The sequence below is a fragment of the Chenopodium quinoa genome, unplaced genomic scaffold (assembly GCF_001683475.1).
Source record: "Chenopodium quinoa cultivar QQ74 unplaced genomic scaffold, ASM168347v1, whole genome shotgun sequence".
NCBI classification, from domain to species: Eukaryota; Viridiplantae; Streptophyta; class Magnoliopsida; order Caryophyllales; family Amaranthaceae; genus Chenopodium; species Chenopodium quinoa.
The window spans coordinates 1,633,210-1,705,298 of record NW_018745240.1 but is presented as its reverse complement, the minus strand read 5'-3'; the positions used below and the strand labels follow the sequence as shown (position 1 = coordinate 1,705,298).

The window sequence follows — 72,089 nt, the reverse complement described above, 5'->3', positions numbered from 1 at the left end:
TCGTAGTGACCCGACACTACGCGGAAGGAAACCTACTAAGACCCGCCCCTTAATTAAAGCAATTAACAAGCATAATAAACTTAATCAAACAAGATTAAGAACAAGAATTATACCTTTGACGCGTGCTTCGCTCCCAAAGAGCTCTTACTTCAAAATCCCGAAAAGACGAGATCTCCGACGGATCGTACCCTCGACCCGACCCGAGCGTCCCAAGTCTTGAAGGTTAGTCAAGACCCAGACAAAATAACTATGAGTTTTACGAATCAAAGGTTTACTCTTTCTTAGAGTTGCCTTTTTAATTCGATTCAAGGTTGTTCATTTCCCAATACCCAAGCTTGGTATTTATAGGGAAATGAACCCTTGAACTTCATTCCCCAACCAATGTGGGAGAATGAATAACTTGCTAATTAATTTATTTCTAAAATAGATTAATAAATAAATCCAATCACAATGCAACAAGTGTCAAGGGGAGAGAGAGAGTTAGGTGAGGACCATGAACCTTGGGGGGGACCATTGCCTTCCTCCCCAAGGCATGCTCAAAGCCCATTGGTCCCCACTCCCTCAAACCGCCACTCACAAAGGGGTGTTGGGCTGCTGGCAGCTAGCATGCCAGCTAGCAGTGCCAGCTAGCCCAGCCAGCCAGCTCTAGCCCAGCCTCGCATCCCAGCTAGGAAGTGCTGGTTGATGCTTGGCGCTGGTGCGTGTCAGTGCTAGGCGCTGGTGCTGCCCCTGGCATCCCATGCACCACACGCATCCATGCTTCACCCTTCGCACATGCTCGCACACCCAGCATGTGTGCTGCTAGCGAGCCACGGATGCTGACCCCCTTTGCCTCGCACACCACGCACACACCTTTGCAGCATCTCTCGCACTAGCCACGCACCATGCACACTAGTCATGCACAGCGTGCATTGGCCTCGCACCACACGCACGCCCACGCATCACACAGCAGCCTTGGTGCGTGGTGATGCTGGGCTGCTGTGCGTGGCCTAGCACTATGCTGGCGCCCAGGCTCTCGCATATGCATGGTGCGATGCTTGGTGCTGCCATGCGAAGCCTAGCACACAAGCCAGCACACATGATGCGCCAATGCTAGGCAGGCACCCATGCTAGCACTTGGTGCAAGCGATGGTGCTGCCATGTCAGGCATGCACGCACGCAGCACCTAGTGCTTGCGATGGTGCGCATGGTTCCTGCGATGGTGCTGCCATGCCAGGCACGCACGCACGCAACACCTAGTGCTTGCGATGGTGCGCATGGTGCCTGCGATGGTGCTGCCATGCCAGGCACGCACGCACGCAGCACCTAGTGCCTGCGATGGTGCGCCTGGTGCCTGCGTTGGGGTGCTAGGTGCGCCTAGGCTACAATAGTGCCTAGCACACCATGGTGCGCCTAGCACACACATGGTGCGCCTAGGCTTGCAATGAGCTAGCCTAGTCTAGCTACGGCTACGCTCATACTTGTTGTTTGTTATTTTGCGACGCTCGGTCTCGACGCCCTAGGCTCGATTTCTGACGTCTGTATTCGTAAAACTCTGCTGACTCATTAAATCCTTTCGGATTAATTCGTCGTCTCAGATCGGTGATTCGATTGGGTTCAACCCGAAGGGTTCAGTTAAGATTAAGCTGTAATATCAATTGTACCTCAATATTACTGATCGGAAGCGGCCTCCACCTAGGCATTCCGATCACTTAACCTTAATGAAGAATTAGCTCTGTAACAATTCTGAACCCTCTATCGAAAGAATACACTTGTTGGAAGGACACCATTCCTTTCAACTCGGTCGGTCAAGGGTTACTTGGTCAAAGGATACTCGATCGGTCAGAGATTAATTGGTCAGGGATTACTTGGTCAGGGGTTACTTGTTCGATTAGGGGTTACTCGTGTGTTAGCTGGGCAAACGGTGTGGCCAACCATACACAAAAGTTGCTGAATTTAAAATACTATCTTGTTTCATATTATTTGGAATTTTTGCCAAAAATGAATGTTACACATTATTTATAAATTGCAACAAATATTTTCTTTCCTTTTTATATATCATTTATTTTGTCTCTCCTCCATCACATGCATCCATAATTATCTCTTCAATTTACACTCACAAACAAATTTATCTAGGATGGCGTGAAAGCTAGCAGAAATGGTCCGAAAATCTCTCATCTCCTTTTTGCAGATGATAGTCTCCTCTTTGCTAGAGCCAATCGACAGGAATGCTCAAACATTGTTGATATTCTCAACCAGTATGAAGCAGCATCCGGGCAAAAAATTAATTACGAGAAGTCGGAAGTGTCATTTAGCAGAGGGGTGAGACACGAGCAAAAATCTGAGATTTTGGGGATTTTAAACATGAAGCAGGTTGATAGTCATGATAAATACCTAGGTATTCCGAATATTTTGGGGAAATAAAAAAAAGGGCGTTTTTGAAGCCGTTCTTGACAGGGTGTGGAAAAAATTGCAGAGTTGGAAGGAAAAACTACTATCTCAAGCCGGAAAAGAAATCGTCTTAAAGTCCGTACCTATATTATGGGAGTTTACAAATTCCCCTTGGAGGTGGTGAGAAAAATTCACTCCGCGATGGCAAATTTCTGGTGGGGACAAAGTGAGGGGCGAAAACGTACACATTGGAAAAGTTGGGACTCAATGTGTACCCTCAAATGTCTGGGCGGCATGGGATTTCAAGATCTAGAAGTCTTCAACGAGGCCCTTCTTGGTAGACAAGCGTGGAGGCTAACAACATGCACAAACTCTCTCCTTAATCCAGTGATGAAGGCGAAGTACTATAGAAATTCGGACTTCCTTGGAGCTTACCTCGGCTATGGGGGTAGTTTTTCTTGGAGAAGTATATGGGGTTCGAAAGCTTTAGTTAAAGAGGGAGTGTTGTGGAGAGTAGGAAATGGGAGGAATATCAACATTTGGACTGACCCTTGGATATGTGATGACGAGGGCAGGTTTGCTACAAGTGTCCCCTCACTGGAGATCACCAAGGTCAATGAGCTCATAATCCCGGAAGACATGTCGTGGGATCACGAACTGATTCAAACCCATTTCAATGATAGAGACACCAGAGGCATTCTCGCAATTCCTTTGAGTTCAAGAGCACCACCTAACGAGCCAACGTGGGCATTTGCAAAGAACGATATGTACAATGTAAAATCTGCCTATATGCTAGGAAAAGGTTGTAATTTGGATGATTTTCATCAAGCGTGGGTATAAATATGGAAGGTCTATGTAATACCAAAGGCTCAAAATTTTTTATGGAGATTATGCACCAACACAATTCCTGTTCGTGGTCGCTTGAAACACCGTCATATGGCAGAGGATGATAAATGCCCATGGTGCGAGTACGAAGTTGAATCTTGGCAACATGCCTTCTTCAAGTGTGGAAGAATAAAGGGTCTCTGGGAAAAATTGGGCTGCGCTGAAATGACGAAAGAGGTGGACACCCTAGAGGTACGTGAGCTCATTAAAAGCTGGAAGAGTGTAGAGAAGATGTCAAGCACCGAGGTATCTATTTGATGTGGGCATTTGGCAAGACAGAAACACCAAGGTTTTTCAGGGAAAGGACCCGCCAGTTGACATGCTAGTAGCTCGAGTAATAAGGTGGGCAGAGGAAAGTGTTGAGATATAGAAAGCCGCAAGCAGAGCTGTCAAAATCAATACCTGTCCAAGCCCCGACAGTTGGAACCCCCCCCCCCCACCCAGCAGGGATCATCAAAATCAATTCTGATGCATCCATATCGAATGATGGTTGGGTAGGACTTGGTGTTGTTGGAAGGGACAGTGCAGGGTCAGTTTTGTTTGCAGCTACAAAGAGAATTAAAGCTTGGTGGGTGGTAGAAATTGCTGAAGCAAAAGCCATGGTATGGGCCCTAAGCTTAGGTGCTCGTTTCGGGTACAATAAGGCTATCATCGAGACAGATTGCCAAACTATTGTTTCAAGGCTTTCAACAGAGGCCTGCTACAGCACTGATCTAGACTTGATACTGGGCGATGCCATGGCCTTATGTTCCTCCTATGACAGCCTCCGTTGGAGTCATGTAAAGCGAGATGGAAACTCCGTAGCACACAACCTTGCGAAGCTTATCCCCCCTAATTCTGAGCAAATATGGGAAAATTATGTCCCTCCAAATATAGCCCCTTATGTACTCATGGACTATTTGGTGAATTAATAAAATTGTTTGCTCCCCGTCAAAAAAAAAAAAAAAAAAAAAACAAATTTATCTAGGAGTTCGTATAGTCCCCAAAGTTACAAATAATATAAAATTTTATTATTTGATATAAATAGATGTTAGGATGAATCTAACAATACCCTCATGGCTATATATTTTTCTTACCATAAAAATAAAAATAAATAAATATATAATAAAATAAATAAAAAATAAAAAATAAAAAAAAGAAGAGAGATTTACATAATTTATGTACCAAAGTAAAAAACATGTCAACTTTAAAAAGGAAGAATTATAACTGTAAGTTAGAGGTGATCGTTTGCGGCCTTAGACGGAAAACGGGCCAGGCCAATACTTCATTTTTTGTCCAACGGGCTTAATGTAGCTTACCCGAGCCCTTTTATGCGGGCTTGATAAGTTGTCCAAGCCCGCTCTATTAAACAAGCTGGGCTTATTCGCGGGCTAACGGGCCTAAAATTTTTATTTCATATATTTTTAACACTAATTAATCTTTTTATTATTTACTTATGTTAATATTATTTTGATTAAGTGATCTTAAAAATTTCTTGATCACTTGTGATACTAAAAAAAATTTGAAACTTGTGACATATGTTAGTGAAAAATACGAAAGAATGAACTTATTTAATAAGTCTTTATAATAATGATAAAATATGAAATTGAAATAAATAGTTGTAGCTAATAAAAGCTTGGAGTCCAATATAGGCTCTTTGTATTTAATTTCCAAAACATACAATATAATTAACTAACTAAAAAATCATTAAATATTTAATTTTTGAAATAAATGGGCCGGACGGGCTAGCCCACGGTACATATTGTCTTGTCCATGTCCGCCCATTTATATTAACAGGCCGGGTCTAGCCCGCAAAAATATTCAATTTTTTCAAAATGGTTGTCCAAACCCGCTTATTTTGCGGGCCGAGTTGGGCGAGCTTAGCGGGTTTGCCCCGTCCTTGAACAACTTTACACTGTAAGTATAATTAATAACTCACTCAAGCCAACCATGTTAATAAGACAAAAGCTCATGAGTTGAACCAAGATATTGTGTCCGCTAATCCGCTATTATAAACCTTTACTCTTACGGAATATTATTCTTCTCTTTGTCGTTTGACAAACCAGTAAACTTCCACAAAAAACCAGGACTCCATTGAGTGTTAACTTGGTAATCTTCATATCTATAAGAAAATCCACCATAAAGAATTTTTTTTTTAAAAGGATACTCCATTGTTCTACGTATTTGATTACAGGAGAGAGAGAGGAAGAAGAAGAAATTAGAAAAGGATGAAAAGATGGGGAAAGTCTCATTTTATACGGCCTTTACAAATATAGGCCTTCCAGTTATTTTGTTTGATCCAATGGTCATAATACTTATCACCTTTATACTATTACTAGTTGTTGTTCCGCGCGCTACACGCGCGACACCCCAATGGTGGTGAATATGCTTAGACAGTTGTTGTTCTGGTTTTTTTGGTTTTATGGCAATTAAGTTTGTGTAGACTGTACAAAGTGAGATAAGTTTTTTGCGATACATTCTAAATAAATAATTATTTTAAATAAATTTACTAATCTTTCATCTCGGTGTATATGGGGTTGTTGTTGAGTTATAGCTGAATTTGTGGACTGCTAACAGCTTCATTTAACATGTTGATTATGTGTTATATGTAGCCGAAATAATATACTGGTGCATCGTTTCCGTAACATATTAAATAGTAAGAGTGTTGGTAATAAGGTTTTTTTCTGTCTGTTTTTCCAAAGTTCTTACATTGTTTTCAGTTTTACTATAGATTAAAAGTCATTATTTAAATTCATGTCAAGATAAATGACGTTGAAAATTATACTCGAGTATTAATTGTATTTTAATTTGAGTATTAAAATTAGTCAACTATTGTTATTAATCAAATAGAATAAATTAATTTAATTTATAATTTTTCCAGGATTTATTTAGGATTCAAACATTATAGTCAACATAGGTTGAAGAATATTATGAAACTTTAGTTATATTCATATTTAGTCTAACGATTGATCAGCCACATGTATATATAATTAAAATACTTTCACTATATAGTATATGGTTCTTCTTAGTGGAATTTGATTGTATATAAATACAGTTTTTTCTTTGTCATAATATATTCAATATATTTTCTGTATCATAGAGATGTATAGTAACTTACCAAGTCATGTTGTTATTTTCGGAGACGTATATAGAAATAAGTTGGTAGTTTTTTTTTCGTTTTATATTCTATATATTTTTTATAATGTGGTTTTTTCTGTTTATAAATAATTGTACGGATCTTGTAGGTATTTCCGGAGGTGTGGACTGCCTTGTTAGCCAAAATCCATAGTCCTGTGGAAGTTCTTCGAGGCCCTAACAGCCGTATATGGCATGTGGAGTTAGTGAAGGTTGTTGAAGATACCAGAAGCAATATGTGTTTTGATATTGGGTGGCAAAATTTTGTTAATGAAAATCATTTGGTTGATGGTGAATTAATGATTATTTATTATGCTGGTAATATAACATTTTATGTCAGGGTGTTTTCTTCGACTATGGTTGAAAGATTTGATACTATTGAACCTTTTCCAAGAGATGAGGATATATAAATTCATGTAGTTCTATATTTGGACTTTATAAATAAAATATTATTGTGGTACGTTACTCTCCTCTATTTACAACCTTTTCTTGCATGGTCACAATATTTAGGGTCATTGATTGTTTATTTAAAATGGTCATTATTCTGTTAACTCCAAACCTTAGACTTAGTAATGGGTTGTGAAGAGTTCGGCTGGGTGCCGAAGAAAGGAGTATAGCGACAAAGTAAAGGGAAATGGCACAAGACACAATTGTTCATAATTGGCTATTGATTTTGCTGCTGTTCATAATTGGTAATTGATTTTGTTGTTGTTCATAATGGGAGTACTGGTGAATTTCTCTCTTAACTCTTAAAAGGAGAGGATTCCAGCGGTTGCCTCAACGGTAGACTCATTGTTGACAGTATTGAACAGTTCAATTGCCAATTATAAACAGCTTAGTATTGTGCTTTTTCCCTTTCCATTGTCCTTATCTTCCTTCCTTCGGCACTCAGTTGAACTTTTTTTCCTATTTCTTCTATTCTTTCTTTCTCTCTCTTCTTCTTGGCCATCTCGAAAGAGATTGTTTCGACAAAAGGCCGAATGTAAGAGACAAGGACAAATCCGAAAAACAAATGCTGAAGCAAATGTTGTACTGTTCAGATTACTGACGTTCCAAATTGGCATTGTTCAATACTGTTAATAATGAGTTTGCCAATTTTGAACATTAGTATTGTGGACTGTACAACAATTGCTTCAGCGACATCAATTGCCAATTCTGTCCTTTTTTCTCCTTTCTTAGGTCGAAATCTCTTATTATCATCAATTGATCAATCTAATTGGTCAATTTTAATTGTTGGAAGATATACAGTCATATATTTTAAAATAATTGCAAGAAGTTTTGAGGTTTGATTTTTTAATTCCATTTGAAAGTAAATCAGATTTGCCGACGTCGAAGTGTCGAACTTCATATCCGAAATTGATGTCGTCGATGTTCAGGTGTACTAAGTGATTTAATTGAACCACGGGTACCACGGGTTTGAAGACATATGTGTTGGCCGAAAGTTACGTAATATTATCGAATGGTATAAGGTCGTATAAGAAGTTGTGCTTTGGAATGAGGACATGTAAATATAAATAAAAAAGAAAAAAAAATCATCTTTAATTACAATAAATTGATGTAAACATAAATAAAAACAGAAAGAAAACGATCTAGATATATATTTTACATTTTATTATAATTATACAATTTTATCTAATGTAATTTAATAAAATTTAGAATACAAATATTTTATGGGTGCTTATAAATTATTTGTCTATTATATTTCAACCCCATCGATTTGAGTTTCTCCCTTTCCTTCTACTTATCCTTTTTGAGCCTATTAATTTGTGCTATACCATCGGCTGTAATAGGCTTTAACTGATTTAGAAATGTAATAAAATTGACTACCACGGTTGGTGCTTCGCTAATTGCATTTTGTGAACCTTCACCAGCGTCCTTCAATATCCTATCAACTTCGTCCTGTCTACGTAGAACTTCTTTCTGCATTTCCATAGCGTTTAATTTCAAAACCTCCAAAATACGTTTATGTATTTGACAGAATCTTTTGTATTTTTCAATCGCTAATTCAACTTCTTCCTCAATCTCCATTGGTGTATAATGTATATATAAAAAGATTCCTACAATGTATAGCAAAACATAAGTTTCAGCATTGTTGTGAAATCCTACCTTTCTTTTCTTAAACTCTAAGTTGACACATTTGTATGCAAATTTCAATCGCGTACAAAAACCAAATCATATGCCATGTAATCTTTATGTATAAACTTTACATAAAATTCCATTTATACTTAATATTTATAATTGGTGAAACGTTGTTGGGAAATTGAAAATAATTGGAATCAGGATATGAATATAAAAAACATAAACAAATTAATATAAGTAGAAGATAAATTATTTAAAATAAAGTCAAACAGTCGTGTTAAAAAAAATTAGAGAATGAAAAGCATAATTCAAAACACAAATAAACAATTTATAATTCAACTTTACTGGTCCCTAAAAAATATAGAATAAAAACAAAGAACGGAACATAGGTGGAGGAAACTTGATCACCACAAACGAAACAAAGACAACTAAAATTATAGTATAGAAAACTCATTGAAACAAAGAATGAAGTTTAAATTCGACGGACACAAGGAAGCCGAAATATATATGTATCAAGAAGTTGTTACGACGAAAGAAACGCACAAAATCTGAAATAAATGATGAAGAGGTTTGAATAGAAAGAGGAAAAGTCAGGACAGAATAAAAAAAGGAAAGCATGGAAGAGCTACATATATTTAAGTAGAATATTAGAGATGTGTAATTAATTGAAAATAGTAAGGGTAGTGAATAGGTATGATGATGGAGTGAAGAGGCGTGATTCACACAATAATAATTCAATTAATATAGGAAATAAGTTTTATTACTCCATTTTTTCAGTGTTTTTTTTAATACTTGTATTAATTTGTTTTTATATTTTCTTGTAATTCCAATGTGAATCTCTATTTTCAATGTTTTTTTTCCTGATTTACGATGTAATGTTGTTAGTTTCTGTTTTCGATGATGGATGAAGTAACATTTATTACGTATATTTGTTCATTTATATTAAATGAGTGCACAAAGCGAAAGAAGTAAGCATTGGTTTAAGTAATGGGCAAATTAATTTTTCAAGAGGAAAGAGAATGCTAAAAGTCGAATGAGATGTTGCGATTTGACAATTGAATGTATACGGGTAATAAGTGCTATTATAATATATAAATATGTATAAGTTTGGTAAAAGGGATGCGGGTAAGTATTTTAGAAACTACCATGGTTAAATATATGTATTGTAAGTTAGACGAAATATTTAAACCGTATTATAATTGTAGTCGAATGAACATAATTTCTGGTGTAGTTAATTTTGACATTTTAACTTATGTAGAATAAAGTTATCAGATACCGATATACGTATACTTTAATGTAGTATTAGGACGATTTGAAACAGTTACCGAGAACGTTGATGACGATTTTAGAAAGCATATTCTGAATAATATTCATACTTTAGGATTATCATTTATTACGATGAAGGTACGTTAATAAACTTGAATATTTATTTGTGTGATATTGAAAGTAATTTTGTTAAAGAAGTGTTCTCGTTATAGGACATTGTTTTGGCTACTATGATGTTGTTTACTCTTTAGGATTAAAAGGTCCATATTTTCGATTGCTAGTGACTGGTAAATTAAGAATAATTTTTTTCTTGTAAAATGTATGGAAGATGAAATCATAGATTATGATATAATAGATGAAGGCATTTAAGAATGAATAAGGATGTTGTATATCTGCGGATTAAATCAGACATATATTTCGGCCGTTCATTTTGTTGAATAGACAGTACTATATCATGTAGGTGTAAGATTTTATGTTTCGGCACTTCCCGATCTCTCAGTGGTCCTTTTTTATGATAATTTGTTGTTTATTTTAATATTGTCTGAATAAAAGCTATTTTGTGATTGGGTGATCGTGTTTTGGTTTTTTAAAAATAAGTTGACTACAATATATTTAAACTAAATAATCTTGATACGTAGAGTTGTTAAGTTATGGTAATAATTTTACTGAAATTATGTATTATTGATAATTTCAGTTTTTTACAATGAATTTGTGGTGATTAAAGTCGAAATAATATATCGCTTCTTCATTTATCTATTTTTTTTGCTTTTGTTTTTTTTTTTAATTTTTTTATAAAAAATTCAGTGTAAGTTTCTATGTTTAGTGCTTTTATTTTGGGTTATTATTGATTTTTTTTTAATGTCTGGTAAATCAAGACCGACTAATTGGTATAGAATAAATAAGTACGTTGTATATCTGCCGATTAAATCAAACATATGTTTCGGCCGTACATTTTGTTGAATAGACAATACTTATGTTTCGGCACTTGCCGATCTCACAGTGGTCCTTTGATATGATAATTTGTTGTTTATTTTAATATTATCTGAATAAAAGTTATTTTGTGATTGGGTGATCGTGTTTTGGTTTCTTTAAAATAAGTTGTCTACAATATATTTAAACTAAATAATCTTGATATGAAGAGTTGTTAAGATATGGTAATAATTTTACCGACGTAATATATTATTGATAATTTCGGCTTTTAATATTGAAATTGTGGTGATTAAAGTCAAAATAATATATCACTTCTCTATTTATTTATTTTTTATGCTTTTGTGTTTTTTTTTTCAAATAATTCAGTGTAAGTTTCTGTTTTTAGTGATTTTATTTTTGGTTATTATTGATTTTTTTTATTGTCTGGTAAATTAAGAGCGACTAATTGTTATTTCGGAGATGGATGGAATAATAATTATCAGCGAAAGTATTTGGAACAAAAGCATGAACGAAGACCGTAATATTTAATGAACAAACATTGACAGTATTTTAGATAAAAGCAGGAGCAAAGATTGTAATATTCAAAGTATATAAATTTAGATATTAATATAATAATTGCTAAACAAAAGATTAAAGATTAAATTGACTTCGTATACATTCTCGAGCTTGTTTAAGGATCTATTGTTTATTTTGTAAAAACAACTGTAATGCTCAAGTATGGCGATGGTGTAAGTATAATCGGAAACTGTTGAGTGCGTCTTTCGGATAACGTCGGGCAACAAAAAGTAATAGTTTTCTCTTCTATTCTCATGGACAATGTTGGTATTAGTATAGCCGAAAGTTCTCGTCGTATTCTGCTCTCAGATATTTTTGGACAACATAAATTAATGGTCAATTTCTCCAAGTTTGTTGCAGCTTTTAATATGCACGTTACAATATGTACTTGACACACGTTGTCTAAGAAGATTGTTACATGCTTGAGATTTGATAGACAACCTTCTTCGGCTATACAATTTAAAGAGGTATCAATCCACTCGACCTATAAAACAAATATCAAGTATATTGACATAATTAGATTTAAATTCATTTCATTTAGGGTACGAAAGGAAAACAAATAACGAAACCATTCTTATGTACTTACCTCTTCGAGTATTAATGATTTCAGGTTGGGAGTATTTCTTAGTAACTCGTAGGTGCAACTTTCGGCTTTTACCGCCAAATGAGTCAGGTTTCCGAAAGTCGGTAGTTGTCTTCCATTAAGAAAAAGCTACGTCCAATTTAGATGAATATTATTAATTCAAAACAACGTAAAGTATTATATGAATATGTCGCCATTATAAGTTAAATAGAAATATTGTAAAAATATATACTTACCCTAGAAGTCTTGAGTCTCAAAGATCTGATTTTGGAAGCCTTGCATATAAGAGAATTAATATTTTGATAAATATCATAATCACCTCCATATTCACTGACCATAACTGGAAAATTTTCCCTAAGATGTAGATCTGCCTCGGTAAGCAAAGGTAAACTATCAACCATATAATATGTTATTTCATCATCTATCTTAAGGTACTCAAGAATCGGTGCTTTAATGGTAATAATCAGAGATCTGAGCCAAGCCTGGCTCACGATATCACAAATTTCTAATGATTTAAGTGTCAGGAACTCTACAAACAGCATATCGGCGAAACCGGTGCACTCCTTGATAATAATTGTTTTGAGTGCTGCACAATTCGATGTAAACCTTTTCATATATTAGTCACCGTAAAATTCGTCTTTAACAAAGCGAACAATTTCAAGGGATGGTAGATGAAAAGACTCTGGTGTATCATTCATTTTCACACCCGTTAGTTTCAATATCTTCACTCCCTTTCCATACATCATTTCCATAAATTTGTAAATTTGACTTGCGCCTAATATGAAATTCAAACCAATTTCATAACATTCACGTTGTTTTGCAGCATTTAACCAAGAGTCGTAGTAATCACAGTCATCATCACAGGAAAATTTATAACAAAAACGCTTCAAATATAACGCATTTTTCTCAGCTAATACCTTGTTGACAAATTTATTATACGAATTTTTTGCACCGTTGCACAATGGATGATAATCATCTGGTATTTCCGTGAAATCAAGTACGGGTACTTGATTCCACACTTTCTTCCATCTTTTTGATAACACACAGGTCTTTACAGCAGACTTTGTTGGTAGAAAAGAGAGTATATGACACAGTATTGTATCATGTAAACTACTAATGTAATCTATTTCCCTTACTGGATAACTGATGTCACTCATACTTTGAATTATAATTGTAAGAGGTTTAAATGGAAAGATGATAGTGATGAATGTTTTCGATAGATAAGGGCAGTTTCTATAAATGGAGTATTTGATGGTTGTGTTGTTATAAATAAAGAAAGGGGAAAAAGAGGAGTATAATAATCTGTTTTAAAAACTTTTTAGTTACCAAAACATTTATCGAATAGATAAGTATTGGAAACCGTTAAGCGTAATAATGGAATGTAATTGGATATAAAATTTGGATGTTAGAGTGAATCTAGTTATGATGAAAGGGTTTAAATTGTTTTAGAACCGACTTTTAGATTTCCTACGTATTGTCGTGTCGATTGAAGTGTAACTTGTCAATTAATTCCTTTTTATTGTTAAAAAATAAATACGGCCTTTTTTCAAAAGATTTTACATTTATGAAAAACAATTAACATTTCTACTAATTCATTATAATTATGGTTTTCCGCAGATTAACTACTCATTTAAGTTTCTTATTTATTGATTTGCTAGCCGAAATGTTCGTTGGTTAAATAGTTTTATAATACATTACCGTAAGACTAAACTACGCTTCCTTAGTATCAGTAACATATTGAAATATTGTTTCACCGTTAGCCGTTAGAGGATAGTCAAAAGAATTTCACAACTAAAATTTTGACTTTAACATATACGTTATGATTGTCGGTACTGTTTTACGTATATAATCAAGTTGAACCGTTGTATATTTAAATTGAAGAGAGTCTCATAAGTGTGTTTATTTATTTATGAAAATCTATCCTTTAGGTCTACAAAGATAGAGGAATAGAAATGCGTACTGCATCAAATATCTTGTGGCTTTTTGTTTTTTTTTCCGGCGTTTTATTTGCTGGTTTACGCCTCAGTTAATGTTCTTGATTTTGAACGGTATTTGTTTTCTCCTTAGATTACTTTATTAACTGTAGTATCGCTTCAATTAGTTTCAAAAACCCCGGTATTATTTAATCTATTCAGAAGCCGAGGTATTGTATTATATGCTACATAATTTAGAGATGATTATGTTTATCCGTTGTTGCATTACATACTTTCGTATGTCGTCTATATCAGTTGTTTTAATTTATACTTATTTATTTTGTACTCTCGTTTATTGTATGCGCCGAAGTACTTGCACAAGAATGTATAGGATCTTAATTATGTAAGGTTACATTGAAGTTACATTTAATTTATACTTATTTATTTTGTACTCTCGTTTATTGTATGTGCCGAAGTACTTGCACAGATAATCTAGATTATGTAAAGTTACATTGAAGTTATAGAAAAAAAAACAAAAGATGAAAGGAATAGAGTAATAACCTTGGAAGAAGTACTTGCTTTTTGAACAGTGATATTTTTGTGTAACGACCTATGTTAATATTAATATTTCGGAAATCGTATAGAATAGGATCTATGCAAAATAAAAAGTAGGGTGTGCTATGGAGCTGGGAATGAGATGGATGATCGTTGTTGATAACAAACTCTTGTATTTAGAACTTCTAAATAAAGTATAACTTTTTATATTCGATCATCACGTTTGTTTGATTACTCTCAGATGTTGATAAGCCAAGTTCGGTTGTTCTCATCTTAGATGTTATAGGCCAAAATATTTTTTTAAGATAGGATTGAAAAATTACAAATTATTTTGTTATAGAACGTGGTTAAAAGTTTTTTATCAATAGTTTAGAGGTAGTGAATTTTGGTCAGTGTGTTATTGTTGAAGAGATTGAAATGTTGAATTGTGGATGATGAATTAAGTGGAGATACCGTATAGAAAACACCTGCTTATAATAGAGAACATAATAATTAGGTTAAGGACAGTGGATAAGTGTGATGATGTAACGAAGAAGTGTGGTTTTCACAATTCAACAAATATAGATAATGTATTATATAATTATTATTAACTTTTTATATATTCAAAATCCATAAATAAACATCACAGTAAGTTTTTTGTTTTTTCCTTGTGATATACATCCGACTTATCTACAACGTTCGCTAAGTACGTTTACTAATGTATATGTTCTTAGAGAACTTTTTGAAAATTTCCATTCTCCAGTATTATATAGCTGGAGTTAAACATATTTACAATCATTAATTATCTGAAAGTCATTGAGCTTAATTACTTATTCGGAAGATAACTGACAAAATAAACGAAATTTGCGAGTGACGATTGGATTATACCCTGAACTTTGATTATATCATTCTTCTGTTTTCTTTTCGGCAACTTCATCATTTTTGCTTTCAGTTTCCTCTGATGTTGTAAAGCGAAGTTTTTTTGCTGCCGTACTTTTATGATCATCCAAGCTACTCTTTTTTATCTCCAATGGGTGTTGGAGTTACTGGAGAATGTTTGGTTCCACTCATGCGAGTGCGACAAAGGTCTGTCCATTCAGTTGTTGATAGTTTTGGAGTCCTCATAGGTTCAGCTGTTAGTATAGTTGAATCTTTGATAACACGTTCTTCTTCATCAGTTATAACAATACCTGTAGTTGAAAAATTTATATACTAATTGTTATGAGGAACATGCCATGTCCAAATAAATTATTAACTTATATACTAAGAACGTAATAAATTACAGACCTTTGGATGAGATCGGGATATTTGGTATTGGTATTTCTGAAATTTTTTCCTTTCCCTTGTCTTTTGCTCTTGAATATGGTGTATCTTCATTTGTCATATCAACATTACTCTGTTGATGCTTGGTCGGTGTAAATGTTTCCCTATTATTCGGGTCTGAATTTTCGGATTGATCATTTTGCACAACAGATATTTGTGCCTCGCCTTTTTTTGATACATCATCTGAAGTGTCAATAGTTTTGAGTGACCACTCCAACACGCTGCTTGAACCAAGGGCATTATATGGACCGAGCTTGAAAAAAGTGGTTTTTTTTCCGAAGTTTCTCTTCAATTTCTTGGAAACCAAATACGTCGCCCTACATAATGTAATTGAAGTCAATGTATAAGTATCTTGTTCACAACAAATGTTGTACATAAATATTATAATTGGCTATCTATATTTTAAATTTGGGTAACAGTAACTGTATTTTAAATTTTTGTAACAGTATTATTGAAAAGGGTCATACACAATCTTTCATAGTTTTGATTTCTGTTGCGGTTCTACCAACACATTTTCTCGGTATCATTATTGAACGACGTCAATGTCATTGATCCTGTTACATCGACTACCTCAAATTTGAAAGCGACCCTGTACAATGGAAAAATTATGAAGTCAGTGGTAGAGTTTTAATAAAAATTAAACTATATAAGATGCTTTATTATATATTGGAAATGTTACTCTGAAATTATATAAAAACATTTGTACTATTAAATTATCTAGTTGTTTCATTATATTATATTAGGTATCTAACAAACCTTGGAGCCGAAACACGATTTTTATTGTCACAAAAGATACATGTAAATTGCCTTCCTTCCGGTACTCTGCATTTGTTCCCACATCGAGAGCAACCTGTATAGACAAATACATTGTCCAACGAAGCATTCGAAACGATTGCCTGTATCCAATGTCTTTCTTCCATTAACGAATTTGCAACCTGAGATAGCATTATAAATAATATTAAAAGTGTATGTATTTTATTTATGTGGAAGTTTAACCAGTTTATATACCTTTTTTTCTTTCAGTTCATCAACCATTTTCATGGATGGTTCTTGTGTAGAATCTCTTATTTGTAGAACTCTCGCTTGTCTATCTTATAGCAGTTGTTTCTGTGCAACAACCCTGAATTATACAAAAAAATTCGTTTTAAAATATAACATTTATTTTTTATTCATTAATATTTGTTGTTCATTGTAATTACCATTCTCGTAACATGTCTTCCCTGTCTCCTTTAGGATATGAATTATTCTTGTAGACATAGTAGTTGATAAAGCAAATGCTGAAAAAAAAGCACATGTTATTTTTTCAATTTTGTACGTTCCAGGTAAACAGTTTTTTTTATTTTGTTTTTTTCTGCTATAAATATTTTACCTCTGCGAGGATTATGTTTCAGTGCTGTAAAGCCAACAACGGTAAATTTTTCGGCCCAAAAGTTTAACGCATCACTTGCAGTTCATGAGAGGTCATTTGATGCAGAGATGGTTAATGTCTGGTTATGCCTGTGGTAAAGAAAGAACTAATTAGCCGTGTGTTTCGACAAATTACATAATTTCATTACAGAGTAATTTGTTGGATTGTTTTCTTTACGTCTGGTCTGTAATAAAAATTTCTCGGACATAGCTGTTAGTATTGTATTTGGAGCTGATTTGTCGTGCTCCTTCTTCTACGAATAATATCACACCCAGTACATCTGTAGAATAACCATTGTTTAAAACACATAATATTATAGGATTATCTGTAATTATAGTCGTATCATTTAATCAAATGTATGTCAAATTTCAAAGGGACAACATGAACGACAAAAATATGTTAAAAATATTGTTTTCCGGAGTAATTGTCTCACTTAATCATAGAAATGTGTTAATAATTAAGTGCTAAATGTTTTCAATTAACGTTTATGTTATAATTGAAACAATAGATTAAGTATAGGAGAATACCATATCTTTCATCAGCAACCTCTAGTTTTGGGATTGAAGCTATTGACTGATATTGTGGAACCACATAACCAGTTTCGGTGCAGACAGGTTGGACAACCGTTCGATGATTGAAATGTAGTTGATAAGGCAGTTGATCATGGGTAGACCGATATTGATCATCAATTGGCCTGACAGTTGCATTGGATATTTCGTATTCCCCATTGTATGCAATGGCCTCATCATATGCTTTTATTTGATCACCGAAGAGAGTGGCACGCATCTTGTTATTCTGAAATAAATATAACTATGAATTTTTTTTTTCTATTGTATCATTTTATTTGGTATACAAAAACCGGAAAACCTTTATTTTTAGTAGTAACAGTAAAATAAATCACATAAGGAATGTTAATCCAAACCATGTAAACGATTTAAAATTATTAGAGCATTATAACGAATGTTTTATTAACTGGAAGAGCTATTACTGTTGTGGAGTTATAATAGTCACAACATTAATTTTACTAATATTATATATAAAAATATCAATATCCTTGTAAATCAATATTGTAACAGTCATAATCTTATACGTAGCAACATCAGTCAATAAGATCAATTGTAATATTTTATCAACAATGAAAATAACAACATATGAAATATTAGTAGTAGATAAAACAAAATGTACAGAAAACATAAATCTGAGAGTATATTTATACCCGAATATCAGCCCTATTCATTTCGGCATATTTTAAAGTTGAGGTTGCCGAAAGTATTTAAGTACTGGCCGAAAAGAAGACGTATACTGTATGTAAACCCGTACACTATCAAACACGGTGATTGACGGAAAAAAAGTCGTTCTATATAGTATATGGAATGAATAATATTTTCAAGTAGTGTATTGATATTTTTTTTATTAAAATTCAATATACCTTCTCATCCTGTAGATATAACGTTTGATAGATTGTTGCTCTAGTATTGGAGGACATTTTCTATCTAGATTTTTCAATTACTTTCACCTTAACAATGAAGTTTATTGAATTCAGATTCAATTCATCAAGATGTACTCGTTCCGTTTTCATCCTGATCACTACAAAAAGAAAAATTACTGTTAGATGTATATACAATTTGTGTGGAATAGACATGGACTAAATAATTAAAAAAGACAACTATTTTTATTTGTTTCTCCTAGTTAATCTTACCTTCTCAATGTTTTTCTTATGAGCGCATTTAAGTCTGGTGTGAAAATGGAAAGTTTTATTTTAGTGTTTTTAGGGCAGCTGAAATGAAGTAGGTTTATACAGCATGAAGAGTGTAGTTGACATTGGAGCGGATTTGTCCATATATATATATATATATATATATATATATATATATATATATATATATATATATATATATATATATATACATACATACATACATAGAGGTAGTGGATAAGTGGTATGCATATGTGAATATTTAGTTTTTTTAATTAGATTTATTTTTTCTGATAATTATTTATTAATATGTTAAATTATTAGACAGGAATATATAATGGTTATGATGTATATTTAAAAGAAGATATTTTGTAAAAATAACAACTTCCGTTTGAAAAGACATTTATTCTTGGAAAAAAAAAAATTCTTAATAAATGATCCTTATGGTGGTGATCGAGTATTCTATGTTAGGGTTTTTTCTCCAACTATGGTTGAAAGACTTTTTAGTATTGAACTTATGAAAAAATCCCAACATATATATAATTAATTTATATAATATTGTATGCATATTTGATAAATAAGTATAGTTAAGAGATAAATAATTTTGTTATATGTATTAAACATTACTGAATTATGTTGCCATGTTTATTTACAATAATCATTGGTATATATTGAACAATACTGAGTTGTGTTATTATGTCTATTTACAATAACTGTTGTTTGTAATTATCCTTTATAGGGTTATTTATTATTATACGTGTTTATTATTATACGTAATTAAAATTTATATATACGTATTTGGGTATATAAATAGTTATCATTATTGGTTGGAAAATAGTATATATAATAATAAGTTTAAATTAACTGAAAATTTTATTATTTTAAGATATATAGTAAGCGATGTATTTCTAAGTAACTGTAAATGCTTAAAAAAAAGAAAAGGGGATAAATAATAATGGATTATATTTTGCAATATATTTTAAAACGAATTAGAGTTGTCATATTAGTGAATCATTGACAAAGTGATCAACGCAACCTCCCTTGCCGTTTACATGCATATCAACACTTGTCATTGTTGTGCAACTTTGTTGAGTTGTCAAATCTCATTAATTTAGCTAACGTTTTTTTTTAGTGCTCTTTTGCCATTATGTTTGTTAGTATTAAATTTATTTGGAAATTTTATTTTTTTAACAAATCATGTGTAAATAAATATAATTACATATACAATTTAAAAGATGTTTCTAATGGGTGCATCATTACCTGTCCATTTCATATTTCATCTATTGAATTAGCCTATAAAATGATATGTAAGTTATGTTATTAATTAAATCACATTACAAAAAAAAAACAACAATTACTGATATTGTAATCGATACAATTAAATCTATATTATTATAATATGTATATTTTTGTTTAGTGAAACAATATATAATTCAATTCAAGCTATGTCGAAAAAGGGTGGCAAAGCAAGTAACAATGGTTAAATATATTTATGTGTTCATAACATACCTACATTAATATGCATAATTAAATACACAGTATAATATGAATATTAATAAAAATATATTCTTATTCTTTTTATATTTATTAAATGTCCGTAGTTTGTTTATTAATAGTAAGACGTTCCTTATAAGTAAAAAATAAGCGATTGTATATTTTGAAAGACATATAACTTTTCGAGAACCAAAAAATATTCGAAATACTTTTTAAGTTTGTATTTGACTGGTTATTGTACATATCTACAGTTGCTTTTTTAATACACTATTCTGTAATCACTTTTTATATATCCTCATCTTCATTTGTGCTTTACACTATTCTTTAACCCTAACAAAAAAACAATTACAATATGGCGAGTACTGATAGTACCGCAACTTCTGGGGAAATTTTTAAGCCTCCTTCATGGAAACCAATTACAAGCAACTCTAATAAAGAGAAAATCTCAAGTTTCTTATTGTATTATACTGATATGACAAAGAAGATGAATAGTCATCTGGAACTTTTGCTTCAAAGTATTTCAAATGTAAAGCATAAGTGGGAAAAGAGAGAACCAAATAGTAAGAGAAAATATGATGGTAATGTTATTATCAGTCATCCAAAAGTGATTGTTATTGAATCGGATAACAGCGACAAAGTTTCCGATTCAGAGCTTCGGTCTCGAAAGCAGAGGCGGGAAATGAGAACTGATGTTAACGCTGCTAATAAGAATGGCGATAGCGATGATGACGTCAACGATGATGACGATACTGGTAAAACCTATAATGGCAACGATGATGATGATGATGATGATGATGATGATGATGACAATGATGATGATAATGATGATACTTATACCAGTTCCGGTTCTAGTTATGATAATTGCAATGCAGAGAAACATGGTTCAAGTTTCGACTCCAATTCGTATAATAAAAAGAGGCATGATTGAAATACGCGACAATGAATCTAAAGTGGTAAGACTTATTTTGGCTTATCAAGGTCCGTAATATTATTGAAATTATTAGAACATTATCGGGAAACAAATGTTTCTTAAATTTTCTGGATCTAAATTCCTGTCTTATATGATAATCTATGTTTACTTTTCTAATGTTATCTTGTATAATAAAAAATCATATTGATGTTGAATGATTCGCCGAAGTTATATTGTGGTCGGTAATTGATTATGTCTTTTTTTTAAAGTTTAAAAATTTCTTTGCTTGCTTTGTTCTATTTACGATACTCGTGTTTATATTTGAAACAGTATGGTATTTGAAGGATACACATAATATTCATTAGTTATTGATGGAATTGAAAATTTAGAACAATTCTAGTTCTCCTTTAATGCAATTGTATGCTATCTACTTTACTGAGTTTTCGTTGGTCGAAATCATTCTTGGCATAACCAATATTTAATAACGCTGAGCTTTATAATCTAAATCGAACAACCTTGTTCGGTAATGTTTAAAGCTACGATGTACCGAAGTAGTGTTTCTCCAACCGTAGCCTCTTCGCGAAGTTAACCGTGCACGAACCTTTAGCCGAAATCCTTTTTTTACAGATTCCGGGTGTCTTGTATATAAGTAGAACTCGCTGGAATACAAATTTGTACATTGTGCCGAAGTTAACAATACTGGTGCAAAGACTTCTATATCCGACCGTAATCATTCCGATGTTTAACACTACATTACCAAAGATAATAACGTCGATACAGAAGTCCTTATAACATTTCCGGAGTCATATGCTATATTAGTGGAATGTCGATTATTTAATATTAACAATGGCATAATCTAAATCGACTAAACAGGCTTTATACACATACCAAAATATAATAGCAACAATTACTGTACAAAAACTACCTATAAAGTCATCCATTTTTAACTATCTCATGATAATCTTAATAGGTAAAATATTCAAAATCGTCGTATCATTCAAGAGAGAGGCGTGATTAAGATATGCAATAATAAATCTAAAGCACTAAGACTTATTTTGGCTTATCAAGCTTTCTAATATTATTGAAATTACTGAAACAGCATCGCTAAACAAATATTTCTCAAATTTTCTGCACTTGAATTTTTGTTTGATTTATTTATCTATGGAAGCTTTTACATTGTTATTTTGTATTAAAAAAAAAATTTAAGTAATAAATATCAAGTTGGTGTTTTGAAGGATTAGTTGAAATTATATTGTAGTCGACAAATAAATATGTGTAATTTAAAAATTTTAAAATTTATTTGCTTGCTTTGTTTTATTTGTATTATGTGTGTTTATATTTGGTATAGTATGTAATTCGAAGAATACACATAATATTTATTAGTTATTAAAGAAATTTTAAGACAATTATCACTGATATATGTATTTTACAGTTGAGAATTTGTAGCAGCTACAGTTCTCCATTATTATCATTATATGCTATTTACTTTACTGAGTTCCCTGTGACCGAAATCATTCATAGCATAAACGACATACAATAACATTAAGCTTAATAATTAAAATCGAATAAATTGATTGGACAATGTTCAAGGCTACAACATGCTGAGGAGATGTTTTTATAATCTTAGTCTCTTTGCCAAGTTCACCGTCTACAAAATTATAGCCGAAATAGTTCTTTGATAGGATTGCAGTGTCTTGCATATGAGCAAGATTCGCCGAAATTCAAACATGTAAATTGTGCCGAAGTTAACAATACAAAACCAAACAGTTCTATAAGTTCATTGCCGAAGGCAATAACGCCAATACGCTAATACTATACTACATAAATTAAGTTCAGTATCACGGATAGAATTCTTTATTGTAACAATCGTATTTTTTTGTGTATTATAATATGTAATTGATGAAAATTTAGGTGCATAATAATTTCTATTAACATTTATTATTTTAGATACATCATTTCACCTTGTACATGAATTTTAAATAGATGTCGAAACTCCATGAACTGTGATATTCGACAAAGACCATATATTTATTAGATTAATTGAAAGCTTGTTTTGAGTTTTTAAATAAAGCTATGTACTTGATAGTTAACAGATAAATCACAACAGAACAACAAAGAAGCATAAACTAAAACAATAACACAGAAGCTAAATGTAAAGCCGACAAAGCAATTGAAATTAATCTAAATATGACTCCTGAACTTAATATTGATACCTGGGATAATTGTAGCAAAAAGTAAAAATGTAGTTTGGATAAGAGAATAACAAAGAGAATTCTAAACCGGCGGCCGCCTACACGCGGATACACAGCTGCCGAATTTAGTACAAACTCAGATGTTATTTAAACAGAGTGTTTTGTACAAATGGCAAGCTGGAAAAAAGGCAAAAGAGCAGAAACAGCGTTATTCATTCAAGCACTTGTAAAGCCGCAAGATTCTGCAGACGACTGCCCGATTTCCTATGCACCAGAATCAGCTATATTGATATTAGGAGCCTTTGTAGTGTCAGGAACAGAGGATGCAGCAGTCTTATCATCTTGAATCGGAGACTCGGTTTTGTCTACATCATCTTCCTCATCTTCCTCCAATTCTTCCTTTTTAGCCAGCCGAGTAAGTAAAGCAAGCTCATTAGGATGAGGCTGCTGCAATTTTGGATGGTGAAGGTCCAGACCATTCTTCAGCCAAATCCCAATTAATTTCTGGTTCAAGATGAATCGCAAGGCGGCGAGCAACTTTGTAACCATTCTCGTAGCCCTCATCATATTCGGCTTGTGTATAGATTCGGGTTTTCAGCAACTCTCTGGCATTTTCCAAATCAGCTTTGACTGTAGCGGCACCATCTTTCTCAGTTTGAAGTTGATTTTTAACCCCTATCAATTCTAGGTTATTAGAAGAGATTGTGTTCTTCAGACGTTCGATCTCAGATTCAAATTTAGACTGTTTCGGTTAATTTTGTTCCTTTTCCAGAGAAAGTTGTCCTCGCACCTCTGTTAAACTGAGCTTTGTAGATGAAACTAAATCCTTTAGACGCTTATTATCGGCTTCAAGTTCAGTCTGTTTCTTTTCAGCTTCTTTCATAAAAAGAGAATTCTGGTCATCAAGATCCCTAATCATTTGATCTTTAGCAGCCATCGCCTGATCTATTTTCTCCTGAATCTGAACTTTCAACGATGGAAGGTCCACAGCTCCATCAGAGTGAGTCAGGACCTCGCCTTGCTCAACATAAGGAGAAATTGATTGTTCCATTTCGCGCAAGAATGTGTGAAACTTCTCTGTCATATCTTCTATTCGTAATTTGCTGTCTGAAGCAGCATTTTCAGCACACTTTTGCGCAGTCTCTGCCATATGAGCCCGATATTCTGCCGTGTCAGCACTTTTCTTCAACTCTTCATTTAAACTGGCAGTAATGACATGGTTACGAACAACCTACACATTTAGAGTGTACAAAATAATTAAAGCAAATAATTGAAGAAAAATTACATTTTGTAAATACAAATAGTTAAAATGATAGAATCAGAAAAACACTTAAAGCGAAATTTGCCTGGAAATAGTACCTGCAACAATAATTTGAAGTTCTTTGCGACGGGGTCCGGCACTCTCATAAAAGTTTCACATGCTCCTGCAGCAGTTTGTGTCAATCAAAATCTAGCTTTCTCCACTTCGGATAGGGCAGATAAATCCCCAAAAATCCCAGCAGCAGCATTCTGGTTTTCCATCAATTTTTCCCGCACAACATTGGGGAGTACCACAACTGAGGTTGACTCATATCCCATATCATTTGACCGAAAAGTTCTAATAGAATTCACACCAGAAACCGATGGCACATCTATTTGTCGAGGCTCATGAATATGTTCATCCATTTCCTTGAAATGTAAAGACTATTCTCCTCCAACTGTCATATCAGTATGTTCAATGTGTGTAATGAAGACATTGGCCTGTCTTTGACTTTCTTCAGCAAAAGGGTTTACCGTGAATTCAGAAAGATGAGGCACTTCAGAAATATTATCCTATTCAACGTTTTCAATTTGTCTTGCAGAGGTAGAGAGAGTTTCTTGCAGAATGTTTTCAATTTGTTTTTCACAAGTAGATAGAGTTCCTTGCTGAATGTTGTCAATTTGTATTATAGAGGTCAAAGGTTCAGGATCTATCTCCTTAGACAATTCTCCTGGACCATCGTTCGCTTTTGTTCTTTTCGATGACGGAGCCACAAATTCTAAAGGGAACTGGGCTGAGTTGAAAACAGCCCTAGGCTTTCTCTTTATACCCATATCTTGTATTTCTTTATCTGATGAAGAGGTATCCAATAAAGGCTCTTTCGGTTGGGCTATTACTCTTGTTTCCTTCCTCCGTAACAGAAGGGTAAGAGGCTGCAGAAATAAGTTATCAGCACAATTCCAGTTATTGGAAATAAACTACAAATACATAAATAACAATACTATTTAAATCACCCAAAATCAAATAATTAATAAGAAAAAGGAAACCAATCTTTCATTCTTGATTTAATCCCTATAGGTCCACCACATAATAACAATATACGTTTGTCATATAACATTTTAAGAACATCTTTAAGTCTTAAAACGAAACATGCATTATGTATCTTAGAAAATTAACAATGTATTCTAAAAATGCAGAACTCATATATTGAAATTCCATAAGGAAACCAAGTAATTCATTATAGAAAAGCAAGAGAAATTCTATAACTGATTAAGTACGAATATGTTTAACAGTTAACAAACAATATGTTGCAAAACACTATCACTAATGAAATCTTTATAAATTAGTAGTAATTCCCGTGGAATGAATATTGTAGTTGGATTATATGTAAAACGGAGTGTACTAAACACAATTATATTTCATACTTATTACTGCATGTATATATATAGAACAAAGATCAGTGAAACGTTACATTGAAACAAGGAATATATTAAAATTTTGCAAATCAACCGATTCGTAACAAAAAGCCTAACACGATTTAATATTAATTGAACTCTTCAGCAGCATAACATTCAGTAACAAAAATAGTACTTGAAACAGTGTTCTAAAAAATATTCTACTCAATTAATAAAGTTGCATGCAACATGTGGTAAGAAACTGGAAATTAAAATGTACACAACATATTATAGAAAATATATGCATTAACATTTCATACTTTGAAAAACGTTTAAGCAAAACAAAGTAAAGATCAAACCTATACTCACCAAATTATCCAACAATTCGTCCTCAGAACTTTGGTTGTCTTCGGTGTCAGGAGTAGACTCGGAAAGACCGGCTTCTATAGCAGCAGCAGTGGCTAGAATTTCCTCTTCAGGACCCAAACGAAATAATGGATCACATTTCAAGTACCACGGCTTACGCTTGGAATATTCATAAGAATCTACTATCTCAAGATAATTTGCACGCAGTGCAGGAGCTCTTTCAGAAGTAGGAGTAATCGCAGGGTCTCTTTTGGTCACTTTTCTTTTGACATTAATTCCAAGTCATTCATAATTCAACCCGCAATTCGACTTATGCAACACTGAAAAAAAGAAAAGAAACGGAACGGTTTAAAAAAAAATCAAAACAGACAACAATAACATCAATAGTGAAAAAAAAAGAGAAACGAGCCTTCGGCTCCAACCGAGAATCTTACCCCCTTGGTACTTTCGGCTGAGGCCAACGGCAGCTAATATCCTTTCTTGGAAAATATAGTGATAACAAGGAAGCCAAGTGGTTGGAGTATGTTTCTCTCGTCCCCCTCTTCCTGTAGCCACCTTTCCGAAGAGCTTCATAAGTTGATTATCTTTAGCAGAAAATTTATCAGGACCGATAGCAGACATTTTCGGATCAGGCATCCTCAAATATCTCGGCGCTCCGAAATAGTTTAAATGTTCCTCTTCGGATTTAGTCCTGATCCAAATCCATTGACCCCTCCAACTTTATCCAAAGTGTTGTGAGGCCAAGTAGTTAAATAACCTCGTTTTGCTTCAATTCGCCACCATCCAAGACCATTCGGTTCGGAAGACTGTCTATTTGGTACTAAAGCATGCAATTGCCGGAAAACGTGTTCACTGGGGTCAAACCCTAAAAAAAGGGAAACCTATAAGAATGTCATAACTCTTCGAATACTGGCCGGAGTCAACTGACACAACGCAATGTTATACCCATTCAACACTTTGGTTACAAAAGGATGAAGAGGAAACCTCAACCCTGATTGTAACTGCCTAGTATATACTCCAATATACCCAGGCGGCGGTCTGTGAATTCTATCTTCTATAACTGGCATTCGACACCAGTATCCGTCCTGTTCATAAATACCGTAGAAAATTTCAATTTGCTCAGCGAAACGGTATCGGGCATTCTGTGTAACCCACCATGCATCCGTACGGAGCAGCAGTTCTAAGACCCGAATTTTCAATTGGATTGTACCATTCCTCTGCACCTTCTAGCAGACGACGAGGTCTGTGAACAGCACCGCTGTCAGACAAAGTAGGCTCTTCCCACTCCCTGAATGACACATATGAAAATGGTCTAACGGAAGCTAATGGTACAGCCGGTATCGGAACATTGATCGTAGGCTCTCTTTCCTCCATATTAGAAAGAGTAGTAGCATGACTAAGAGGTGGCATATGTTCGAGCGGCTGTCTACGCCGAGGATCTGTGGACACAACTTGTCGCCTTTCAACTTCTTCTCCTTCACCAACAACAGGGGCTTTACCCAAATTCCGACGTCTAACCATAATAATGGAGAACAATCGTACGACAACGGAAATTGAAAAAACGAAAATAAATCCAAATGAATACAGAAATAATTACCTGTCCCTAAGACGCCAATCATCGGGCTTGTACGTCGTCATGTCAGATTTTGAAGTATGAATGAGATTAATAGATATTTGGGATGCAAATTAACTGTGGGAAAAAAAATCAGAATTTCTAGGGTTCGGTTTGCAGGAAATTGATTAATGAATAGCGGAGAGAATATATATCTGTAAACTTTTGAATTTAAATATAGAGAAGGTTAATAGTTAAGTGAATCGTCACATTTCCCATTAAACTATTATTAAACTATTTTTTTAAAGTCTAACTACCGACAAAACGTCGCAACTATTTAATTACACTAAATAATGGTAGTTATAATAACTATTTAAATTATCCACATTTTACCAATTTCAAAATACAATCATTTACAATTCAAAGTACTTGGTAATTATACAAACGATATATTGATTAATAAACAGTTTGTAAGAATAATTCATACAGATTAAAGTATCTATCAGAATACAAATACCTGTCTTCAGATCTACTTATTTGCAATTTTTTAAATTTTAAATAATAACACATAATATTTGTACTGTAGAATACATTAAACAAACACAAACTTGTTATTAGTATATATATCCTCCAAAATGAAAACAATAATAAACTCTTGTAATAAAATACAACTTTAATAAAAGATTTAATTTATTACTTTTCACAATATATATACACTTGATATTTGTAACAAAAGGTTCTTGAATATGGAAATTTAATAGAAATTAACATAATCATCAAAATTCCTAATTAAATAGTTAGTAAACACATTCATAAAAATCCAACTACAGACAAAGCATCGCAATAATTACACTCTCCGTTGTCTGTTATAATCATTGACAATATCTACATTTTACCAAATTAAACTTCCAATTAACCGTAATATATGTTAATTGCAACAATAATACGTTGATCTCTAACTAATTTTTTTAAAACAATTTAAAAGAAGTTTAATATATACGATAAGTAAACATATTTTCACAAATTCGTATGTGATAGATCTACATAATTCCCGAATCAGAATATATAACAACTACAACATTAATTTTGTTAAAAAAATACAAATGATGTTAACATAACGAATGCTTTAAATGGAACATAACTTATTAACAATTATGAAAAGAAATACAACTTTATATCAATATTTGTAATTATACTATTTTGTAGAACACATTAACGTTTCCTATAATTAGTATAGTATTTTTTCAAGAAAAAAGATTACAACATCTGCAAAAATGCCATTATACAACAACAAACATGTTTGATGTTAAACAACTTTTGAATACTTCAAAATGTCAAAGGAGACTACATTTCTAACCGAGTTGACGTGATACCCATCTGGCGGTTTCATTGTATAAACAACAACATTTTTAGCCTTTGTTGCCCGAGATAAAGCCACATACAGTTGACCATGTGCAAAACACGGTCGAGGAAGATAGACCGAAACCTAATTCAGTGTTTGTCCTTGTGACTTATTAATCGTCACAGCAAAACATAATTTAATTGGGAATTGTTTCCTTTCAAAAGTGAATGGATATCTACTATTTGTTGGAGGGCTTAAAGTTGCTCGATGCAAAAAAACAGTTTTCCCTTTATATTGACCAACAGAAATTTCACAGACGATAACGTTGGGCTGAAAAATCTTGCAAATCAATCTCGTCCCATTACAGAGACCATCCGAAGGCATTATATTACGTAGCAAAATCACAGGGCAGTTTTTTTTCAGCACAAGCTCATGAGGACTCATTCCTCCTGGACAAAGCTTATTTACAAACTCTGATGGATAGATATTGCAAGTATCATTGAGCATTGCATCAAAACTCTTGTAAATCACCTTATTCCCTGGAAACTGTTCAATCAGAACCGAATTGACCGTATCCACATCATCATTCATCGGAGTTAAAATTGCTCTATCTGCAAAGATGTCTGATGTAATCGTTCCTTTCTTAACTTCTGGGAAAGTAGCTTTTATAATCTCCAAAATAGGATCCCTGTCAATCTCCAAATGATGTACCATTCCATCAGGAAGCTCTACATATCCACACTCATTTCTCTGTAATTCACCATTACCAAGAGATAACAAAAACGCACAGAATGTTGGATCTTCACGAGCTCTCTGATTTTCTGTTAACTTAAATCTTTTCAAAGGTGGCCAGATATATGAAGCGACAATGCTCGATTCAACAGCCTGTCTTAATGACTTTTGGGGTACAACCGGTAAAACCTGCCTAAAATCACCGCCGAAAATGATAAGTTTACCACCAAAAAGTGTCGTATTTTCACATATATCTTGTAACAGCAAATCAAGTGCCTGTAAATTTGATTTATTCGCCATAAAAGCCTCATCCCAGATAATTAAGGCTGCCTTTTTTAATAATTGTGCTAAACTACCTTGTTTAGGCACATCACACGTAAAACAACTCTCATGATCAACAGGTATTTTAAATCTTAAATGAGTTGTTCTGTCTGAAGGTAGATTTGATGCAGCTATTCCAGATGACGCAGTGGGCAGTACAATTTTATTCATCATTCGGATTTCTGCCTATAAACAATTGTATAAAAAAGTCTTACCCGTGCCACCTGGTCCATCAATGAAGAAAGCACCTCCTTTTCCCTCCTTGACGTGATTCATTATGACATCAAATGCATTCAGTTGAGCCGCATTCAACCGTGATCTTGAATTTATATATTCTTCAGGAATAGGTGTATTTAAAGCATCTGCTATGTCTCTCGTTTTCCTGAACTCGTCACTGGCATTATAGGCCATATGATCTAGCCCAATTGTTTTCAGTGATTTACCCATTGATTCAAGATGTTGCTCTAATAAACTAACAGTGAGTTGTTTAACTTTTCCGGGACAATCTTTAAACTGATACCTATAATCTTCCGACAATGAGGCATAATACTTTTCCCACAAAAAAGCTGGATCACTGGGCTGGAAAAATATCAGTATTGTTGCAAACAGCCGTCTCAAAGCACACGGTAACTGTATCTCTGCAGCTTCTGTTAGACAAATGGATGCAGCATCATCATCCTCCAAAAGGCCTAGCCGTTTAGCAGTTTCTTGAAATGTAGCACAAACATAATTGTCAACTGTACGTAAGTCTGTAAACAAAGTTGAATTTCGTACATTAAGTAACAACAGTCGAAGATAATAACGTTCACCTTCAGCAGGCAAGACAAAGGATATTCTACCAACAACAGTGAGTGCATTTTTTCGGTCTTTCCATTCTTTCACATTTGAATTCCATGTGTAGTGTTCGGGAAAATCATTGTATAGAAGGTTAACACCACCATCAACTGTCGCATTAACTGCAAAATACTCCGTTAAAGGTGTACGTGCACGCTTAGGATCTCTAACAACCCGTCTGAGATTTTCAAATGGTCTTACAGCAATGGATTGCATCTTTGGAAGATGCACTGGTAATGGCATAACAGGAGGAAAAATTTCAAATAAATCAAAACCAAATATTCGCCATATTCCCTCACATGGAGATACCCACCTACAATTTCAAACAACAAAATTCAAATGTAATATTTGTAACCATAATATCATAATATAAAGAAATGTGAACTAAATATGTAAATAAAGCACTCAATACCAACCTGCCAGATTGAAATTGTTCTATTTGATCGATTTTTTTTTTTCATTTGTAGCAGATATCTTAAATGATATTCGATCATGCCCTTTATAAACATATTTATATAATATTTCAAAACTTTGATAGTTGAACAAACCTCAACATTTATATGACAATCAAACATAAGTAATAAATATGGATTATAGGGTACTACCCACTGATTATTTAACTCAGCCCTTCGCACCTTTACTTTTTCACCTGTTGGTCTTCTCTTATATAGAGGATACCCATCTTTGTTGTTTGCTGCCTCTGAGTTATAATCTTTTGGATATCCATTTTGCAGATCATTTTTTTCCCATCCATTCTCATACAAGGACACTTAGGATTCAGCTTCCCACAAGGCCCATGCATCATATGAGTCAAGACAATTTTAAGAAGACGAGGATTATGAAACGATGGGATTTCAGCACAAACAAACTTATCATACTCAGATGGCCCTCTTATCTTGAAATCACGATTCAGTATTATTAAAAAAATGTGCATGTGGTAATCCTCTTTTTTAAAACTCAACAACATAGATCATTGCAGCCACTTCACCAAAAATTCTTTCTTTTTTAATTTGTTTTTTTAATGCCAACAATTTCGCACGAAATATCCGGGCCACTATATCTGGTCTATCCTGAGCTTTCTCTCCAGGCTGTAATTCACACTTTATTTCGGGCCAATTTGCATTACATATCATAGTAATAAACAAATCCGGTTTCCCATATCTTTGAACTAAAGCCATTGCATTTAGATACCGGCGTTTTAGATCTCTAGGACATCCAATAAATGACGGAGGTAAAACAACAAGATGTCCAACCTTTGAAGCATCTGTCTCTCCATCTGTCACACTATCAAGAATACCTTGATAAAGATCGGCTCTAATGATATCTTAATTGTTCCGCAAATAATCGAGTCTTGAATTTTCGATCTTCACATACATGTCCACAACAAATTGTTGAAAACATCTTCCACTTCTAAGGAGCATGTTCGAAGGCCTCATTTGTAATATATAAGCATAGTATTCTCTTGGAGATATATACTTATCAGCTCTTGTCCTATGTTTAACAGTCCCTATATTGTGCCAAAAATAAATAAGAAAACGCATTAAATTGCCCAGCATAATAAATAATTTAAAACAAATTCGAACTAATATGCATAAATAACAAACACCTACGTGATTCTTCTTCGTCTAAGAAATTCTGCACGGTATGAACTGTACAGGAATGAATAGGATCCGGAACTTGTTGTGTACGACTTTTCCCACCAACATTTCGTTTCTTAAGATTCTAATCCATCCACATTCACCAAAAGGGAATAATAACGGGTATTGTAATGGATCATAGCACCCATAATAATGACAAATCCGATGAGTTTGGGCAGACTTTCCATGCACAATAATATGTGGAGTGCTAATCTGACTTGAAGACGCACCATCTGGCCACACTGCAGCAACTTCATCAGAAACAGGTGCGTTATAAACACGTTGATCCAAAATGGGATTTTGAGACAATACTATCTGCGTGTCTTCATTTATCTCTATTTCCCTCAACGATCTAAAAAATCTTGCATATGGATTTATTTCAGTAATCTTCATTAATATACGAATAATATCCTCTCGTACCTCAGGAAAACAATTCACTCGATTCTAAACTTCGTGTTGGCCATAATAAAAATAGAGCTGCAGCAATTTAGGGCTAGCATCATCAGGCAGAAGATCTGGAACAGAATGATATACTTGCCCATGCATTTTAAATAAATATATCCCCTTATATGTCGTCGATTCTGTTTTACCGCGTATAGAACTATAAGCAAAGAGATTGTTATACATTCGGCTGTATAGCTTGAAATGTTGAGCGTCTTCCTCTTCTGATAAATATAATCGGTATAACTCATCAGGAAATTGATTGGCTGCAACCACAACCTGTCCGCCACAACATCAGAAACCCGGAGTTTTATACATGAATTTCTTGGCATTACAATACACACAACACGAAGCACTATCAAGCACAAGAGGGCCAACTAGAAGGTTTTCACCAATGATTGCGAGTGGTGTCACTGCCGAAACGTGGGAATAACGTTTTTAAAAAAAAAAAACCAAATACATTTAGATTCATTCCAAATATTACATACAATAGTTAATTCTTATATTATAAAAAAAAAACCATAACAATACCTTTTAAACCGGGGTTTTTGGCAGACGCAGACTGTGCAAAGAAAAGAGATCTTTTGCTCTTACGTTGTTGAATTTGTTTTCGCTTGTTAACAGATAAAAAAAAAAATTAATATCACGTTATTTCCGTTTTTTTGATTCATATCTACAAAAAAACCATAATATATATTAATTTCAAATAATATATCACATAAAGGAGAAAAAATCAAAAACTTACAATGTCTCACAAACTTCAACTGGCACAGTATGCCATGTCGCGTCGGAATACGGCAATGCCGATAAATTGCCTGTTCGAAATTGGAAAACAAAACAAAAAAACGCGATATAAATTCCATACATCATAGATCATATGAACACGTTTATAATATTCACTTTTCCGAAATAATGCTTTCACATAATGTTAAACAATATTACCTGCATTACACGGCTTCCAACTACTCCTGAATTTTTTTCTATAAAAGAACAAAAACATCAATAAATACAAATAAATACCATAATCATAGTCTGGATCAGAGTATATCCACAATGCTGACGACAAACACGAAGACTTACACTTCTTCACAATCTTGAATAGGCACCTCAAAACAATCAGCAAACAGGTGTCCATGTGCTGGCCGCAAACTTTCAGCATCTGTATCCACGTGGCGACCATTTATCGGATTATCGTCCATAATCAACACAGCGTTTTCCTCTGTAGACGCAACCAATACATTAGAACCCGGTTGACCCTTTTTTGTGACGACATCTGCCGAAACCTGAAGAGAATTGTATATAGTTTCTTCCCCACCCTTACGACCATTGGAAAAAACTGGGATTCGCCTACCCTCGCCTCCAACCGGTCGAGTGCTCGACGAATTATCTCCTAAATCGACAATAGGCCTAATCTTCCTTTTTTAGGTCCTTTATGTGTAATCATATTTTCGGCTCCCACAGCAAAATTCATCTGTTCTTCCATACCCATTGCAACATAATTCTCAGAACATGCAGCCAAGACATCAACTTCCATTTGGCCTTTAACAGAAACATTATCTCCCAAAATTTGAACAACGTTACATTTAGTTCCTTCCTCTTGGTGACGAACATTCAGCGAATCTAAAATGGGCCCACTACCGAAACCACCCGTTCCTACAAGCTGTTTTTTTTCGACTGAATGGATAACTCATTGGATGAAATTTGACCTAAGTGGACAATAGGCCTATCCCTTTTTCTAGATCCCCTGTGTCCCACAATTCCCACAGGCAGCAAATTTGCCGAATGAGTTTGAGTAAACTCTTCATTTAAATTTTCAGCATCTGTTACAATTCTTGGTTCCTCATCCACAAGTAACGTAACACTATCCCTACTAGGCATGATAGAAACATCAACATTTGATTCATCTTTTCCATTCGTATTCTGTTCCCGCCTTAACCCCTTAAGCATACATAAGTCCTTCAAAGGATATTCACCCAAGTCAACAGTTATCCCTGTCGAAGAAATGTCAGGTGTTACATCTCGACTCTCTTCTGTTGACAACCGAGCAGACTCACTTTCAGGAAACTGTCCTAGAATAACAACAGCTGTAGTTTTTTTTTTTCTCACCATCTATACTACATATCGGCTAAAAAAAAAAGCGATCAAATTATAAATATACGCATATTTCCTGTATTCGTACTCCAACACAACCACACCAACAGGTAAAGAAGAATGATAAAGAATGTATAAACATGATATCAGATAAAACTCCGATAATCTATACAGGCTAAAACCACGTAATAAAACAAGAAAACCCATGATTAGTAACAACTAGTTAATAATTTCAAAATGTTAAAAAAACCACTAAAAAAACACAACTGCAAAACACCGACATCAACTACTTATCCAAACCAAACATCTATAATTGCCGTGGATTAACAACAACTCCACATTTCATTTTTCTTACCATCTCCACAACATGGCCACTAAGAAAAAACTGATCAAATTATAAAATTCAAACAAACACTAACAAATATAAACAACAATGAAATCGAATTTGCAATGCCAAAAAAAAAACACAACACAATCCCGTATATAACTCCAACAACAAATGGAATAGAAGAACGACAACACAAATTTGGAAAAATAAATTAAAATTACAGAAAGAGAAGACAATTATATATAGAATGAGGGAATACATTAACGGAAAAAACAAATTCGAAAGAGAGAGAAACAAAAATTGAAAAGAACATAAAGGAAAAAAAGGGCCGCCTATATATAGCTAGAAAATGTTTCAGCAAGAACCTGAATTTAATATACAAGAACAAATCCAAAAAACAAATACTGAAGGAAATGTTATATTATTCAAATTACTACAATTCAAAATTGGCACAGTTAAATATTGTCAATAATAAGTCAACCGTTGAAATCAATAACCAATTGTGAACAGTAATGTATTATGCTTTTCCCCTTTCTTTTGTGATTATCCTCCTTTCTTCGGCACCCAGCCGAAATTAGAATACGGTTGGAATCCTCTCTTTTTAAGAGTTAAGAGAGAAGTTCACCGGTACCCCCATTGTGAACAATAGTGAAATCAATTGCCAATTATGAACAGCAGCGAAATGAATAGCCAATTATGAACGGTAGTGTATTGTGCCTATATCCTTTCCTTTGTCGTTATCCTCCTTTCTTCGACACCCAGCCGAACTTATCTTCTTTCTGGCCATCTCTCGATCATCGTCTCCCCAGATTTAGCTGAACCTTTTACTTTTTTATTCCTCTTCACATTAATGGCTACCTAATTCCAACAGTCATCGGTAATTTGAAACGATATCTTCAATATCTTCTAGTGAATACATAATTTACCTCTAATAGTCTAATTTCAGTTTTGCTTCAATTTGTTGTATTATTTGTAGATCGTTAACGTTTTTTCTTTAGTGCAATTTTGCTTGAGGTGTTCGGATTTCCGGTCGCTTCAATGGGGTTGCAGAAACAATTTATAAATGTACAAAAACCACTACAAAAACATAACTGCAAACCCTAGACATCAACGAAAAAACAAAATCGTAAAAAACAGAAACAGGAAATGAAAAGAACCTAAAAAAGAACCAAAAGAAGCTGCCTAGATATAAAAAGATAATGTTTCGGAAAAACCCCGAATGTAATATAAGAGTACAAATCCGACAAACAAATGTTGAAGCAAATGTTGTACTGTTCAAGATGATAATGTTAAAAAATGGCACTGTTCAAAACTGGAAATCAGAAATGTGTTACTATTCACAAAAATATACAGACCACTATATCCGACCTATCCTGAGCTTCTTCCAATAGTTTAATTTTATGTTGTTTGTTGTAATATTTGTAATTTTGAACAGTAGCACTGTGAACAGAACAACGATTGCTTTAGCAAAATCAATTGCCAATATTGTCCTGTTCCTCCTTTCTTCAGCCGAAAGACCTTTCCTCTTTTACTCGACCAAACTTTTATTCTATTTATCCTGTCCTCCCTTTCTCTCTCTTCTTCTTGAACAGCAGCAAAATCAATAGACAATTATGAACAATTGTGTCTTGTGTCATTTCCCTTTACTTTGTCGCTATACTCCTTTCTTCGGCACCCAGCCGAACTCTTTACAACCCATTACTAAGTCTAAGGTTTGGAGTTAATAGAATAACGACCATTTTAAATAAACAATCAACGACCCTAAATATTGTGACCATGCAAGAAAAGGTTGTAAATAGAGGAGAGTAACGTACTAGAATATTATTTTATTTATAAAGTCCAAATATAGAACTAAATGAATTTATATATCCTCGTCTCCCTAGATTTAGCTAAACCTTTTGCTTTCTTCTTCTTTCTCGCATTTATGGATATCTTCAATAATTTCCGACGAATTCACAGTTTCCTTCCAATAGTTTAGTTTTATGTTGTTTGTTGTAATATTTGTTTCGGAAGAAGCTGCCTAGATATAAAAAGATAATGTTTCGGAAAAACCCCAAATGTAATATAGGAGTACAAATCCGACAAACAAATGCTGAAGCAAATGTTGTACTGTTCAAGATGATAATGTAAAAAAATGGCACTGTTCAAAACTGGAAATCCGAAATGTGTTACTATTCACATAAATATACAGACCACTATATCCGACCTATCCTGAGCTTTCTCTCCAGGTTATAAATTACACTTTATTTCGGCCCAATTTGCTTATAAGTTACACTTTATTTCGGCCCAATTTACATTACATGTAATAGTAATAAACGAATCCGGTTTCCCATATCTTTGTACTAATACCATTACATTTAGATAACGGCGTTTTAGAACTCTAGGACACCCAATAAACGACGCAAGTAAAACAACAAGATATCCAATCTTCCAAGCATCTGCCTCTCCACGTGTCACACTATCAAGGATACCCTAATAAAAATAAGATCCAATGATTTCTTGATTATTCCGCAATATTGTCCTGTTCCTCCTTTCTTCAGCCGAAAGACCTTTCCTCTTTTACTCGGCCAAACTTTTATTCTATTTCTCCCGTCCTCCCTTTCTCTCTCTTCTTCTTGGCCATCTCTCGATCCTCGTCTCCCCAGATTTAGCTAAACCTTTTGCCTTCTTTTTCTTTCTCGCATTAATGGATATCTTCAATAATTTCTGATGAATTCACAGTTTCCTTCCAATAGTTTAATCTTATGTTGTTTGTTGTAATATTTGTTTCGGAATAAGCTGCTTAGACATAAAAAGATAATGTTTCGGGAAAACCCCGAATGTAATATAGGAGTACAAATCCAACAAACAAATGCTGAAACAAATGTTGTACTGTTCAAGATGATAATGTAAAAAAATGGCACTGTTCAAAACTGGAAATCCAGGATGTGTTACTATTCACAGAAATATACAAACCACTATATCCGACCTATCCTGAGCTTTCTCTTCAGGTTATAAGTTACACTTTATTTCGGCCCAATTTGCTTATAAGTTGCACTTTATTTCGGCCCAATTTACATTACATGTCATAGTAATAAACGAATCCGGTTTCCCATATCTTTGAACTAATACCATTACATTTAGATAACGGCGTTTTAGAACTCTAGGACACCCAATAAACGACGCAAGTAAAACAACCAGATATCCAATCTTCGAAGCATCTGCCTCTCCACGTGTCACACTATCAAGGATACCCTGATAAAAATAAGATCCACTTCTAAGGAGGACATTTAAAGGCCTCAGTTGCAATATGTAAGCATAGTATTCTGTTGGAAAGATATACTTATTGGCTATGATCCCGTGTTTAACGGTACCTATACTGTGCCAAAAACAAAATAAGAGAACACATTATATTGCCCAGCATAATAAATAGTTTAAGACAAATAAGAACTAATATGCATCTACAATTTCCGTAGTTTAACAACTTTATATTTCATTTTTCTTACCATAAGCACGTGGCCGCCAAGAAAAAATTAATCAAGTTAAAAATATCATTTGAACAGTAGGAATGTGAACAGTACAACATTTGCTTCAGCGAAATCAATTGCCAATTTTATCCTTTTTCTCCTTTCTTCGGCCAAAATCCTTTTCCTCTTTTATTCGACCGAACTTAATTTCCATTTTATCTTGTCCTTCCTTTCACCCTCTTCTTCTTTACTCATGCTGAAATACTTTTCTATGCTCTTTTGAAAAATCAAGAAAAGCAAGAAAGCTCAGTACGCTGCTCATGGAGGAGAGAGAAAGAGAATGAATATAATGAAAAAAAGAGAGAGAAAAGAGGAAAGAGCATAGAAAAGTACTTCAGAATGAGTAAAGAAGAAGAGAGAGAAAGGAAGGACAGAAGAAAAGGGAAATTAAGTTCGGCCGAAGAAAAGAGGAAAGGGATGTCGGCCGAAGAAAGGAGGAAGAGGACAAAATTGGCAATTGATTTCGCTGAAGCAAATATTGTGCTGTTAGATTCATTCAAATCCGGAAAACAAATGCCGAAGCAAATGTTATACTGTTTAAACGGCTACTGTTCAAAATTAGCACTATCTATTACTAACAATATAATGAACAACAGAGTATTATGCTCCTCCCCTTTCCTTTGTCGTTATCCTCCTTTATTTATATGCATCTACAATTACCGTAGATTAACAATAACTTTATATTTCATTTTTCTTGCCATATACACAACGTGACCGCCAAAAGAAAAGTAATCAAAATTATAGAAAGAAAAGGCACTTACTGATTAGGGGATTTTGCTCCCACCAATCGGAATGCGCCACGTGGGCCAATCAGGTCCTGCCAAGTGTCCCCCAGTTGGAACTGTCAGGGCTTGCCACGTGGCACGCGCTTATTCGTCCACCTTGGACTTATTATGTCATGACACGTGGCATACTCCATGCCTAATGGAGAAACCGGCCACCCAGGCCCAACTTCCGAGGGAAGCCCAATCAGCCCTAGGTTAACCTAAACCTAGGATTGGCACGTTTCCCAAGGTTATAAATTCCTCCCTTAATCCTCATTAAGGGGGGATTACGGAGATTACACAAAGATAACAGGCTGATCACGCTAACAAAGCAGATTACCTACATTAAACACTCTCACCTAGAGAGACCTAATCACTTTAATTTCCGCATTAATTACTCCTTAATCAAGTACTAACTTGATCGTTGGAGGCGGAGCTCCCACCACCAGGAGTCTCCGTTGTTTTGCAGGTACAGGCGTCCGGTTCCAGTCTCGGAATTGTAACTCTCCCGCAGGACATCAGAAAACCCCGAAATATTTGGTGCCGTCTGTGGGGAGAGTAATTCTGAGATGGCATCCAAGTCTGTACCGACTCCTGAAGAGAGGCGTCCCCTAGACGACCCTCAAGTTCAGTCAGACCACGATACTGAGAGTGAATTTGAAGTTGAAGCTCACACAGCTTCAGACGGGACCCTAAGGGCCCGACGTACCCGTCATACCGAAAGGAGGGAACGGGAACATCTTCAAACTGGAAGCGAGCCAGCAGGCGCACCGCCTGTTCGGCAGCAGCCGACTAATGGATCTTCTCCCATCACAAGAAACGAACTCATGACCTTCATGAGGGACTTCAAGGGTGAAATTCAAGAGTTGATCAACAAGAAGCCGCCTGCTCTGGACAAGGAGCAGTCGGCTAAGAAACCTTCCACTTCACTGAAGAGGAAGCCAGTTCAAGGGCGAGCGGCGACTCCTCATCCTAAATCTAGGAAGCGGGAGCCGACTGCCCTTAATTTCACAAAATACCGTTTTCCTACTCCAGGAAATAGGAAACCTGTTCGTCATATTCAGGCGGACGGGTCGAAGAAATCATACACAGACGCTCGGCTACTGCTAGAGCAGAAGAAGAGTGACCGATTGTCAGAGTCGGCCTCTACTTCAAATTTCCAAGACAGTCTGCGAAATACCTCAATGAGGCATACGCAGTCGTATCATGAGAGTCAGTCAGGCGGCACCTCCCGTCAGTCCGGCTTTCATAGCGACCAGGCGGTACCAAACTTACCGTTTGTGCCGCAACAACAGTATTTTTTACAGCCACCTCCGTTTGGTGGACATGCAGCAAAAAACGTCCAACCTATGGACTGGCAGCTACGGTTGCTTAGACTTGGTGAACAGCCGTCGGCCTTCTCCAAGGAAATTACTGAAGCCGCTCAGCCGGCCAAAGTGAAAAATGTATTAGTAGGCGCCTATGACGGCACTACTAACCCAGAAGACCATCTTATGGCCTTCACCAACCTGATGTACCTTCAAGGAATCGCACAACAATGGTTCGGCAACCTGCCGACTGGTTGTGTAAATAGCTTCAGGACGCTTGCTTACTTATTCACCTCCAACTTCGCCATGAACATCCCTACGAAGAAGACGACCATTGATTTAGGAACAATTCAGCAGGGCGAGAAGGAGGGGCTTCGTTCTTACATCAGGCGTTTTAACCTGATGAGAATACAGATTCAAGGGTTACCGGATGAGGTAGCCTATACTGACTTTTTCAGAGGTCTCAAAGACGGGTCGACCTTCAAATTTGATTTGGTCCGAAAGAGGGTGGCGACTCTTCAAGAGGCCTTGATTGAAGCGGAAGCCTATATACAGGCGACTGATCTTTGTACGGTAAAACAGTCGAACGGGAGAAGGTCCGACAAAAGAGAAGGACGACAGAAACAGTCTTCAAACAAAGATGAGAAGAGAAAAGAGGTCTGGGCGGCTGATTCCTCTAAACAGCCGGCCCAGAAAAAGAAAAAAGAATTCAAACCATACTCCCCAAAGTATGCGTTTAACAAGGATAACCAGTTTATCCTAAAAGAAATCAAGGGACGGATCTCAATTGAGAAGCCGGTCCCCATGAAGGGTTCTGCAAACAACCGGAACCAAGAAAAATTATGTGCTTATCATGAAGATGTTGGTCATCACACCAATGACTGCATCAGTCTCATGCGGTATCTGGACCGCCTGGCTGAGCAAGGTGATCTTGACACTTATGTCAAGAAATCTACGGGGAACACTTCCTCAAAAAAGCAGTCGGCCAAAAAGAATCAACAGGCCGACAGCTCCGATACAGATGATGCAGTCGTCTACACCATTGCAGGCGGCTTCTCAGGAGGCGGCCCCACTATTAAGGGCAACAAAGACAATATCAAGCGGTTAGATGTAAATTCCGTTCACCAAGAACGGTCGTCCAAATATTCATTTCCTGAGATTGTCATCACTGAAGAAGATCTAGGAGGGGTAAGAGGGCCGCATGACGACCCTATCGTTATTGAATGTAAAGTGGCCAACCAGAGAGTTGGCCGAATCCTCATAGATACCGGAAGCTCCTCAAATCTCATCAGTAGCAAATGTCTGTCGAAACTAAAATATCAGACTGATTGCATACATCCGGCCTCCCACCCTTTAGTAGGGTTTGGAGGAGGAGTCGTCCACCCAGTGGGACGAGTGGATTTACCCATCCGTCTGGGCGAAAAAGGGGAAGGACGACACATGGTAGTCCGGTTCCTGGTAGTAGAAGAACTCTCGGCCTACAACATGATTCTGGGACGACCAACCCTGAATAATTCCAAAGCTGTTATAATCCCATCTCTTATGTTGCTCAAGTTTGAGAGGGATAATGGAACAGTCGGCTCCCTAAGGGGAGATCAGAGGATGGCCCGAGAGTGCTATCTCTCGGATGTCAAGCCCACTGTTATGGCCACTGGGTCGACTGGTGGAAAAACAGACCTTGACAAAGTCAAAGAGAGTGCGCCTGTTCAAAGAGCAGGCGGCAAGAAGAGAAAGGCATCCCAGACAGGGGCCGCAAGAAAAGACAAAAAATAGCAATCATTGGCAGAGGAGCGGTCGGATGAATTCCGCCCTCAGCCAGCTGGTGAGCATACGGACTTGATCTTAGACGACTCACGTCCTGAGCGAACAGTCAAAGTTGGGACGACTGCTCTGAGAGACCTTGGTGACGACTTTCACAAACTATTGAAAGAATACAAGGACATCTTTGCATTCGAAGTCCATGAAATGCCAGGCATTAGTCCTGATCTGGCGGTACATAAACTAGCCGTGGATCCGAAAAAGAAGCCGGTACGGCAGAAGAAGCGGAACCATGGCGAAGAAAGAAGTCAGGCGGCAGCCGCCGAAGTTAAAAAATTACTTGATGCAGGGTTCATTCGGCAATGTTACTTCCCAGACTGGGTCGCAAATGTGGTGCTTGTTAAAAAGCCGAATGGCACCTGGCGAATGTGTGTAGACTACACAGATTTAAACAAGGCGTGCCCCAAAGACAGTTACCCTCTACCTAAAATTGATAACCTGGTCGACTCAACAGCCGGCCATGCTTTGATGAGCTTTATGGACGCCTACTCTGGTTTCCATCAAATTCCTTTATGGAAGAAAGATCAGGAGAAGACGGCCTTCGTCACTGATCAGGGGTTATATTGTTACACGGTCATGCCGTTTGGTCTTAAGAATGCCCCGGCTACCTTCCAGCGAATGATAAACACTGTGTTCATTGATCAGATTGGGAGAAACGTCGAGGCATACATTGATGATATGATTGTCAAAACTAAACTTCAGAAAGATCATCTGTCGGACCTCCGAGAAACTTTCGCCACACTCAGGCGGCACCATGTCATGCTCAATCCCAAGAAATGTGTCTTTGGAGTTGAGTCTGGGAAATTTCTCGGATTCCTTATCAATCAGAGAGGAATAGAGGCGAACCCTGAGAAGGTGCAGGCGGTCATTGACATGCAGTCGCCTCGTACCATCCGAGAGGTTCAGAAGTTAACAGGTTGTCTGGCGGCCTTGGGAAGATTTCTAAGCCGATCAGGCGACAAATGCCTATACTTTTTCCAGGCAATTAAGAAAAAGGCAAGGTTTGAATGGGGGCCGGATGCTGAGGCGGCCTTCCAGAAATTGAAAGTTCACTTGCATTCCTTGCCGAGGCTGGTCAGCCCTTTGCCCAAAGAAGTACTCTACATGTACCTGGCCGTCTCTGATCATGCGTTAAGCGCTGTTCTCCTTGCTGAAAGAGACGGCTGTCAGCTCCCGGTCTACTTTGTCAGTCACGTACTGAAAAATGCCGAGTTGAGGTATCCCTTAGTGGAGAAATTTGGTCTTGCACTCTTCATGGCTGTTAAAAAATTGAAGCCCTACTTTTTGGCACATGCAGTCGTCGTGTATACAGACCAACCTATCAAGCGGCCACTGACCATCATGGAGTCGTCAGGCCGAATGATCAAATGGGCCATAGAAATTCAGAGCCTCGAAGTTACTTTCGAGCCTAGAAAAGCAGTGAAGGGGCAAGCCTTTGCTGACTTTATTGTTGAGATGACTCGTCCCCCTGACTCTCAAGTTCCAGACCAAGTCTGGAAGGTATATGTGGACGGAAGCTCTACTTCAAATGGTTGTGGAGCAGGCGTCATATGTCAGTCGCCAGAGGGCGACATGTACGAGTATGCTCTACGCTTCAGTTTTCAGGCCTCAAACAATGAGGCAGAATATGAAGCTTTACTAGCCGGAATCCGCATGTGCAAGGCGGCAGGGGCAAGAAAAATAGACGCCTGTTCCGATTCACAATTGATAGTGAGTCAGTACAATGGCGAATACGAAGCAACCCATCCGGCCATGATCAAGTATTTACAGGCGCTCCGACAAGCAGTCGGCTCCCTTGAGGATTTCCATCTGATCCAAGTGCCGAGATCAGAAAACAACCAGGCGGATGCACTGTCAAAATTAGCATCATCCGCCTCCTCTGATACTCCTCGAACTGTTTTTTGGGAAGTAGTGGAGAGGAGAAGCATTGAGGAAGAACCTATTGGAATCTTAGACAGAAGCTCAACCTGGATGGATCCAATCAAGGCATATCTGACAAATGGTACCCTGCCGGACGATCATCAACAGGCGGCAGCACTGAAAAAACGAGCCGCCAGTTTTGAAATAATAAAGGGAGAACTTCACAAAAGGGGGTACCTTCAACCCTTCTTAAAGTGTGTTACTCCAGAGAAGGGACGAGAGATACTAGACGATCTTCACTCTGGTTACTGTGCTTCTCATATAGGCGGTAGGACGCTTGCTCAACGGGCAAGGCGGCAGGGCTACTTTTGGCCTACTTTAGAAGCAGATGCAATGGAGATGGTGAAATAATGTGACAAGTGCCAAAAGTTTGGCAAGCTAATTCACCGTCCGGCTACTGACCTCACTACCATTCATAGCCCACTACCGTTTGCTAAGTGGGGCATGGACATTTTGGGTCCATATACGCCTGCTACAGGCGGAAGGAGGTACATACTTGTTGCCGTCGACTACTTCACTAAATGGGTAGAGGCGGAGGCTGTAAAGGGAATCAAGACGAAGGATGTAATTTCATTCATTTGGAAAAATGTCATCACTCGGTTCGGGGTTCCCATGTCTATGGTTTTTGATAATGGTCCCCAATTTGAGACGCATGTTCTCAAAAGCTGGTTGGGTGACCAAGGAATTGCACACTACTTTGCATCTGTCGGCCGTCCACAAGCAAACGGCCAGGTAGAAGCCTTTAATAAAATTATCTCAGACGGTCTCAAGAAAAAGATTGAACGAGCAGGCGGCCTATGGGCGGATGAATTACCACATGTTCTCTGGGCCATTAGGACGACTGAAAAAGGGCGACTGGAGAAACTCCATTCCTCCTAACTTATGGTGCGGAAGCTGTCCTTCCAATAGAACACTACGAGCCGACTCTTCGAGTAATGCTATATGACGAAAAGGCAAACTGGGAAGCCATGCGCCTGGCATTAGATTCACTTCCTGAAAGGAGGGGCAATGCTGTCTTGCGCCATGAAATTTACCGCCTGAGAATGACTAGATCATACAACAAAAAAGTACACAGGCGTCCACTCAAAGTGGGGGACTTTGTACTCAGAAAAATGGAAGCAGTTGGTAGGGCTAATGAGTCTGGCAAACTAACTCCCAACTGGGAAGGACCCTACCGAATCTGTGAAGAGGTCAGGGACGGTACCTACCGGCTGGAAACACCAGACGGACGACCGTTGCCTCGAACTTGGAATGTAGATAATCTTAAGAAATATTTCTTTTGAATGATGTAAATAATCAAGAGCTACTTAATAAAAGTTTACACTTAATATTCAATTTTGTACTAAGAGGGGCACGCCTACTAACAAACAGTCGGCTACTCTCCATAGTTTTTATTCTTACTTAAGAGGGGCATACCGCCTGTACCTTTACAGTCGGTTACTATCCATTGAGTATTTTACTCTATCTTCAGAGGGGCATGCCGTCTGTACCTTTACAGTCGGCTACTCTCCATTGAGTATTTACTCTATCTTCAGAGGGGCATGCCGTCTGTACCTTTACAGTCGGCTACTCTCCATCGAGTATTTTACTCACCATAAGGGCCGACTGGTTCCAAACACACAGCCACCCCCCTTATACTTAGCTAAAAAAGATTAGGGCCTGGCCGACCCTGTGCCTAACAGGCGGCTACCCTCCTTTTACTTAGCACCTACGTTCACCAAGAACTAACCAAGGTCACAGGCCGAATGATCAGACCAGGCGCCAAGCCAACTGATCAAATCTTCAAAACTAATACGACCTGTCCCAACATCATAGCAGGCGTCCGGCGGCATCCCTCCGGATGAAATTCGTCGCAGAGAGCAGCTCCCTTTTGGGTGGAACATTGCTCTATAAACTAATTACACGGCACCTATACGACTGCCCCCAAGGGCAACCACGTAGCCGTTTTTGAGACAAGGATAACTGTATCACTAACCAAACCAGTGGTAGCAGTTGACATCTGAGTCAGATGACCGCCTGTATTACTTGGGATAAATGCAGGGGGTACCTCTTGAGTTAATAGCCAACAAACATTGGCGAATCAAGGGGTCTAGCCGGCCTCCGCCGCCTGGTACCTCTACTTCTCAAGCAAGAGTGACGGTGACTGAGTAACACCAACGTTAACTCATAGTCACTCCCTCAAACTTAGTATGGAACCTAAAAGGTTTGAGTAGACCGCCTGTTTTTTGGCAAACAGGGGCACTCAAACCCCTATTCCTACTGGTAACCTCTTGAGTTAATAGCCAACAAACATTGGCGAATCAAAAGGTTCAGCCGGACTCCGCCGCCTGGTACCTTTACTACTCAAGCAGGAGTGACGGCGACTGAGTAACACCAACGTTAACTCATAGTCACTCTCTCAAACTTAGTATGGAGCCTAAAAGGTATGAGTCGTCCGCCTGTTTTTAGCAAACAGGGGCTCTCAACCACTACTCCTGCTAGGTTAACAACCTCTTGAGTTAATAGCCAACAAACATTGGCGATTCAAGGGGTCTAGCCGGCCTCCGCCGCCTGGTACCTCTACTTCTCAAGCAAGAGTGACGGCGACTGAGTAACACCAACGTTAACTCATAGTCACTCCCTCAAACTTGGTATGGAACCTAAAAGGTTTGAGTAGACCGCCTGTTTTTTGGCAAACAGGGGCACTCAAACCCCTATTCCTACTAGGTAACCACTCGGGTTAATAGCCAACATACATTGGCGAATCAAGGGGAACAACCGGTACCCACCGCTTGATACCTCTACTACTCAGTTACTTGGCAACTAGGTAACAATCATGTTTACTTGGTCAGACCACTTTCCTACTTGGTTAATTTTGCAAATGACAGGACCCCCTGCCTAAAAGGGATCCAGTTTAAAATGGTTCGAATACCGATTGGATAAATGGCCGACTGATCGTCTATCCTGGAAACAGACAACCAGTCGTCCTGGGGCATAGGCGGCGTGACTAACTATCCGTACCTGTCTGCAACTATCGGCCATGTAAAACAGTCGGTATAGTGTACAATTGGATATCAGAATATTCAATACTTGAACAAATTTGAAGCAAAACAAAAAATTCATTTAAAAGAAGTCGGTCATTAAGACCGGCAAAATATTCAGAGCCCCGGCCCCCTAGCCGGGTAAATACAAAACAAACGGCACGCAGGCCGTGGAAAGAATACATAAAGCTTAAGAAGGGGGCAGATCTTCAATATTAATAGCTGCCGCCTGGTCAGCACTCTTCTTGCTGGACTCGGCTTCAGCTGCATCCTTTTTTGATGCATTACCCCCAAGCGGCACAAGCGCCACTACCGGCTCCTCCTCCTCCAACGCTTCCTCCAACGCCTCTTCCTCAGCAGCCGCCAGGATCTCTTGATTATATGTGTTAGAACACTAGCGGTACGTTTTTTCCCATGAGGCAAAGTCGGCATTGGGGAAGAGGCGGCCCCAAGTCATGCGCTGGATTTGAGCAGAGTCTTCCATCATCTCCCGGACCAGCTCTTTCTTCTCTTGCTCGGCCTTTTCCGAGAGCTCCTTAGTAAGACTCTTCTCCTGGGTCACCAGGCGTTCCTTTACGTTGGCCAAGGATTTCTCCAAGGCTTCGTATGAGTACATCTTTAGGCGAAGAGGTTTCAGCTCGGCCTTGAGATTGGTGATGGTCGCCTCCAGCTCGCCATTCCTCTTCTAGGCCGCCTCTAACTGAGCCCGAATAGCGGCGGTAGCCTGCGCCTGATAATAAAGAATATCAACGGTCAGAACTTCATTTTGGGCAATTTGAAACATTGCCTTATCACAGTCAGAGGCGGCCATAGCTTTTGCAGCCTTTACCTCTTTGTTCTTCCGGTCAAGCGGCTTGCGAAGGCCGTTCACTCGCAGCAGGGCCTAAGTAAAAATGAACAGGCGCCAGTTTCTAAACAAAAAGAAAACAGGCGTCCTGGAATTCAAATAGTCAAAAATATGCCAAGTATAACTCAGCAAGGACCCCTGCAATCCCGTCTAGGTCAAGGGTGCCGACACCCCGGACCGCCTCCCTTTCAGCTGGAGGAACGGCCTTGATCATAGACTTGGCCACCTCGACCAAGTCAGGCTCCTGAGGGCCGGCTGCATCAAACATAAACAAACGGATTAGACCTACTAAAAAAGGGAGCAAGTCTAAAATTTACAAGGACAACTTCATACTTCTAGGCGGCCCAGCTGGAGTTTTTGAAGAAGTGGTCGGTTGTTTCTCAGCCGCCGCATGTTTCCTGGCAGAACCAGGAGAGCTCGCAACAGTCGTCCTCCGGGCCTTGGGGTCCGGCTGTTGGGAAGAAGAAGCTCTTGGAGCACCCGTCTAAAAAAAAAGAAGAAAAAAGTCAGTATATGCATAAACACAACTCCAAAAAGAGGGTGAAAGGTTCGAAGCCCACCAAGGGTGCCCCCTTGTTGGGGGAGTCGGTTGAAGCTTGTTGCATGATGGAGGCCCGCAACATGGCCGCCGCAGTCTTGGAGGCGGTAATTTTGCTCATGGCGTCCGCTGCAAAAACAAACAGTAAAGTTAATAAAAGTTAAAACAAAAATGCACGGAACAGCAGAGTATTCGACAAGCCGACTACCTCTTGAGGACCGACTGCTGAGGCCACAGGCGGCCAAAAAGTACTCGTCGTAGAGCCATTTGAAACTCGGGACGCAGTGCAGGGGTACTTGCTCTCGTACCCCTGAAGTAGAGTCGACCCTCGACTCTACTTTAAAGAGTCCTTTATCCAGGATCTCTTTCTTAGCCTTGGGGGGAACAGGCGGCATGCTACGGCCGCCTGCAAGAAGGGGCGGATTCCTGTTCCACCTGTTGAGGCGCTTGTTCAGCTCCGTGTCTGAACTCTCAATGATGAAAAAGGTGCACCACCAGTCCTTCCATTTGTTTGCTTTACCTCTCGTCATGTAGTAGCCCCTGTGGCTCGTCAATTGATACCAGCCGGTACCGCCTGCCTTAGGGGTCCGGCCGGCTGAGGTAGTTCATGTGGGCGAAAGCCTCGAAGCTCGGCTCCACCCCGTGCAGTTCGCACCCGGCCACATAGCCGAGTACGTTGACCCAGGAGTTCGGGGCTAACTGCCATAACCCCAACTCATACCCATCCAAGATCCGCTGAACAGCCGGATGTAATGGGAAGCGCAGCCCAGCCTTGATGGCCGCCTCGTAGCAGCCAAAGCAGGCGCTATCATAACTGGTACCAGCCGGCCAGACGACTGTGTCCTCTGGATCCGGCACGAACACTAAAAAGTCGGGGCCCATTGTGTAGTTTGCGATAAAGCTCTCCACTTTCTCTTGCATGGCTGTGATCCGGCCCCGAGGTACCGTGCAGTAGTAGGGGGTATTTTGCTCTCGGTAAGAGGCGGATGGCTCCGCCTAATTGTCCCCCTTCTTAACTGCGTGAGAAAGCCTCGCCTCTTGCAGGCGACTGTTTTTCTCTTCTGTGTCCAGAGAAGCATGGCCAGAAGAGCTAGACTCGGAATCGTCCTTCTACGAGTCCGAAGAGGACGACTCCTCCCCTCTCCCGGAGGGGCCCGCCTCCTCTCCTTTAAAAGGAGCAGGAGAGAATGAAGAATTGTCAACTGAGAAATGGGAAAGGGTCACTTTGATTCCTCCCTCAGAACAGCCGGCTTTCAAGCCGCTTTGTTTCACTTCCACATCTGGCGCCTGGTCAGATGTTTCACTAATCGGCACCCTGCGGGAGGAGCCGTCTGAATTTGAGATCCTGGCAGTCTTTTTTGTTCTGGTCATCATGCTCTGCATAGACACAGATACAGTCGGACTTTGTATAAAGGGCAAAGATGGGTCCGGAAAAGGGCAGGCGGCACTCCTAGTCCTAGATTCAGCCGTCCCCGGTGACCGACTGATCACTAACCTAGGTCGTGTCGTGTGCTTCCGTGGTGCCATTTCAAAAAAGAATAAAATAAAGACAATTAAGAGTAAGAGAACCGACGGTTACCAGAACGAGTGACGTTGATGGAGTTCTGAAAATCTTGTGCAGTCGGCTTGTCAGAGCAGGCGGTAGGCAGAAAAGTCCAAAATGTCAGAGCAAGTTCAGGGGTCCGAATGTTCTCTCACAAAGTTCTCAAGTGTGAAAATGACTGAAGTCAACACTCCTTTATATAGGCGAAGTGAGAAGGCGAAGGGTCACTTCCAGAATTCAAAATTTGGGCGGGAGAAACTCTCGGCCCTTCGCCGAGTGACACCTGTAGCAGGTCGTCGCCTGTTACAGTTCGACACCTGTCACAGGTAACACGTGATCAGTCACGTGCCACCTGTGAGGGGCAAATGATTAGGGGATTTTGCTCCCACCAATCGGAATGCGCCACGTGGGCCAATCAGGTCCTGCCAAGTGTCCCCCAGTTGGAACTGTCAGGGCTTGCCACGTGGCACGCGCTTATTCGTCCACCTTGGACTTATTATGTCATGACACGTGGCATACTCCATGCCTAATGGAGAAACCGGCCACCCAGGCCCAACTTCCGAGGGAAGCCCAATCAGCCCTAGGTTAACCTAAACCTAGGATTGGCACGTTTCCCAAGGTTATAAATTCCTCCCTTAATCCTTATTAAGGGGGGATTACGGAGATTACACAGAGATAACAGGCTGATCACGCTAACAAAGCAGATTACCTACATTAAACACTCTCACCTAGAGAGACCTAATCACTTTAATTTCCGCATTAATTACTCCTTAATCAAGTACTAACTTGACCGTTGGAGGCGGAGCTCCCACCACCAGGAGTCTCCGTTGTTTTGCAGGTACAGGCGTCCGGTTCCAGTCTCGGAATTGTAACTCTCCCGCAGGACATCAGAAAACCCCGAAACACTTACATATAGAACGAGGAAACAGATGAAAGGAAAAACAAAATCGGAAGAGAGAGAAACGGTAAACGAAAAGAACCCAAGGAAAAACAAAAAAAAGCCGCCTATATATAGAAGGAGAATGTTTCGGCAAAAAGGCCAGTGTAAGAACAGGAAAAACCCGTAAAACAAATGCCGAAACAAATGTTATACTGTTTAAACTGCTGTCGCTCCAAACTGGCACTATTCAATGAGTCTACCGGTGAACTCCCTACTTTGTAAGAGTTAAGAGAGAAGTTCACCGCCACTCTCATTGTGAACAGCAGCGAAATCAATTGTCAATTATGAACATTAAAATATTATGCTTTTCCCCTTTCCTTTGTCCTTATGTACTAATTGCTTCGGCACCCAGCCGAACTTTTCTTCTTTTTGCTTCTATATACAACATTTCGGTAAAAGGCCAAATATAAAAGAGAAGGACAAATCCGAATAACAAATGATGAAGCAAATGTTATACTATTGAAATTACTGCTGTTCATAATCAACAATTGATTTCGCTGCTGTTCATAATAAGAGTACCGGTGAACTTCTCTCTTAAATCTGAAAAAGAGAGGAGTTCACCGATAGACTCATTATTAACAGTATTGAACAGTTCAATTGCCAATTATAAACAGTAGAGTATTGTGCTTTTCCCCTTTCCATTGTCCTCATCTTCCTTCCTTCGGCAGCCAGTCGAACTTTTATTCCTATTTCTTCTATCCTTCCTTTCCCTCTCTTCTTCTTAGCCATCTCCCGAAATCAATTGCAAATTATGAATAATAAAGTATTCTACAATTTCCAATTTTGAACAGTACCAATTTTGAACAGTAGCACTGTGAACAAAACAACAATTGCTTTAGCAAAATCAATTGCCAATATTGTCCTGTTCCTCCTTTCTTCGGCCGAAAGACCTTTCCTCTATTACTCGGCCGAACTTTTATTCTATTTCTCTTGTCCTCCCTTTTTCTCTCTTCTTCTTGGCCATCTCTCGATCCTCGTCTCCCCAGATTTAGCTAAACCTTTTGCTTTCTTCTTCTAGAAATATAAATCAACACAACACACAACACCAATCTAAGTGATAGTCGATTCAAATCACAACACAAACCAAAAAAATAGTATTTACCAAACAAAGTAAACAAACACAGAGAAACACAACACAATACATCAATCTAAAATGATAATCGATTCTTTGGTACGAAAAAACAAAATAAAAGACCAAAACACAAATATAAATCAACACAACACAACACACCAATCTGAATGGTACAAAATAAAAGACCATAACACAAATATAAATCAACACAACACATCAATCTGAATGGTAAGCGATTTAAATCACAACACAAACCAAAAAAAAAAATTATATGCCAAACAAAGTAAACAAATAAATAGAAACAGGAAACACAAAGACAAAAAAAAAAAGGTAATAAACCCCAATACCAAACAAACCAAAACAATGCAAACGCAAAGGCCATGAACAATAAAAATAGACAAACAAATTAAGTCCAACTGAATAGAAGTAACAAAAAATCACCGAAACCTCCGGTCCAAGAAAAATCGAACAAACACTTACAAATATACACAACAATGAAATCCAAAATGCAATACCAAGAAACAAAAAAACCACAACACAAACCTGTATATAACTCCAAAAGGAAACATAATAGAAGAACGAAAACACAAATTTGAAAAACTAAATCTAAATTATAAAAAGAGAAGACAATTATATATAAAATGAGAGAATAGAAAAACGGAAAAACAAAATCGGAAGAGAGAGAAATAGTAAATGAAATAACCTAAGGGAAAGCCAAAAAAAGCCACCTATATATATAATGAGAATGTTTCGGAAAGAGGCCAAATACAATAGGAAAGTACAAATCCGAAAAACAAATGCTGAAGCAAATGTTGTGCTGTTCAGATTGCTCCTGTAGCAAATGCTGTGCTGTTAAAATCGTTACTGTTCAAAATTTACCGGTCAAAATTGACACTGTTCAAAATTGGAAATTGAAATTCGTTACTGTTCATAACAGGTCTAACCGTGAATTGTCTATGTTATGCTGTTCAAATTGCTACTGTAGCAAATGTTGTGCTGTTAAAATCGCTACTGTTCAAAATGTACTGTTCAAAATTGACACTGTTCAAAATTGGAAATTGAAATTCGCTACTGTTCATAACAGGTCTAACCGTGAACTTCTCTCTTTTTAAGAGTTGTAGATACATGAAAAAAATCCCTAAACTAATTATTTATGCTGGACCAAGTCCACTCCATGTTAATTTCAACCTTTCGTTTATCTATGTCGCCAATGCCACCCTTTCTCATGTACTAAAAGGTGCATTAACCTAGATGCATGTGTGTATAAACTAGTTGAGTTGATACCACAAATGAGTTATTTAGATGTGTATAATGTCCTGCAACCAATAAGCACAACATCAAGGAATGAAAGAGTATTGTCAATTTATGTAAGATTCGGAAATAAAGCAAACCTCCCCTCCCCTCCCCTCCCCTCCTTGATCTCTCTTTTTGTTTAATACCCCTCTCTATCAAATTGAAGTCAAGAGTAAGAACACCGAGATATAGCACTACAAATTCTGTGATCAGCACATTAGCACAAGATTGATTACCCAACAGCTAGCACCCATATAATTATTAAATTGTTTTTGCTAGCTTGATTCATGACTCATGAGAGAGGAAAATGTTTTCTAAGCAGATTAAGAAGCACCAATATACAATCCAGGAACTCAGAAAGCAAGAAAGATGAGATGGCTCCAAGAAAATTTGAGTTTAGTAAGCCACTAAGCCCTCTACTCTCTAAGTACAAGGATAAATCAGACTCAACCCATTATACTCAGTAGACTCCAAAAACAGAATGGAATAAACAAGCTAACCAGTCTATATAGCTCAATTTGCTTCTTTGTACACATGACGAAAATCATGAACAATTATGCTAGATTAAGATGTGTTACATCTCCCATGATTAGATAATCTTGCAAAGACACTAAATTGAATTCTTCGAGATTTAAACAATAATATACCGGGAAATACCATCGAGGCATAACACTTCCTGCTTTAAGACTGGCTTGATAAAAGGCCTTAGCTAACATCACTTCAATGAAGATTCCCTACCTAACCAAAGCCATTCTTCCTAGACAGTTTAGTTAGCTCAAGAACACTTACCCTTCCCCAATGGCCCAATTAGCAGATAGGGAAAGATCACAACAACCAAGATTTGTCCTTCAATACAGATTTTCCCCACTCTTTTACCATACTTGTGTTGCCATGACGAGGTGATTTTAAGTTCAATCATTGTTCAAAACTGGCAATTTTATTCCATTTGACCTTGTGGACATGGATATAAATCCCCAAAACCATATAACGAATTGCTTCAAGATCACATGAAAAGTTTTCATCCATTTTAAGGCAAATTAAGGAAATGACGTGCTAGAGCCTAGAGCCAATTGCCAAACAGAGCTTAAAATCCCTTTCACACATCAGCTCTTTGTCATCGGTTATTGTTCCCTGAAGTCCTAAATCCCAAAAGAACGAATTTATTCCGTTCATTAACTATATCAGGACACACAAGGCTAGCAGTACCTCTAACCCTCACAAAGTTGGAACATTCTAAAGTCCCACTAGTACTTGCTGTTATTGATAATCGATGAGGGAGCTTCAGCTACAGCCCCTACAGCAGATTCATTATTTAACTCAGTATCAATCCCTCTAGCAACCTAGCATTGCTGCAGACAAACTTCTCCCCATAATATTACCTTCTCTGTTTATCAATGCTATTAACATTCCCATTCATTGACAGATTATATTGACAACTAAAACTAATAAGTCAGCAGGCTTTCATAAGATCTAGCTCAATCTCAGAAACCACAAATCAAGACCAAGACATAGGTTAACGCATGAGTTTTTACTCTAGTTAAGCATTACAGCTAAATGCTAGGAAGGTATTATTTTAAGTTTGCGATAGCGCAAACAAGTTACATACATGCTTAATATCCTGTGAATAACCGAATACTAATTAACAAAAACAATGCTTAATATGCTTCAAAATTTGTGAATAATGAGCATCTCCCTCAAAGGCTTTTTTTTTTTGTTTTCCCCTAACTTGCTGAATCAAGTCAAGTGAATCACATGAGGAGCTACCGAGATTTGACACTATCCATAATTCTAACATTACCCTGTCTACGCGAGTTATCAACACAAAATGCAACAATGCTATTAAAAAATCACCGAGAACAGCTCATCACTTCTCCAACGAGGGATAGTCATAACTCTTGTAAAGGGTACTCAAAAACCCAATTTCATTTAATGTAGAGTACCAACAAAAATTGCTTCACAACCACAAGAACACAAAAAAAAAAAGCCATTGAATTCCGAAACTATCATCAAATTATTCACCAAAAATATAAATGTTCAAAACAAAATCTAATTTAAGCAAGACAGGAGGAAGAGAAAAATACTCTTGATTGCTGTTCTTGTTGATGGTAGAATTACAAAACCACAATATTCCCGGATTTGAGATTAATACTCTCAATTGTAAAACGATCACTAGTTAACCTTCTCAGATGATTCGGATGACGAAATGGAAGAAATGCAACAAACCCAGCAATAGCAACAGAATAACCACCTCTCATTTTCCCAACAATAAACCCTTTCACCTGCGAATTCGACCGCCATTTCTTGCTTAATTCCATCCAAGCTCGCTTCTGCCGGTACCGCCTTGGCAGAACAAGCAATGGTTCACCCGCAGCAACTGCATTCACATCCGCTGATCCACCAACCAAATCGTTAAACCTCGCAGTAGCCCGCTCTTTTGCCGTCGAATCACCAGCTACCAAATCAATGAAAAACCTCTCCAACATCTGCTTGTTAATTAGCGTTTCACTTGTAGCCAAATCCAAAAATCCAACCCGATTTTCAAACCTGATTTTGTTCTTGTTCTTCACCCCAATTAACTCGTCTTGTAGACAAACTCTTGGAGTTCCGATTCCTGAATCAACCAAGAATACATCTTCGCTTAATCGAAGAACATCAGCCTGTAACGAATTTCCGCTGCTTAATTTGAAGCTTGAATTCGATTTGGGGAATAATTGATTCATGTAAACACTGTGGTTTGAACCAGAAATTTGGGGTGATGAAGAAAAGGGTTGAATTTGTTCGCCATTTTTAGGGTTTTGCGAGGGTTTTGAGTTGATTGACCCAAGTGCAAATCCATGGTTGGAGGGAAGATTGGAGGTCCGGTGGAGAAGCGCGGCGGAGTTGGGAAGAACCCTACGAGAAAGTTCCAGTAATCTGGTCATGTTTGGTTGGTTTTTTTGGATCTGATTCGTTTCAGTCGGTAAGTAATTGGAGCAAGCATTGTTTTTTATTTTTTTTGTTTTTTTTTTTCCCCGATTTTTTCAAAGGGTGAAAAGTGTGCGGGACAAGCGTGTAAGAAGACGTGTGCAAGTCACGTGAGCGTTGATTTTTCAATTTCCTTTTTTTTTTTTTGATCTAATTGCAACTAGTTATTGACCCGCGGGCCATGCCACGACACATCATAAATTTATAAGTTTGATCAAAACTAAAATAAAAAAGGGTTAATGTTGAACAATATTAATAAGTGAATGAAAAATACAATAATTTATATTACCATGTACCTTTCATTAAAATATACTTCTTCCATTAACTATTACTTGCACCAAAGGAATATTTTATCTCTGACAAATAATACCCCTTTATTACGAGTAATAGTTAACGGGGGAAGTATAAGATATGTCAAATTTAAATACGGAGGTTATGCATATGAAGTGTATTTCAAGTAAATTATAGAAAATTAAAGTTACGTCAATGAAGAGTTTTTCAAAGTGACTAAACATTTCTACAATTCAATGTGGTGAAAGAAGGGAAATAACACATGGGGTGACACATGACGCACATGTGCCACCAAATCATAAGTAATAGTGACATATAACGTTAGCATGTTGTCCCTATAAGCTTTAATAATATTATAAATTATTAATCATGTTGGATGTAATTTTAGTTTAGCAAAAACTAGCTTCAATTTGCTAGGGTTAATTTTGGAAAGAGGTTATGGTATGTCATAAAAATATAAAATAAATAAATAATGTTTTAGTTACATAAAATTCCTTTTCAGAAGTAATTTTTTCAAATTATCAATGTAGATAATAGTATGTTCATATGTTGTTGTCATAAAGTATGTATGTGTCATTTAGGATAAGCATTTTATTCGTTTATATATGTCATGTTTTTATTTTTCATGTTAATTAATATTGTTTAGAGAAGCTATTGCGTAAGGCTTGTCTCATTAAGAGTTTTGTGAGTCAAGCCTCAAAAACAAGAACCCAGCTTATAGATGATATCATCTAGGCAATGGATGGTACTATAGACACAATAGATGATATCATCTAGCCTATAAATGATGATATCATAAAACTGAAATATGATATCATTTAACCAATGAATACAAGATTTATCATATTACTCCTTATTTTGTTTGCTTATATGTTTCTTTTGTTGGTTGATATATTCCTCTTATTGCTTAATATGTTCATTTTGTTGGCTTGTATGTTATTTTTGTTTGCTAATTTCATCCTTTTGTTGGATAATATGTTTCATTTGTTGGTTAATATGTTTCTTATGTTGGTTGATATATACACTACTAGAAAAAACATCAAATGCTCCGGTCAAAATAGCCATATATGCTCCAGTTATGAATCGCATCACTAGTGGGTGGAGCATAGTACAGGTTGAAAATGCTTCGGTTCAAAGCCGGAGCATAAATTGACTTAAGGCTCTGGTTCAAAATTTGAACGGAGCATATAAAACCTCACTAGGCACAATCACTACAGCACTACCTAAAAACAATAAACTTAGAAATACAAATAATATACCAACAACATATCAAGAAGACAATGATAACAATTTGGTCTTACCTTTTTAAGGTTTGGATCCATAAATTCTTGGTCTAGTTGATGCAACTCCATAGGCCAAGTAACACTGAACATCGTCATTTCCCAAGTCTAGATTGAACTTGTGGTTCCCCAAATAAGTTTATCTTCTTCTGTTCCTTCAACCATATGCAAAAATGGAATCAGACATCTGGGGTTTACTTATATCTTCACTAGTTATTCAGATTTATAGAGCTTTCCAATTAGCTTCAACATCCTTCTTTTGAAGAGCAACAGACCGAATCTACCAATCAAGTCCAAAGATGCTAAGAAACTACAGTATTTGCAACAATCAAATTCAACCTCCCAACTTTACAAAATCACAAAATAATTATTGTGTAATGGACAACAATTGAAATTAAGCAAATATAGAGGGATAAGAGATAGAGCGGGAGAAAAAACCTGGCTCTACTTAATCAAAGATCTTTCCGAATCTCTTCATCTTCTTGAGCTCCCTACATAATCAAATCATTCAAAAAATCAAAATTTATTATTGAAAACTGTGTAGTCAAAATTTCAAATTCTAATCAGAAAGTCAGAGGGAGAAAGATTGAGCAGTGGCTTCTTAGAAGCATGGGAATCAGGTCATCTTGCTCTACGTTGAAGATCTTGCTCACAGGAAATACATCAAGCATCTTTCAAGTTCACTTATCTCAATACTTAAACACCTGGCCTGAAAGAAGGTGAAAACAGCAACACCAGGCAATGTTATTTATAAAATACCAAGAACATGGGGTCAACAAGAAGTTCAAGGTAATACAACAGAGAAGGTGATCGACATAAGAATTAAAAAAAAAAAAAAAATTGCTCAAGAAATACATCAACCGTCTTTCAAGATCATTTATCTCAATACTTAAACACCATTTCAAACCGCTTAACTAGAAAGAAAGCAAAAATAGTAACACGCCAACATCAATTACACACTGAATGCAAGGTAAGGAAGAAGTTCAAAATGGTAACTGATGACATGAACCTAAGTTAAATGATCAGGCTCGTTGTAATTTAAACTATCAGGCTCGCTGCATATATTCAACAATCTTAATAAAATTAAAATGCAGCATATATGATAAGATTAAAATGCAGCATACATTCATCAATCTTAATAAGTTTAAAATGCAGCATATACATTCAGCAATATTGATAAGATTTAAATGCAGCATACATTCAGCAATCTTAATAAGAAGTTGATACAAAAATTCCGAACATACCAATTGCATAAATTCTGAAATAAAATCAAGTAAAAACTAGAATAATCAAGCAGTAGAAAAGTTCTCTAAACTCTTATCCGCATCACTTATATTCAGTTTAACCAGCAACTATTTAGATACATTAAGCAAAGAAACAGGGTAGAAAATCACAATAACATAGACACATAAAGATAGATTGCATCACAAACATGAATTTCTGAAAGGTGAAGAATATCAAAGAGTATCCTTAACATGTTTAACAATAAAAAAAAAAAAAGGGAAATTCCCTGTTTCTCGCGGTGAGAAACGAAATTTGTTTCTGGCATTTTCGTAAATAAATCAATAAATTTTTCATTATTGTGGGCTCCACAATTAAATAAAGTTGTTGGTTTATTTACAAAAATGTCGTGTGAGAAACAAATTCACTGTGAGATCCTAGGGCTCCCTCATAAAAAAAATCACAAACCCCAACATTTTCCAAAAAAAATTATATCAAAATTATATAAATAAAAATAGTATTGTGTGTTAAAAGATAAATATAAATGCCTATAATTATTTGATTTGATTTCACAATGTTCACACAAGTCCAAAGACTTGTGAACTTGTGTGGCATTATATGTAAGACTCTTGGCTATATAAGCCATGTTACCGGAGCAATATACATAATCAATTTCTCCATCTTCTCTTACTCCTTTATAAAACTTTCTATCGGTAAAACTTTAACACGTTATCAGCACCAGTTTTCAGTCAGGTATATTTATACCTACTTCTAAAAAATTTATAACAAATAATATTATCTACTTCTAAATGTTTCGAGGAGTATGCTCTATAGTTGCCCATATTTGGGATCCTCTATAACAGAAACTCAAACATTTACTATATATACCTCAAAAAAAAAAAAAAAAACAACGGTGAAAGTTCTCTTACTTGTGAATTTACTACTATCATCTTTTGTTTATTCATGTTGATGTTTCTTTGTTTGATCCATGTTGATATTACATACTCATTTTACGTAAATTTTTATCTTAGTTATTATAATTGCTAAGTAGTAGCTTTGCATACATATTATTATTAACTAGATTAATAAAAAGATGCAGCCTTTTATACTTATTATTTTTCTTACTTTTACATACTTTTTGTGTTTCTTTCCGTTTTCGAACCCATGATCTTTTATAGATATTAGGGCTCTCGGACCACTATGGCTTGCATTCCCAGTGTGATAACCTTTTACAATTATAAATATATATATATATGGACCATAATTTTATGCCAGTACGTTAGACTATTATATGATATTTTTACAGTTGTACAGAACAGTAACGGATAAACCTACCTCTATAAAAGACGGATTTTTCTCCCAATTTCACCACAAATCCTTTATCTCTTCCCACTTTTTATCCAAAAATCACCTAAAAAAAAAAATTTTCACCCCCTTCTTCTCCGATATGTTCCTCGACGACGGCAACCAAAACACCCACAACTTCACTTTTGAAGAAGATTTAAGGAAGATAAAACAATATTTCCTTCTAATTACGGCACTTGTAGTTCTATTAGTAGCAATATTAATTTTTGTCATTATGTATAAGTAAAACTCACTTATTTTGTCGTTTTAGTATATTAAAAGCTTGTTTTTGTTTTATTATGTTGTTTGTTTTTATTAATCATCATTGTATAATATTACCGTTATCATTATAATTATTGTTACTACTGTCATTGTTGTCGTTTTGCTGTTTTTTTTTTTGCAACTAACATGATTAATTTTTGTCTAATCATATAATTACTCACAATAATAAACCAAGGGGGAGAAAAGACTATATTATTTATGGTTTATTATTATTAAATTTAATTATCACGTGTCTTATTAACTTAATTATAAATATGGAAGAACTAAACATGTGAGTTGTACATATAATTTGTTATTATAAACTAATTATCACAAAATTTGTTGTAGCTAAAATGGGAGACCTTATGAAAAGACAGTTCAGCATCTTAGATTTATCTGGAAAGAAATTTCTGGAATGGAAAGTGGATGCAATGATGAATTTGAAAGCTCAAGGTTTGGAGCACACTGTTAAAGAAAATAAAAGTCCCTCTGGTCAAACAACTAATACTACCACTTCTGCAATGACTGTTGCAAAACCTGTTACTGAACAAGATAAGGCAAAAGCCTTAGTGTTGTTAAGGCATCATTTACATGAAGGCCTTAAAACTGAGTACATGATGGTTGAAGATCCCAAAGAATTATGGGATTGCCTTAATGAAAGATTTGGACACCACAAAAGGGTGCTCCTTCCTAAGGCATATTTGATTGGACAAATTTACGGTTCCAGGATTTCAAATCTATAATTGATTATAATTCAACCATACATGAGATAGTGTCTATATTGAGATACTGTGATCATCCAGTTTCGGATGAACAGATGATTGAAAAAACACTCACTACCTTTCATGCAAGTAACATACTGTTGCAAGAACAGTATCGTGAAAGAGGTTTTAAAAAGTTCAATGAATTAATGAGTGTATTGCTTGTTGCGGAACAAAATAGTGAACTTTTGTTGAAAAATCATAACCTGTGACCAACGGGGTCTTTGGCCACTCATCATGAGGCAAATGCAACAAATTCCTATCCACCCGAGTCAAATGCTACAAGAAGAGGTGGACGTGGAAATTACAATGGCCGTGGAAGAGGCCGTGGAAATTATCGCGGACGCGGCCGTGGTCGTGGTAGAAATAATTTTCAAAGAAACAGTAATTTCAAAAATTTTGAAAAACAGAAGGGACAGTCATTTGGAAGCCACAAACAAACTCCTTCGAAAGGAAAAGACACATGTTACAGATGTGGCATGACAGGACATTGGGGACGTACTTGTTGAACGGCCAAACATTTGGTAGACCTTTACCAGGCTTCTGTAAAAGGCAAAGAGAAAAATGCAGAAGCAAATTATGTTAATGAGGAAAATGCTCCTTGTCCCAGCCTTGATGTGTCTGATTATTTCATGGATAATGCTGAAATTGGAAATGATTTCATTCTTGGAGAAAACAACAATACTTAGGTTTCTCATCTACTAATGTAACATATGCTATGTTTTAATGTATTTTCTTAGTTCCCTGTATTTTAAATTTCTAGTCATGTACTTTAAATCTCTATCATCAATAAAAGTTTGTATGATATTATTCTAAACTAATCTCAAATTTATTTTATGAAGATATGGATCTACCTGAAGTTAGTTCCGAATATCAATGCCTTTTGGATAGTGGAACAACACATACTATCTTAAAAGATAGAAAATATTTTTCACAACTAAAGTTGTTTCAAGCAAATGTAAACACCATTTCCGGGTCAGCTAAATTAATTGAAGGATCTGGAAAGGCTTGTATAATGCTTCCAAATGAAACAAAATTAATAATCAATAATGCTTTATATTCGAGTAAATCTCGAAGAAATCTCATAAGCTTTAAAGATGTACGCCAAAATGATTATCATCTAGAAACAATGACAACAGATCAAAAAGAGTATATATGCCTCACGGCAGAAAAACATGGCAAGAAACATATATATGAGAAATTGCCAGCATACTCTTCGGGGTTATATCGTATAAACATACGACCCGTGGAAATCAATATGGTATCTAACCAGAAGTTAGATGACAAACATTTGATTATTTTATGGCATGATCGTTTGGGACATCCAGCAACTGGGATGATGCAAAGAATAATAGCACATTCAGTTGGACATTCAATAAGAAATGTCAAAATTCCCCGATCAGATGAATTAACATGCTCTGCATGTTCACTTGGCAAATTAATAATAAGGCCATCTATGAACAAAATTGCTACTGAATCTCCAAAATTTTTGGAAAGAATTCAGGGAGACATATGTGGGCCAATTAATCCAGCATGTGGACCATTTCGATATTTCATGGTTTTAATTGATGCCTCTACACGATGGTCACATGTTAGTTTACTTTCGAGTAGAAATGTTGCCTTAGAAAAATTACTTGCCCAAATCATCAAATTAAGAGCACAATTCCCAGATCATACAATAAAGAAAATAAGACTTGACAATGCTGGGGAATTTACATCCCAAACATTTAATGATTATTGTATGTCAATTGGAATTGATGTTGAACACCCAGTAGCTCATGTTCATACACAAAATGGTCTAGGTGAATCACTAATTAAGAGATTACAATTGATTGCAAGACCATTATTAATGAGGTCAAGATTGTCATCATCTGCTTGGGGACATGCTATAATACATGCAGCAGCGCTAATTAGATTGAGACCTACAGCTTATCATAAATTATCACCACTACAACTTGTTTGTGGTCGAGAACCAAGTATCTCACATCTAAAAATCTTTGGTTGTGCTGTATATGTTCCCATTGCTCCACCCCAACGAACAAAAATGGGTCCACAAAGAAGGCTGGGAATTTATGTCGGGTTTGAATCCCCCTCTATAATTAAATACCTTGAACCATTGACTGGTGACTTATTTACGGCTAGATTTGCGGACTGTCACTTTAATGAAACAATATTCCCAGCCTTAGGGGGAGAGAAAGTAGACCCACATAAGAAAGAAATTGAACTCATTTGGAATGCAACACAACTGTTGATGTTAGACCCACGAACAAATATGTGTGAACAAGAAGTTAAGAAAATTGTTCATTTACAAAGTGTTGCAAATCAATTGCCTGATGCATTTGTAGACACAAAGAAGGTGACAAAATCACATATACCAGCAGAAAATGCCCCTGCACGTATTGAGATCCCAACTGGTAATAAGGCCATAGAAAATGAATGTCAGGTACGCAGAAAGCGTGGAAGACCACTTGGTTCAAAAGATTCTAAGCCAAGAAAATTGAAAAGATTGGATGGAATAGAAAATGAGACTAATGATGTTCCCCCGTCAGAAGGTCAAGAAAAACCAAATGTGGATGAAAGTAAAGAAAATGATGATAATCCAAAAGGGGACGAACAAGAAGACAACCCTACGGGGAATGAACAAGATGTTCAAAACATCGATAACAATGAAATTTCAATGGATTACGTCTCTACAAAGACTCAGTGGAATAGGAAAGATGTTATCGTTAATGAAACATTTGCAAATTCCATCGCAATCGACATCGTGTCTGATGTAAATGATGTTGAACCAAGAACTGTAGAAGAATGTCGACGTAGGAGTGATTGGCCAAAGTGGAAGGAGGCAATGCTGGCTGAGTTAAAGTCACTTGAAAAACGAGAAGTTTTTGGGAAAATAACCCTTACACCAGCAGGTGTAAAACCCGTTGGATACAAATGGGTATTTGTAAGAAAACGTAATGAGAAAAATGAAATAGTTAGATACAAGGCAAGACTTGTAGCCCAAGGATTTTCTCAAATTCCAGGGATTGATTATGAAGAAACATATTCTCCAGTGGTTGATGCAACTACATTAAGATTTCTGGTAAGTTTGACAGTCACAAAAGGACTGCAAATGCGATTAATGGATGTAGTGACTGCGTATTTGTATGGGTCACTCGATACGGACATTTACATGAAAGTCCCCGAAGGACTAAAACTACCAGAAAACCACAAGCCTAGACAACTGCTTTCCATAAAACTAAAAAGGTCACTTTATGGATTGAAACAATCTGGAAGGATGTGGTACAACCGTCTGAGTGAATACCTTATGAGAGAAGGATTCAAAAACAACCAAGTTAGTCCCTGTGTTTTCATAAAGCGATCACAATCAGGATTCGCTATCATTGCAGTTTATGTTGATGATTTAAATATCATCGGAACCCCAAATGAACTCGAGAAAACTGCAAAATACTTGATGAAAGAATTTGAGATGAAAGACCTTGAGAAAACTAAATTTTGCCTTGGACTACAAATTGAGCACTTGAGTCATGGCATTTTTGTCTATCAATCAAACTATACAGAAAGAGTTTTGAAACGTTTCTTCATGGACAAAGCATCCCCAACCAACTTCCCAATGGTTGTTCGTTCTTTGAATATGAAAAATGATCCATTCAGACCCCGAGAAGAAAATGAAGAGATTCTGGGTCCAGAAGTACCATACTTAAGTGCAATTGGAGCCTTAATGTACTTAGATAATAATACTAGACCCGACATAGCTTTCTCTGTGAATTTGTTAGCCAGGCACAGCAATGCACCAACATATAGGCATTGGAAGGGAGTTCGACACTTACTCCGGTACCTACGAGGGACACAAGACCTTGGTTTATATTACCAACCAAAACAAGATGTTGCTCTCATTGGGTATGCAGACGCTGGATACTTATCAGATCCTCAAAATGCCAAGTCACAAAATGGATATGTATTCACTTATGGCGGCACTGCAATATCATGGAAATCAACAAAGCAGACATTGACCGCGACATCATCAAATCATGCAGAGTTGATAGCCCTCTATGAAGCAGGACGGGAATGTGTGTGGCTGAGGTCGATGATCGGTAATATCCAAAAGGAGTGTGGAATGAACGCAATAACAGAAGACCCAACCATCATCTTTGAAGACAATACATCATGTATCGCTCAAGTAACGGAAGGATATATTAAGGAAGATAAAACGAAACATATTGCCCCAAAACTATTCTTCACACATGATCTGCAAAAGGACGAGGAAATAAATATCCAGCAAATTCAGTCTTGTGAAAATCTTGCCGACCTTTTCACCAAATCACTTCCTTCGAAGAAATTTGAACAGTTAGTTCACAAAATCGGAATGCGACATCTTCGTGAACTATGCTGAGATCAGGGGGAGTATTATATGTACTGCACTCTTTTTCCCTTCGATCAGGTTTTTATCCCATCGGGTTTTTCCTGACAAGGTTTTTAACGAGGCAGTATACCAAAGCATATAATACTATATCGTTGTACTCTTTTTCCCTAGCTATGGTATTTACCCCATAAGGGTTTTACCTAGCAAGGTTTTTAATGAGGCAACAAATACCTTTCTGTATAATAAGTATGGGCATTCAAGGGGGAGTATTAGAAGATAAATATGAATGCCTATAATTATTTGATTTGATTTCACAATGTTCACACAAGTCCAAAGACTTGTGAACTTGTGTGGCATTATATGTAAGACTCTTGGCTATATAAGCCATGTTACCGGAGCAATATACATAATCAATTTCTCCATCTTCTCTTACTCCTTTATAAAACTTTCTATCGGTAAAACTTTAACACTGTGAAAATTAAAAGAGGAAAAATGAAACCTCTTGGAGAAATTGCTATCAGAATTGACGGTGATTTTGTTCTTCTCACAAGTAAGGAACTTCTCAAGTGCAGCAATGTCCTCTCTGGGCGCCTTAATGAAATTAAAAAAAAACGGAGTATTAACATTAACGTACTCCGCTTTAACATTAATGCTCTGATTATTTTTTAAACCGGAGTCTTTTTATTATGTATTTTGATTTAACCTCCTTTTCAAGCTTAATATGCTCTGTTTTTCTAATTAATCGGAGCATTATTAAGGAGATAAAAGACGTTTTTTTTACTAATGATATGTTTCTTATGTTAGTTAATATGTTCTTTTTGTTGGTTGATGTATTTTTTTAATGTCTAATATATTCCTTTTGTTGGCTGCTATGACTGTTATCAGACATTAGTTGACTAATATGTTTTTTTAATTGGCTAATATCTTTATTTTGTTGTCTAATATGTTTATTTTGTTGGCCTATATGTTTCATTTTGTTAGTTGATATGTTTAATTTGTTGACTTATATGTTGTTTTTGTTTGTTGATTTTATTCTTTTGTTAGCTAATATGTTTTATTTGTTATCTGATATGCTCCTTTTGTTGGCTATATTTTGCTGGCATGTATATTCTTTTTGTTGGTTGATATATTTTTATTAATGTCTATTATGTTCCTAATATTTGGCGGATATCAGACATTAATTGGTTGATATGTTCCTTTTGTTGGCTATATTTGATATTTGTATTTTATTGGCTAATAATCTAATATACATGATATCACATCCAAATGATATCATCCAGCCTATAGATGATATCATCCAAACAATTAATCATATTATCCAAACAATAAAATGATATCATCTATACAATTAACCATGTCATATAGCCGATTTAATAAGATTACAAATATTAGACCCTAAATTTAATAATTTTATGCAATCGAACCACTTAAGAAATAACCCACCAATTCTAAAAATTAAAAAAAAAATAGGGTGAAAAACATTAAATTAAATCACAAAAACACCAACAATCCATAAAATTTACAAAAGCTACTGTAAATTGAAACCCGTAAAAGAGGATTTTTGAACAAAAACGAAGATGAGTGAAATTTGTTGGGAAATGGACGAATCGAACCCACTCACAAAACGATTACAAGAATAAGAACAAGAACTAAATTCATGGTTTAATAGATTGTAAAGTATTAAGGATGAAAAGCTGAATAGAAGAGAAATCGGCATAAATTAAACAGGATGAGAGAGAAAGAGAGGAATAACTTGTGATTGCTGTGATTGTTCGTTGGGATGATTGTGATCGGGATTAATCAAAATTTGCCCATCATATGCAAAATCCACAAAACCATGGAAGGAGGAGAGAGAAGTTATGGTTGTGGCGGGTGGTGCAGTGAGATGGCCTAAGCAACCACCGTTAAAGGAGAGAGGAGAGAAAGTGAGGAATTGAAGGTGAAGGAGAGAGTAGTAGCATTGTAGCACTGAAGGAAATATTGTTGCCGCACGAAATATTGGGGGAACCTTGCCTCCCCGCCTCACCCAATATTTTGTGTATTGTTTAATGGTGATAATTTTTGTATTCATATCGTGATTGTCAAATGTTTGTATCGATTTGTGTTGAACTACTTTGAAGGTTTGATGTTTATTCTAAATAAATGTTTAATTTCAAAAGTCCTTTTTTCACATATATAATTGATTTATCACACTCTTACATAAATTATGTATGTTTTTTTTATATATATATATATTTATAGAAATGTACCATGCTCATTATTTCTACATTTATTTGATTTAATTTTAATTTGTGTTCATAATACGAAGGTTAAATTATGTTTATTTTAAATTAGGTTCGTAGGTTAAAAGTCATGATATTCATATAGTTATGTACATGTTTATTTTCAATAACTTGTATGTTCATTTTTCACAAGTTCCTTTTTTATATTATCAATTTAGTATGCTTTGATTATAAACTATGTATGCTCATTTATAATAAGTAGTATGTCTATTTTCACTAATGACAAATTGACAATATGACAAAATTTATCAATATATGGCAATTCAATTACAATGTTACAAATACAATGCATGTGTAAAAGTGTGCAGTATTCAAATGTCAAAATATATGACTAATTCAACCAAAAGTTTAAACTGATGGTTTAATTCTTACCCTCCACGAAATATTTCACTTGAAAGTGGAAGCTGGATGAGATTTGAACCCGTGACTTTTGTATCACACTAACTCTTGATACCATGTTAACGGACCAACTTAACAAAAAAATTAAGCTTATGGTTGAAGCCCGAAATCGACTTATATAATCTATCAAATGAAAATCCATACTATGTGAAAATTTTATTAGCTAGTGCTTAGAAATAAAACAATTGACATTAATAAGCCAATAAGAAAATGTTTAAATTTAATTCGTAATAGAGCATGTTATTGGTCATATATGTTTTACATAAAAATCAAATTTTGTAATAGTTACTTCATTTCCAAATATGTAAATGTTCATTTTCAAATCTATACTAATATATTAAAAGGTGTTTATAAGAACATCTATGTGTCACGTATACTCTCCTCACTACGCCACGTCATCCATTCAATTACTCATTACGTCACGTGGCTCTCCATTCCATTTATTTTTCATTGCATATTATGCACTTATAATAATAATAAAAAAAAAAAAGTTCTCCACAAGATTTAAACACCTAACCTCTAATTCTTCAACATTGTGTCTTACCACCAAGCTACATGACTTTTTATGTAATATTTTGAATACAAAATATTTATATGTAGAAAATGACTATATATGAACAACAAATTTAATTACAAGAAAATTGAGTCATAAATTACAACGTATATTAATGTTACCACCAAGTTAAGTGATTTTTTATGCAATCTTTTGAACACAAAATATTAATATGTAGCAAATGACTATATGAACAACAAATTTAATAACAAGAAAATTGAGTCATAAATTACAAAGTATATTCTTGATCAATTCCATGTAATAACCCAGGGCGTCACCCGGGTCCAAAAACTAGTTAGGTAATTAAGTAGTTACTGAATGCTTGTCTTAAAACAGGACAAAACAATGTCGTTTTATAGAAGGACTAACCAGTGATGGTTGGACCTATATCCCTACCTTATAAAAAGTATAAGATTACTCTTATTAATAGTGTGCTGCCAATTACATTCTTTAAAATATGCATTTACATGCACTACAAGAAATAGGCTTATTTCCGACGGACTTCTTCCGACGGAATATCTTGTCCGTCGGAAATCCCGACGGAATATAAATCCGTCGGATATTTCCGACGGATTTCCTACGGAATTTGAACCCGTTGGAATACATGGGATTTCCATCGGAATATTACTTTTCCGGCGGAATTAAAATCCCGCCGGAAAGTTCCGACGGAATTTTCCGTCGGAATTTTAATTTTCCGGCGAAATTAAAATCCGTCGGAATTTTCCGGAATATTCCCTCAGAAATCCCAAACATTCCATCGGAATAATAATCTAATTTTTTTAAAAAAAAACCCGGAAACCCTACCCCCCCTTCATTTCTCTTTTCTCTCTCCTCTCTTCTACCGCTTTTCCCTTTCTCTTTCCTCTCTTCCTCTTCTCCTTCCTCCTTCTTCGTTCTCCCCTTATTCTCTCTCCTCCTTCCTCCTCTGATCTCTTCTTCTTCTCCTTCTCCTTCTCCTCCTCCTTTTCTCTTTTCTCTCATCAACCACAACTACCACCAGCCCAAAAACGGTTTTTAAAGGTTTTTAAGGTCAATTTCGACCAAGAAAACTCTAAATCTACAGTTTTCTTGGTCGAAATTGGCCTTATTAACCAAGTTTGAGGTGAAGTTCGAACTTATTTCAAATTTTAAGGTAAGTTTCGTGATTTTAATTATTTTTGTCTTTTTTTTTTGAAATTTTTGTTTTGAAATTTCTAGTTTTTGCAAGATCTACTTCTGGATTTGTTGGTTTCGAATTATTTCTGGTTTTTTTTTGTTCCGAATTATTATGGGTTGTTTTTGTTTCGAATTATTATTGAAATTCAGATTAGTAACTTTATTAAATCTTGGTTTAGATCTTGTTTTTGTGGGAATTTGTGTTTCGGATTTTTGTTTTTGTAATTGTTTCGGTTTTTTTTTTCGATTTGGTTTTTTTTTATTGTTTTCGTTTTTCTGGGTGGGTGGGTTAGGTGGGGTGGTGGTGGTCTGGTCAGGGGTGGGTGGGTGGGGTGGTGAAGGTTTGGACAGGTTAGGTGGGGGGTGGTGGAGGTTGGACAGGACAGGGTGGGTGGTGGTGGCTCGACATGGTGGAGAAGGGTGGGGGTCTGGTCACTTGGTCAGGGGTGGGTGGGTGGGTGGGTGGGTGGGGTGGTGGAGGTTTGGACAGGATAGGGTGGGTGGTTAGGGGTGGGTGGCTGCTGGGAGGTGGCGTTTTTTTTTATTGAAATTTCCGTCGGAATCCACTTCACCTCCGACAGAATTTCGGTTAAAGTCAAAATCAACTTCGACAGAATGTATTCCGTCGGAAAAGTGGCTTCCGACGGAATTTCCCTCGGAAAACGTTGAATTTCCGACAAGGGCTGTTCCGAGAGACAATATTCGACGGAATTCCGTCGGAAGACCGTTTTCCGACGGATTTTCCCCTGTTTCCGACGGAGGAAGTCCGTCGGAATTAAGCTGTTTTCTTGTAGTGATGTTTACCCTCATTAATGTAAAAGTTTTTATTTTGCCTTCTGTTTCGGGGTTTTTTGAGGTGTCCTACGGGAGAGTTACAGCACCGGGAATGTACGCCTGACTTATGTACCTGCAAAACCACGAAACTACGGTTGGGTGGAGTTCCGCCTCCGAAGGTCAAGTTAGTATGATTCCGGATGAAATTACGTATGGAAGGTAAATTGGTTCTCTCGGATTCCGGGAGATTCCGCAATTAATATTGCTCGGGTTTTGTGGATGTATTTATGAATACCAATAAATGAGGTAGATTCCTCTATTTATAGTAGATGAGTCTGCTCTC

The 72,089-nt window shown here is 36.5% G+C and overlaps 3 protein-coding genes across 3 annotated transcripts; 1 reads left to right on the top strand and 2 right to left on the bottom strand.

Moving 5' to 3' along the window:
* Positions 1-2,571: 2,571 nt before the first annotated feature.
* On the top strand, positions 2,572-6,779 carry LOC110711198. Its single transcript, XM_021889578.1, has 3 exons — positions 2,572-3,172; positions 3,754-4,157; positions 6,480-6,779. Exons 1-3 carry the CDS (start codon positions 2,572-2,574, stop codon positions 6,777-6,779), a joined length of 1,305 nt encoding a protein of 434 aa, XP_021745270.1.
* A 5,620-nt stretch (positions 6,780-12,399) lies between these two features.
* On the bottom strand, positions 12,400-12,939 carry LOC110711197 (F-box/LRR-repeat protein 13-like). Its single transcript, XM_021889577.1, has one exon. The coding sequence runs from the start codon at positions 12,937-12,939 to the stop codon at positions 12,400-12,402; it is 540 nt and encodes a 179-aa protein (XP_021745269.1).
* Positions 12,940-51,857: 38,918 nt separating this feature from the next.
* LOC110711127 lies at positions 51,858-57,104 on the bottom strand. The gene is made up of 2 exons (XM_021889505.1): positions 56,180-57,104; positions 51,858-52,747 (listed from the first exon to the last, which is right to left on the bottom strand). The coding sequence occupies exon 1, from the start codon at positions 57,017-57,019 to the stop codon at positions 56,210-56,212; it is 810 nt and encodes a 269-aa protein (XP_021745197.1). The 5' UTR covers positions 57,020-57,104; the 3' UTR covers positions 51,858-52,747; positions 56,180-56,209.
* Between the last annotated feature and the right edge of the window lie 14,985 nt (positions 57,105-72,089).

Excerpts from the sequence above, each read along its gene's own strand:
- LOC110711198 (XM_021889578.1), top strand. The coding sequence starts at position 2,572 with ATGGCAAATTTCTGGTGGGGACAAAGTGAGGGGCGAAAACGTACACAT. Across the intron at positions 3,173-3,753 it reads TGCCTATATGCTAGGAAAAG|GACTTGGTGTTGTTGGAAGG; the intron begins GTTGTAATTTGG and ends ATGGTTGGGTAG. Across the intron at positions 4,158-6,479 it reads ATGTACTCATGGACTATTTG|GTATTTCCGGAGGTGTGGAC; the intron begins GTGAATTAATAA and ends CGGATCTTGTAG.
- LOC110711197 (XM_021889577.1), bottom strand. The coding sequence starts at position 12,939 with ATGAGTGACATCAGTTATCCAGTAAGGGAAATAGATTACATTAGTAGT.
- LOC110711127 (XM_021889505.1), bottom strand. The coding sequence starts at position 57,019 with ATGACCAGATTACTGGAACTTTCTCGTAGGGTTCTTCCCAACTCCGCC.